Below are 70,646 nucleotides of genomic sequence, written 5' to 3'. Positions count from 1 at the left end.
TGCTGTGGCCAGGGAGTGCAGTGGAGGATGGCCCAAGTCCTTGGGCCCTGCACCCCATGTGAGACCAGGAGAAGCACCTGGCTCCTGCCTTCGGATCAACGCGATGCACCGGCCATGGCGCGCCAGCCACGGCTGCCACTGGAGGGTGAACCAACGGCAAAGGAAGACCTTTCTCTCTGTCTGTCTCTCTCACTGTCCACTCTGCCTGTCGAAAAAAAAAAAAAGGAAAGAAAGAAAGAAATTTTGTTCTTTGACAATACCTTCTAAATAATATTCTCATACTGAAAACATGAACAAAATTGCTAAAAAATATAGCATAAAAAATGGCTAGGGAGCTGGCATTGTGGCTGTGGGTTAAGCCACCTCTTGCAACACTGGCATCCCAAATAGGAATGCTTGTTCAAGACCTGACTGCTCCACTTCCAATCCAGCTCCTTGCTAATTTGCCTGGGAAGGCAGTGCAGGATGGCCCAAAATACCTGCTCCTACCACACATGCGGGAGACCAGGATGGAGTTCCTGGCTTTTGGTTTCAGCTGGCCCAGCCATGGCTGTTGCAGCCATTTGGGAAGTGAAGCAGCAAATGGAAGATCTGTGTGTGTGTATGTGTGTGTGTGTGTGTCGCTCTGCCTTTCAAATAAATAAATCTCTAAAAAAATACTAAAAGAAAATGAGGAGAGGGCATTGTGGTACAGGGTTAAGCCACTGCTTAAGATGCCCACATTCCGTATCAGAGTACCAGTCTGAGTCCTGGATACCCTGTTTCTGATCACACTTCCTGCCAATGCACCTGGGAGGCAACACATGACGGCCCAAGTACTCTGGTTCCTGCCACCCACGTGGGTGACCAGGATGGAGTTCCTGGCTCCGGACTTTGGCCTTGTCCAACCCTGGCTGTTGAAGAGCATTTGGAGAGTAAAGCAGCAGATGGAAAATCTCTGTCTCTCTCTCCAAATAAGAAATGAATAAATCTTCAAAAAATTAAAAGAAAAAATAAATGAGATAGGGTGTATGTTTGGCCTGGCAGTTCAGACACCATTTGGGATGCCTTCCTTCCATCCCTAAGTGCCAACTCTGCTCCCAAGTCCAGGTTCCTGTCCGTGCAGACGCTGAGAGGCAGCACGTGATGGTTCCAGTGTTGGAGCACCTGCCATCCATGGGAGACACCCGGCTTGAGCTCCTGGTCCTTTGCTTTGGCCATTCTCCCTGGCTGTTGCAGAAATCTGAAGAGAAAACCAGTAGATGGGAATTCTGCCTGAGAAATATTTTTATCAACTGGCAAGGAAGGGTTCTAAACTATATGTATATGCTTTAAAAGGCAAGTTTTTGAATAGTGTATGTTACAGTTTAATTGTGGTAAGAAAATATTTGTAGAATTATTCCTGGCTATCCCAATTTATTTCTTTAAAAAATCATTTATGTATATTAGAAGCAGAGAGAAAGAGAGACAAATGGGGCAGGGAGGGACAGAGAGCGCTCCCATCCACTGGTCCCCAAATGCCTGCAGCAGCTCCCAACTGGGACCAAAGCTGAGAGACGGAAATTCAGTCCAGGTCTCCCACATGGGTGGCAGGAACTCAACGACTTGAGCCATCACCACTGACTCCCAGGGCTGCACCGGCAGGAAACCAGGAAACAAACCTTGACACTCCAACGTGGGACACGGACATCTTAACTGCTAGCCTTCACTGCCTGTTCCCCCAAATATATTTCTAAACTGAGACAGCAAGAGTTAAGCTTTAGGTAGGGAATTCAGAGAGTTTCCTTCTAACTTTAGCTTTTTTAAAAAATGCATTTATTTATTTGAGAGGTAGCGTTACAGACCGGAAGAAAGAGAAATTTGCCATCTGCTGGTTCACTCCCTAAATGGCTGCAATGGGCCAATCGGAAAACAAGAACCAGGAGCTTCTTCCAGATCTCCCATGCGTGTATAGGGGGGTCCAAGCACCTGGGCCATCTTCTGTTGCTTTCCCAGGCCATAGCAGAGAGCTGGATCAGAAGAGGAGCAGCTGGGACACAAATCAGCTCCTATATGGGCTGCTGGTGCTGCAGGCGGAGGCTTAGCCGGCTAGGCCACAGTGCCGGCCCCTCCTTCTAACTTTTGAATGCCAAATATGAAGAATTTGGACAAAGAAAAATATTTCTCAAAATATTTATGTGAATCCTTTTGGCTCCTAAATTTGGAAAGTAGATTATCATACAAAAATGGTCTAGAGATGATATACATGTGACTATTAGTAGTAATCACCTTTGGGATAAATTTTTCTTTTTATGTTAACGTAATGATGTTATTTTAATTTCTTACACAATGTGGATGGATATTTCTAATCAAAAAACAGCACATTAAAAATGACATTTTTGGGCCCGGCGCTGTGATATAGCAGGTTAAGCTGCTGCCTGCAGTGCCGGCATCCCATATGGGCACTGGTTCAAGTCCTGGCTGCTCCACTTCCCATCCAGCTCTCTGCCATGGCCTGGAATAGCAGTAGAAGATGGCCCAAGTCCTTGGGCCCCTGCACCCACGCGGGAGACCTGGAAGAAGCTCCTAGCTCCTGGCTTTAGATCGGCACAGCTCCAGCCATTGTAGCCATTTGGGGAATGAACCAGCAGATGGAAGATGTCTCTCTCTCTCTCTCTCTCTCTCTCTCTCTCTCTGTCTCTGCCTCTCCTTCTCTCTCTGTGTAACTCTTTCAAATAAATAAATCTTTAAAAAATGTCATTTTTAAGAAGCAGATTCCAGCCGGCACCGCGGCTCACTAGGCTAATCCTCCGCCTTGCAGCACCGGCACACCGGGTTCTAGTCCCGGTCGGGGCGCTGGATTCTGTCCCGGTTGCCCCTCTTCCAGGCCAGCTCTCTGCTGTGCCCCAGGAGTGCAGTGGAGGATGGCCCAAGTGCTTGGGCCCTGCACCCCATGGGAGACCAGGAGAAGTACCTGGCTCCTGCCATCGGATCAGCGCAGTGCGCCGGCTGCAGCGGCGGCCATTGGAGGGTGAACCAACGGCAAAAGGAAGACCTTTCTCTCTGTCTCTCTCTCTCTCACTGTCCACTCTGCTTGTCAAAAAAAAAAGAAGCAGATTCCAGGATCCTGGAAATCTAAACATAGACAATATTGAAGTGAATATTCTTAGGTCTGTGTCTATTTTTTTGTGCATCTGATAGGATATTTCTGTTAGATAAATTATTAACAATGACATTGTTGGGTTACACTACGTGAGCATTTTTCTTTTTAATATTTCCAGATTACCCTCCAAGGAAACTAAAATAGTTTTCTTTCCCACCAAAATTGCTTTTGAAAGGGCTTCTTTCCATATTTTTCCCATATTAATATCATCAATAATTGAATCTACATGTATCTAAAACCAGAAATATACTTTGCTGTTTTACTTCACATTTCTTTATGAAGTCAAGTATCTTTATAATGTATTTGTTAGTCATTGGGGATTTCTCCTCTGTGAACTTTGTGTTCCTAAGTTATGACTACTTTTCTACTAATTTATTTGGCTTTAACTTACTGCTAAAGCTTTTTATATATCAGAGAAATTAAGGCTTGCCCTAATTTTGTGCTCCAAAATTTTCCCCAGTTCCTCTTTTTATTTTGCTTACTAAGTGTTTTTTCTCTATCTACAGAGATTTAAATATTTTTATCCAGTCCAAGTATCAACCCTTTTGTTAAGGCTTCTGGATTTTATTTATATTATGCTTGGAAAAGACTTGCCTACTTTTGTGTGAGATTAGGAAATTTTTTACTATATTTTTTCTAGTACATTTATGATTTCCTTGCTTTATTTCTCAATTTTGTTCCATCTGGAATTAATTTTTATGTAAGGGATAAGTCCACACCAACTTTCAGATAGATATATTCTCCTAGAATATATTTTTCAAGCATTTTATGTGTATTCTTTAATTTTGACAGTTTCTTTTTTCACAAATGAACAGAATCAACAGGCTTAAGTCTAAATATGAGATTGGTGTTAAAATGCACCCCGGCCAGCAAGTCTAATGATTTCCAGCTTTGTCTCAACTGAACTAAGTTTATAAGATTTACTCTTATCAGTAACACAGCACATTCATTTTTCCATGTATAAATGCCAAGGCCCAAATATTCAAACAGATATACAAACACCAGTGTGCACAGATATTGCTGTTGAAATTAAACAATGCAGTTACTTGAAATGTTTGTCCATGAGCTCATGTACAGATATCCTAACTCTGTGAGTTTCACTCTGTTGCTGTGTAATGTACATTACTCTGGTTACTTGAACATCAAACACACGAGAGGAGGGGCCAGTACCCATTACAAGAATATGTGGTCAGCTACAACAGGGGCCTGAGCTGCGGGGCAGAAATGTCACAGAGGGAAGACCTTTCAGGCTAGTCTCAAACCTGAGGTTGGCTTCCACTTTTGAGGCATTCGTATGAAGATCTGCTCTTCCATCAGAGGAGCCTGGGTGTGGAGGTGACTGGAATGGGCTCCCTAAAGCCCAGACCCCGTCTTTCCCCATCCCCTCTCCTCCTCAGGGCTCTCCTGTCAGCCACAGGACTCTGATGTAGTCCTTTGTTGGTGTGGTGGCCTGGGGTCCCAGGTGGCCAAATGCCCCTGCCCACCTGGGAAACATGGTCCTCTCCACTCTGTGGAGGCCTGGGGCCCGTCTTCCCAGGGGTCACCTTCTTCCACATAGCCCAGTTCTTTCCCTTCTCCTGTCCAAATTCTTTACCCACTCATCCACCTCCTAACACATACAAGTGCATTCTTGGACAAAAAAGTTCAATATGATTTAAAAGCTTAATCCTACTTCCTCTACTGGCTGAGCCGCAAGACTCTGCACATTTGAAACTAATTAAAAGATGTTGTACTGGAATTCCTAACTAGGCAGCCACACATGGATGTCCCTGAACCTCCTGTGTAACTGAGAAGTGGGTTGGGTGCCATGATCCTTAGGCAAGGGCAGGCTGCAGCTATCCAGACCAGCTCCCCAGAGCCAACACACCCGTGTCTTCCCAGCCCATGTTCAGTGATGCCACTCTAGCTTAGGATAAGCAATAGGGGTATCCACATCATGGGATTCAGCAAGTGCTACGAAATCAGAGCCACTTGTTAAACTCGTACCAGTTGTTAAACACCATCGCTGCTGTAAGGATTCTTTGGTTTCCTGGAACACTCATAGATCCCCATTTGAGCTAGCATAGCAAAAGAGGGGATTGATTATAAGAATCTGCTGGTGACACTCAGCGTGCCTAGGAGAAGGTGAGCAGATGGGCCTTAGGAAGGACCTGGGAGCAGGGATTTGAAAACCATCAGGACTTCCCATTTCATGTCTCTCTTCCCCTCTGTTTCATTGTCTCCTTTCAGTTACAGTCTGCCTCCACTCATTTCCAATCTGCAGGGAGGGACATGTGGCCCCTGCTCTAGGTCCACTCACCCAGGGAAAGACTGGGCTTTTTGTTCTGGCTCCAACTCCAAATTCTCAGGAAGGGAGTCAGACTGGAAGAAAATTCTACTGCCATCAGTGTCTGGTCAAGGTGAAGCTGAGTGGGAGTGGGTGGGGTCACCTCGTACCAATATTCACGAGAACTGGAGAAAGAAGAGGCTCGGTGGAAAGAAAAGAGATGGGGCAATCTGTGGGGAGCAACTCGGACTAGACTAAGTTACTGGAATTAAGACTTATTCTATGCATCTGCTCTCCCACAATATGGCGCTGGGAGAGGAGGAAACAGCTTCTACTCAGCTGCCTCCAGTTCAACCAATAAGCAGCAGGACCTGCTCCTGGTTGGAGGAGAGCAGCGTACTCGGCGTGTGGGTAGCAGAGTTGGGATTGGTGGAAGAGGACTATAAAGGAGGAGAGAGACAACATGCACCAGGAACATCTAAGGGGAACATCTGAGGGAACACCTGTGCAGCCCCCGAGAGAGCCGGCCAGCGGTGTGCCGCTCCCCCACGGAAGTGGGGAAAGTGGCAGGGGGAACCGCCCTTCCACAGAGGTGGAAGGGACGGTAGCCAACCCGGGAAGAACCAGCAGCAAACCCGGGGAGGGCCGAGCAGAGGAAAGAACAGTGCAGGGTCCTGTGTCGTTCCTCCACGAAGAGGGGGAGCGACATAATGGTGCCGTGACTCGGATATGAAGCCTAGGCAGGGTTTAGTGTCGTTCCTCCACGAAGACGGGGAGCGACATAATGGTGCCGTGACTCGGATATGAAGCCTAGGCAGGGTTCAGTGTCGTTCCTCCACGAAGAGGGGGAGCGACAGCAATCGACACAAGAGGATCAAGACATCCATAAAAACCTTTCTCAGCTATTGATAGCTCTCCCCATCATTGTCACTACGGCAGGGCTCCAGGCCCCACCTGGAGCGCAGTGGACCCTCTCTATCTGCAAGTTCCACATCCAAGGACCCAACCAGACCAGACAATATTCCTCCCAAAAAACTGTATCTGTACTGCACATGCATAGACTTTTTCATTGTTCCCTAAAAAGGCAGCGTTAACAACTAAGGTATTGTAAGTAATCTAAAGAGGATTTGAAGTGTGTGAGGGAGGAGGCAGATGTGGAGCCTAGCAGCTGGTTTACTCGCATCACATGTTAAAGTGCCAAGGTATGATACTGTCTCTATCTCTCAAATATACATATGTGTATAAATATATATACATCTATATGAACATGTATAGGTTCTGTGCAAATACTCACCATTTAAAATAAAGGACTCAAGTATCCATGGACTTTGGGATCCTTGAGGGTCCTGGAACCTATGTGTTGTGGAGACCAAAGGTAACTGTACATGTGCCTATTTCTCCAGTAACTTGGGCATTATGGGATGCTTTCTAGGTAAAAGGAGCCACTCTGGAATTACAGGGGGTAAGATGATTAAGACCTGTATCAGCTGCAAGTGGCAGGAAAACTAGCTTACAATGCTTGAACAGTCAGGAGAATCATCCTGATGTGGATAAACAGGCAGGAAGCTAGCTAGCTGTGAGGAGCTGGAACGCAATCCCTGCAAAATGATGCTGTCTCTTTAACTGTCAATTTGCTGCACCCACCTTCCCAGGATGCACCTGTCACCTCCAGGACCAAGGCCCATACTAAGATCCCTCTCCACAGGTGAGCACTCGGACATGCCCCTCTCCACCACAGAGCTGGGCCGCACTTTTCCCTCTCCCACACCAATCCATCTCAGAGGGACCTTCCCAGTTATAGGTACCGATTTTGGTTTTCCTTTTCTCTCCAGTTTATGGGCAATTCTTTGACCCACTCACGTTGGGTACTCCTCTGTGCAGGGAGGCCCACGTTCACATGTGAATGTGATGATTCCTCCACTGCCAGATAAACTCTGCTCCTATCTGCACACAACACCAGTCTCCAGTTAGTACCTCCATCTCCATGGGAGACAAGAACCTAGATCAAAAATTAATATATTCACCGCCTGTGGGGAGCAACTCGGACTAGACTAAGTTACTGGAATTAAGACTTATTCTATGCATCTGCTCTCCCACAATATGGTGCTGGGAGAGGAGTAAACAACTTCTACACAGCTGCCTCTCGCCAATTTGACTGATGAGCTGCAGGAGCTGATCTTGCTCCTGATTGGAGGAGAGCAGCGTGCTCGGCGTGTGGGTAGCAGAGTTGGGATTGGTGGAAGAGGACTATAAAGGAGGAGAGAGACAACATCCACCAGGAACATCTAAGGGGAACATCTATCTGAAGGAACACCTGTGCAGCCCCCGAGAGAGCCGGCCAGCGGTGTGCCGCTCCCCTGCGGAAGTGGGGAAAGTGGCAGGGGGAGCCGCCCCTCCACGGAGGTGGAGGGATTGGAAGCCAACCCGGGAAGGACCAGCAGCAAACCCGCGAAGGGCCGAGCAGACAAAAGAACAGTGCAGGGTCCTGTGTCGTTCCTCCGCGAACGGGGGAGCAACAACTGCCCACATCAGTCTTATCCAGCCAGAAGTCCAACAATAGGACATTTCCCAAATTTGTTAATTCAGCAGCTCAGGAACCAGTCTGTCCCATGTTTCTCCTTTATCATATTCAGACTAATGCCTTCATGGAGATGAGCCAGCTATCACAGTTCCAGTCATCACGAACAAGAAAGGGACTGTTTCTCCTCTTTGCTGCTTTTTTGTTTTAAGATTTATTTATTTATTTATTTATTTGAAAGGCAGAGTTAGAGAGTTAGAGATGAGAGAGAGAATCTTCCACCTGCTGGTTCACTCCCCAAATGGCCACAATGACCAGGGCTGGGTCAGGCTGAAGCCAGGAGCCAGAAGCTTCTTCCGGGTCTCCCACATGGGTACAGGGGCTCAAGGACTTGGTTCATCCTCCACTGCTTTCCCAGACACATTAGCAAGGAGCTGGATGGGAAGTGGAGCAGCCATGATTTGAACCAGTGCCCATATGGGATGCTGGTGCTGCAGGCCATGGCTTTAACACACTGTGCCACAGCACTGGCCCCTCTCTGCTGGTTTTTAAGACTGAAGAAACTTTTCTCAGAATGCTAACTTCCTCTGAGACCCAGAATGAGATGCCCACGTTAGAGCTTTCATTGAGCGTGACCAGCTTCGGCCAAAGAAAACTCAACTCTAAGCCATGGAAGAGGGGAACAATGGAACAAAATTGGGAAATACTAGAATGAAAGAAAGGAAACCATTAGTGGAGGCTACTACATACCCTTTCTGAGTGTGAAACAGTGCAATCAGACAAAAGAGACAAAAATACTCTGATTTGGGCCTGGTGCTGTGGTGCAGTGGATTAGACCCCCAGCCTGCACTGCCAGCATCATATATGGACTCTGATTCAAGTCCCAGCTGTTCCTGTTCTGATCCAGCTCTCTGCTATGGCCTGGGACAGCAGTGGAAGATGGCCCAGGTCCTTGGGCCCCTGCACCTGCACGGGAGACCAGGAAGAAGCTCCTGGCTCCTGGCTTCGGATTGGCTCAGCTATGGCCGTTGCTTTTAAAAAAATAAAAATAAAAATAAATGTTCTGGCTTTAAGTGGCATTTCTCCAAGCCCTTCTCTGGCCTGCTGGCCAGTCTTGTGAACCCTAGCTATAGACCTCTCCAGTAGAACCTGGTTTTTATCTGCCCACTTCCCCTTCTTGATTTATACTAATTAGTAACAGAGTCAGCTCCCTGCATGGCCTTCTCGCTGCTAAATCAAGATTTTGAACCCATGAAACTTCATGGCGACAGAGCACCCCAGTAAACAAAGACAATTATAGAGCACAAGGCAGTCTGAGGAACAGCCTCTGAAGGGGGCCAAGCTCAGAAAATACAAGATAAAAATACAAGAAACGCCCTGGCGTGTACAGTGTCTGCTTTTAAAAAAGTATTGCATGCATTTCCTTTTGTGCACTGAGTGGAAGTTTACAGTGAGAAATAAGTTATTCAAAAAAGGACAAGTATAATTCCATTTGTGTCTCTCTGCTGCCAACACCCCCAGGCCTCTCCAAGAACGTTCCAGTCTACATACAGAGAAGCTCAGCTTTCTATTTTCACGTGCAGCTTTATTAAATTTAGACACTCAGCGCAGCTCTTCTTTCTATCAAGTAGTGTATGATTTACTAATCCGTTGGAAAGTAATAGATACTTCAAGCAACAACAAGAGCGCTGTCTCCCTTCTGCCTTCCTTCACCACCCCTGAGGTTGCACCTGATTGGCATCTCCCCCTTTCCCTCCCATCCACCCCTTGAAGCACATGCTCCTGACAGAATGAGAATATCCAGGTGGCCGGGTACTTGGAAACCTGTCAGATGTTATTCAAAGCAATAAAGAACACATCATAGAAGTCTGTGGCATACTGTTAGAGGGAAAACCCTGTTTAGAATTCACTAATTGGGAATTTGTGATAATTTGAGGAAGGGCTGGCTGAAGTTAACCTTTATACTATCTATGAAAAAATAGACTTCACTAAAGTTCTGAGTAGTGTAAACAAGATTGCAAGGGGAATAATTATCTACTTAAAAGAACCAGTTGTTTTGAAATGCTTTAGAAGTATCCTTTTACATACAAACAGGGTAATTATGAATTAAACAAAGGCTGGCCTGTTTCTAAGGCTTCTTTGAAATGTCAATTACAAATGACTTTGGTCTATTCACCAAGGCAAACCCCATCTCCCTGTACCAGGCAACAGTTGGTTTGCTTGCTCCCATGTACTGTATTTGAAAATAATAAACCTGAAGTCCTTTTAAAGTAATATGATTCCATTCAGACTTTTCACCCGTCTGGGCGGTTGTTCCCTCCTGAAGCGTGGGCTGAGGGCTGACGGATTACTAGCATAAAACAACTGGAAATGTGTGCAGCGACTACTGCCTTCACTAAATTGGTGGTTTAGTTGAGTAACGGGGAAAAGCTGCAAAGAGAACTACTCTAGAGCAGTTTATTTTACCATAGTAAGAACCACATTCCGCATTACAACTTGTTAGACACACACTGAAACAAAAACACCACCCACCCTCATGTGTGATGTTCTGGTGGGGTCTATTTTTTAGTATAAAAGTCTTATCTATATTCATGTTATGTGACAGGAAGACAGAGAGACACACAGAGAAACAGAAAGAAGAGGGAGGGAAGGAGGGAGGGAGTCAGAGAGAAATTTTCCGCCCATTCGTTCACTCTCCAAATGCCTGCAGTGATAGCCAGGGCTGAGCCAGCTGGAAGCCAGCAGCCCAGGACTCAATCCTGGTCTCCCACATGGGTGGTAGGGACGCAAACTTGATCCATCATCTGCTGCCTCCCAGGGTGCTCATTAACAGAAGACTGGATGGGAAGCAGCGTAGCCTGACACTTGAGCCAGGCACTACTGTAAGGAACATGGGTGCCTCAAGCAATGCCTTCAGTGGGCACCAAACATCCACCCCTATGTATTTTTAATAAATGCTAGTCACAGTTCAGTGAGTTGATTTCACTATTACGGTAGTCCCATTATCCTTGCTAGATGCCTGACACTGTGGACAGTACAGAATCCTTTACATCCGTTCTTCCCTTATATATACATGCCTGTGATGAAGTTGAATTTATAATACCAGTAAGGTATTAATAAAAGCTCATACTCAAATAGAATAATCATAACAACATAATACAAGTTATGTGACCGTGATCTCTCTCTATTGCAATGTACATATAGGATGTGGTATTTGAGGTTAACCACAGGTAACTGGAAACAATGGAAAGCTACACCACGAACAAGAGGACAATGCTGTACTGGGTCGCCAGCTTGAAACTACGACTCCAGAACATGTCAGCAGCTAGGGCTCTCTCATGAGAGAAAGGGCAGTGGTGGGGAAGAAGTGTACTGCTACCTGGTTTTCTCCCTGGTGTCCAGCTTGGTGCAGTGGATGGAGCAGGGTAACCCACTCTGAAACTGGATCCTCTCCCCATTCTCCTCTCTCAAAGCCTTGACCATCAGTCTCACTGCTCCCGCCCCTACTGTCTCTTATTTCTCCACACTCAAGGCAAAGTTCATTTCCACCAGCTAAGGCTCCATCCTCCTCTTTTTGCTTAGAGGCTGTCCAAGCTGCGGTTGAGGTGAACTTGTAACCCAGTACAAAGTAACACAAGCAGACAATTCTTCACCACTTAAATGTAAAGCCCATAAGCTGAGGCTTCACGCCTGGACTGCTGGCTTCTCACCCGCCGTGTGCTAAGGCACACATTGCCTTATTCCTTACCTCAGCTTCCTCTCCAGAGCTGGGGAACCAGATCAGACCAGATCTAATCTTACCGCCCATGCAACTTACGGACCACCATGATGAAACACAGAAGGAATGCGCTGTCATCCATCTAGTGACAAGTCGCAGCACCTGACACCACAGACCTGCAGCTCTTTGCAATTTCCCCTTAACAGGACTCCTTCCTTGTAACCCCAAAACACTGTTAGGTAGCAGGGCGGTAGACATTAAGACCTGGAAGTCTGCCATCTCTCAACAGATTAAGTGTTCTCCTTCCTTTGCCCCATAACCTTGTCCTCCTTATGTTGATTGGCACCAGGGACAGGGACAGAACTTCCCTACCAAGCTGATGCAGTAAAGCTTCTCCACCAAGCAGGGCCAACCCTCTCCAGCTCACTTGCACTGCTCCCATCTTGGCTGGCGTCTGGCTCTTGGCTCGGTTTTCCATTAATGGTTCTTCTCTGGTCTCTGTGGTCTTGGCTTGCTTTGGTGTCCCAACTTTTTAATTTAATTGCTCTGCATTAACAGTATGGATCATGAGGGGAAAATACATCTTTACGGTCAGAAAAGATTCAAAACCCAGCTCCCCCACGTTTACCAGCCGTGTGACCTTGGGTATTCTATTTCATTTCCCCAGGCCTCAGTGTCATCATCTGTCCAATTGGGATAATACCTTTCTTGCACGCTTATGAAAGATAATGATTTTTTAAAAGGATTTCTTTTTGAAAAGCAGAGATATAGAGAGGAGAGAGAGATCTTCTATCTGTTGGTTCACTCCTCCAAATGACTGCAATGGCCTGGTCTGAGCTAGGCTGAAGCCAGGAACCAGGAGCTTCATCTGGGTCTCCCATATGGGTGGCAGGGGCCCAAGTACTTGGGTCATCTTTTGTTGCTTTCCCAGGTGCATTAGCAGGAGCTGAACAGGAAGCGGAGTAGCCAGGACTCAAAACCACACTCATCTAGGATGCCAGAATTTCAGGTAGTGGCTTAACCCACTATAACACCAGCCCTAGTATAAGTAATCTTTATAAAATGCTTGCCCTCTGCAAGGTATACGATCAACACCCACTAAATGTATCCTATTATCAATGCCATTATCATTGTTGCTGTTATGGGTTTAGATCTAACCTATTGGCTCTTCTCCTCTCCCACCAAAATCCGCACCCTCCTCAGTCATGGAGGGCAAACATTAGTCCAAAGCTTGAGACTGCCCAACCCTGTAGCCCATGGTTACCAGCTCCTCATTCCCCAATTTCTCTCCAAACCCTTCTTACATGTGTATATGTGCAGTCCTCCCTTGGTACCCTGGGGGATTGGTTCCAAGACACCCTCCCACAGATACCAAACCCTGTGGATGCTCAAGTCCCTTACATAAAATGGCTTACTTAGGGTTTGCATATAGCCTACACATATCTTTCCATATACTTTAAATTATCTCTAGAGTACTCGAATTAATATGTGATGTAAAGGCTATTTAAATAGCTGATATGTTGTTTAGGAAGTGACAAGAAAAAAATCACTCTACTTGTTCACAGCAGTGATGCCATCTCTGTGTGCCTAACTCTGACCATGATCAAAAAACACACGGTTGACTGATCCTTGGATGAGGAACCAGTGGAAATGGAAGGTCAACTATATTCTCATTCTTCGCTGCATCAATCTCAGCTGGACTCTTCCCTGCATCCCATAGAGCTGCGTCCCAGTTCTTCATCAGAATTCCGGTACTTGATGTAAGTAGACGTTGCTACAGAGCAAAGTTCTAATGCTCATCTGCGTGGATGGGCCACACCTTTTCTCTGTGAATGCCATGCTTTCCCCCAAGGCAGCCCACCCAGAGAAGCGACAGCTTTTAGACATGGAAACTAAAGAAGGCCCAGACTGCCCCTGCCAGCAGGCAGAGGAGAAAGAGGGACTGCCAAGCAGCCCAGGGCTCTCCCCCTGAGAGCCCAAGCCGCACTCTGCACAAAGGCACCTTCCAGCCACCAGTGTGCCCACAGCCCTGGTTTCAGAAGCCATCTCTGACTTCACCACTTCTGCACCACACTCATCAGTCCACTCCCATGCTTTTGCTTCTCACCGCACCTTGTCCTCACTACCTTATCCCTCTGATTCAGTCCTGTTCGCTCCTTGGCTTTGGATACCCTCCCAGCAATGTTTAGCCTGTTTTGGATTTAATGCTCTTAGAGATTATCCTAGTTAAACCCCACCCCCAATACTCAACCCTGATTCCTACTTATATGAAGCCATCTCCTACACTCTGTGGTCTCTTCCAGCCCCATGGATGAGATCAGCAAGAGTAGCAGTATTTGACACTAACAAGACTCCAGTTAATATGTGATTGGTCTAATATTCTAACTGTGCAAGCAAGAGCCCTCAGTCTTTCATCTGGAAAATAAATACCTATCCACTGCCTTTTTCTAGTAGGCCCTGGTGAGACTGTATCCGTTTGGGCATCATTCATGATTGTGTGGGAAGAGATGGTTAACTTACCTTGAAATCAGGATCTCCCGTCTCTGGAGAATAGCAATTAAGCTCATAGTAATTAAGAGCCCAAATTCCAAAGCCAGATAATAGATCTAAACCCCTCTTCCACACTTACAGCTGGATTTTGAATTTGGTTTTTTGCTGGGGCTACTAATTCGATAAGCAGGATAATTTAGCCTTCTCATTCCTATCAGGCTGGAAATTTCAGAATTAGTCACTAAATTGTGGCTGCAGCCCCTGGATGCCCAGCTACTTCCCTTGCATTCATGAATCCTTTTGTACATGGATTCACACACGTTGCTGGCTCTGTGCCAGGCCACGGAGATACAAAGAAACATGGACTCTATCTTTAAGGGTGGATGAATTTATATAGGGGACAGAGACTTGCACGTAGGAGTACATTCATCAAAACGTTAAAGAAGCTGAGATAGCCTCCCCGGGGGCGGGGGGCACAGCGAGTTCTGCCTGATGCAGCAAGGCAAAGGAGGGTGCCAAGCAGTAAGGAAAGTCTTTGTGGACAAGGTAGGTGCTTGAGCTGAATCTCAAAGTTGTTCTGCTTCTCACCTTTGTCCTCAGGTCTGTTTCAATCCTGAGGTAATCAGAACAAGTCTCCATAAACAGGCTCAGAACTGTCACCCATGTTCTGGATTCTAGTAGCCTAATCCAGGGGTTGGGGATCCCACACTGCCTCCCAAGTATCTGGTACAATCAGTGAAGGAATCTGCTCTCATCAGGGAAAGACTCCCAGTCCTAAAATCTCAGCTTTCTGGTTGCTGCCCCCTCCCTGACCTCCATGAGAAGTCCTCAGCATTAGGCTACATCTTAACCACAGGTAATATTCACATCCTTCCCCAAGACTTAAGCCCTTCTTTGAATTCTGGCCCCGTGGAGTCCCCTGCTGCCTTATCTTGCACTAGCCAGCACTCTCCTCTGGAATGTGGGCCTGGTTGTACCCCAGCTGGGGTTCTGCCATCGACTGAAGATGGCCAGCCATCTGCTAACCCTTGCTTAAGTTCCCCGCAGCCAGGGGCCCCACTTAACTGGAAAACTTAGCTCCAACCATGCCTGGATGGTTTGGCAAAAGAATCTTACTCTTTTTTTTTTTAACAGATGCATTTTTTACCAAGGATTTATTTATTTGAAAGGCAAGGTGACAGAGAGGGGAAGACAGAGAAGAGAGAGATTTTCCACATCAAAAATGCTCACTTAAAACACTTTAGTCAGGCTCCTCTGAGCCCTCTTCTCAACTAATCCTTGACCTTGGCTCCGTCCTGACTTTGGACTGCCCAGACCAGTTTCCTAAAATTTATTTTATTTATTTTAAAGGCAGAGAGAGAGAGAGAGAGAGAGAGAACATGAGAACCCTTCATCTATTGGCTCATTGTCCAAATGCCCAGCGCCAGGTTGAAGCCAGGACTCAGTCTGGGTCTCCCACACAGGTGGCAGAGATCCAAGTATCTGCACATCTCATGCTGCCTCCCCGGGTGTGCATTAGCAGAAAGCTGGAATCAGGAGCAGGGCTGCGACTCTAACCCAGGCAATCCGACATGGGACGTGGGCATCCCAAGTGTCATCTAAACCGCTTCAACAAAAACCCACACGCATACCCCACTTACAACCAGTTTTAGCAAGAATCCTGCTGAGTAAGTTAAGCAAAAGTCCTTCATATATGATCACTCTTAACGTCTGACCAAGTTCCTCATCCTCCACCTTTGATGTTTAAGTCCTTGACTTGCTTTAGAATTGTTTGGCCAGTTCAGCAGGAATCCCCTGTATCCTTGATGTCTCCTTGTAGAAATTTTTTATCCACTGACCCCTGCATTCTTTCTATGTATTTTATGCATTTATCTTATTTATTTGAAAGGAAGAAAGATCTCCCATCTGCTGGTTCACTCCCAAAATGCCCACAATAGCCAAGGCTCAGTCAGGCTGAAGCCAAGGACCTGGAACTCAATCTGGGTCTCCCACATGGGTGGCCAGGACTCAAGGACTTGAGTCATCACCTGCTGCCTCCCAAGGTGCACATTAGCAGGAAACTGGAATAGGGAGTATGTTGGAACTCCAATCAGGCACTCTGATATGGGTTTTAGTGTCCCAAGAGGTACCATAACTGCTATGTAGGCCAAACACTTGTCCCTGTTCTTCCCTGTAGCTGTAAATCCCAAGCTGTCCGTGCTGTTTTTGAAGCCAAGCTCCATTTAGATCCCCTATGCCCTCTATTGCAATAGTCTTAAATAAAGTCTTCTGTGTCATTTTAGCAATTATCAGACTAATTTTTAGCATTTGCTATACCTTTTGGCCAACAACTATGGACAGCCCCCAGCCCAACTGCCCTTCTGGGTCATACTCCCTCACCTCCCTGGACTACTCCAGGAATCAGAGTTTATTCCAGGCTCTTAATCACCTCTTGCCTACTAGCCCCTAGCTGATTTTTGTAGGACATGGTAGAGTCACCCCGGGATATAAACCTAGACAATGGGGCCAATTCTGTTCCAACCAACTTCACCTAATTCATGCACTCAGCCAGATGATCAAACCATGAATAAATGTAAATAGTTTCTCAACATCAATGTATTTTCAAGGAGCTTCCATATTTGTACCATAGACATAAATAAAATACATACAATACTCAAGGCATAAATATCTCTCTTGGGCTCTTTTAAATAAAAATATATCATAGTGGAAGCAGATTTTTGATGTTCCAATGGTGCCATGAACAAATTTGTTGGCCTTTTTTGGAACAAGGAATTGTCTAAGATTTTACCTCTTAGGTTTCAAGTATGCTTTTGTTGTTAGCAGAGAGACTTTATTGCAAGTCTCCCCACCTATGACTGTGGTGATTTTTCATGTTTTATTCATCTCTTTCATTTGGCTTCCAGTAAGATAAGGATCTGATAGAATTCAAAATTTACTGAATTTTGTGTTAATTTCAGGGGTAGACGTATCCTCTTGAGTATCTCCCTTCATGGGGGTTGCTATCGAAGTGTTTTGTAGGAAATGGCGTGTCAGCCATTCATTGGTCCTCATGGCCTTGCAGTGGAGGCAGGGCCTCTCCCGAATTTGGTAACTAACCAGACTCCTTTGCCTCTGTGCTATTTTTCTCCTCATAACACTGACTGGTGATGGCTGGTGTTCACTTTCACTCTCCTTCCATGAGGAGGCTCCCGAGTTAGACTCTTCAGTGTCGCACTCACTGGTGTCGCTATCACGATGGTTCTGATTCACTTGGTTGAACTGAAAATGGAGCTTGGCTCGCTTTTGTTCAAGATAGGCATTGATCAAAGCCACTTCTGAGTCAGTTACAGGGGTGAACTGGCTCTGCTTTGGTTTCTTCATCGTTTCTGAAGAGTCCCAGGGACCATCTTTGTTTTGCCGCTTATAGTAAGGATCTTTGCTTGCTAACAATCAACAGAACAAAGCAACAAGTTAGGCACATCATTGGTTACCATAGCTTCACATCCCCTAAGGCAGGCTATGGTATGTGTGGGCTCACTCTTACTGGCCAGTTGTTAAGCTACCACTTTCCTGTGGTCATTTGCAAGTGTTGGCAGCTGACTGATCTTCCAGTGTGATACATTCTCTCCAACGGACCAGGGGGGTCAGAGAGATGACTACAGTTGTGTGGACCCCAAATCTAAGATGGAGGGAAAAGGTCTCCAGAGTTTTCCGGATTTACCTTGAAGATTTAAAAATTCAAGCGTAAATATGACCGTGATTTGGGTAGCAGGAACTAAGAAGAACTTTTCCTTTGTATGGCAGTGTGCTAGAGTTGATGCACCAGCTCACACGAGGTGATAAACTTTCAGGAATTTTATGAGATTATTAAACACGACCATTACTAAAAATTAAATTATGCAGACTTACAATTAAATCAATTTGCGAAAAAATATTACTGAATATTTGAAATCCATTACTTCCTAATTATCTTACTACATTTTAGTATTCTGTGTGCTCTTGCAGTTATTTATATCTGTTGTATCTGAATGTTAGAAATAATGTGTAAGAGGCTGGCGCCGTGGCTCCCTAGGTTAATCCTCCGCCTGCGGCACCAGCACCCGGGGGTTCTAGTCCCGGTTGGGGTGCCAGTTCTGTCCTGATTGCTCCTCTTCCAGTCCAGCTCTCTGCTGCGGCCCGGGAGTGCAGTGGAGAATGGCCCAAATCCTTGGGCCCTGCACCTGCATGGGAGACTAGGAGGAAGCACCTGGCTCCTGGCTTCGGATCAGTGCAACACGCCGGCCGTAGCAGCCATTTGTGGGGTGAAACAATGGAAGGAAGACCTTTCTCTCTGTCTCTCTCTCACTGTCTAACTCTGCCTGTCGGGAAGGGAAGGGAAGGGAAGGAATAATGTGTAAGAGTGTACTACTGTGCATTTCTTCCCAAGTTAATGTTCAGTGAGATCATGTTGGCAAGCCTGAAATCGCTTTGGGGAGAGGTTTTTTTTGTTTTGTTTTGTTTTTGACAGGCAGAGTGGACAGTGGGAGAGAGAGACAGAGAAAAAGGTCTTCCTTTTGCCGTTGGTTCACCCTCCAATGGCCGCCAGGGCCGGCGCGCTGCGGCCGGCGCACCGCGCTGATCCGATGGCAGGAGCCAGGTGCTTCTCCTGGTCTCCCATGGGGTGCAGGGCCCAAGCACCTGGGCCATCCTCCACTGCACTCCCGGGCCACAGCAGAGAGCTGGCCTGGAAGAGGGGCAACCGGGACAGAATCCGGCGCCCCGACTGGGACTAGAACCCGGTGTGCCTGCGCCGCTAGGCGGAGGATTAGCCTAGTGAGCCGTGGCGCCAGCCATGGGAGAGTTTTTATATCAAGAAAATCAACCAACTTTAAAGATCAGGGCTTGATTATTGGTTTTCTTGATTGTCTACACTTAAGAAAGTGATGGAGAACCTGTTACCAGTATAGATTATATTTCAGTGTCATGACTATTGCCATCCCACTGGGAATAGGACCAAAAATGAAATGTTCTTCTAGTATTCTAAAACTATTATCTGTTTCACCAAAGAAGTCACTTGCATCACTAACAACCAAGTTAAGTTCCAACATACATCTTCTAGTTCACTTTCATTTTACTCCTTAACTTAAAGGGAAAATAACATTCGTACTAGAATTGTACTTGTTCATTAATTATAGGCATGGTTTGGTTAAAGATGCTAGAATCCAGCAAAATCAAAGAGTATTTTGTGTAAATCCATTCTCTGTATGGAATTTAACAGAAAGAGTACCATGTATTTCATCATATGTGAATTGTGTGATATATACCCTTTAAATCAATAAAATTTCTAATAAACATGTATACACACACATTTTTGGAGATTCAGTTGTCAAACATTTACCAGTGAACTACTGCATAGAGGTCACTGAAAAAGATGTCACATCCAGCTTACCGTCCTGTGACAGCACTAACAATGAAAGTATGCAAAGGCCAAGACAAATGAAGGGAGAATGCTGAGGAAAAAGACAGCTTGAGCCCTACGTACCAGTCGTCCATAGCTCTGTGGCTCTGCCAAAGCAGCCAAGCTGTCCTTCTGCACTAGAAAGAAGCCAATGGGCCTCTGCTGGTACAGAGAGGCCTTCTAACACCCTTGGCCACTCCCATCTACTGTTTGCTTTCTACATTCAGCACACAGCTCTCTCGTCAATGCTAACACCAAACACGCACTGGCTCTCACCTTTACTTACTGAAGCACTTGTCCCACTGTCTTCATCCTTTTTATACTCAGACATCTGTTTCAGAAATATAAATTGGTAAGAGTGATCTCAGTTCGTTGTTTTTCACTAATATTTACTTAAGAAATGCTACTGTCCAGTGACTTGACAAAGTCTAAGTTTAAACATCCAATGCAGTTAAACAAGTACTGACTGGGTCCCACTTACAGATTCCACTTCCCCTGCCCATTAAGAAGACCATGCGTTTTGCCCCGTGCCAGCGAAGAGTGCCTCATCGCCCCACGTCAGCAGGAAGTACCTCTAAAGACAGATCATCGTCCCTCTACCCCTCCTGGACTTTTGGGACTAACGTAACCCCATACAACTCCTGCTTTATAAAAAACAAAAGGGGGGAATGTTATTAAAATGGTGCAGTCTTATCTATGGCGCGATCTATACCCTGACACCATCCTAGGTTCTAGCCCCTGCCGTCACTGTTGGAAGCCAGATGGCCACATGGCCCAATCACCGGTGTCAGCCCCACCCCCATCCTAAATGGGATTTGCTGCTCCTACTTCCCTGCCCACCCCCAGCAAAGTTATAAAAAGACCTGTTCCTGAGGCCAGTGCCATGGCTCACTTGGTTAATCCTCCACCTGTGGCGCCAACATCCCCTATGGGCTCTGGGTTCTAGTCCCAGCTGCTCTTCTTCCAGTCCAGCTCTCTGCTGTGGCCTGGGAGGGCAGTGGAGGATGGCCCAGGTGCTTGGGCCCCTGTACCCACATGGGAAACCAGGAAGAAGCACCTGGCTCCTGGCTTCGGATCAGCCAGCGCCAGCCGTAGCGGCCATTTGGGGAGTGAACCAACGGAAGGAAGACCTTTCTCTCTGTCTCTCTCTTTCTCACTGTCTATAACTCTACCTGACAAATAAATTAAAAAAAAAAAAAAAAAAAAAAAAAAAAAAAAAAAACAGACTGACTGTTCCTGAACACGTGGCTCTCTCTCTTCCTCTCTCTCTCTCCCTCTGTCTCGTTCTCTCTTACACTCTCCTCTTCGCCCCTTTCCTCCAGTCTGCCGTGTTTCCCCCAATAAACTCTTTCCTTTACAAAAAACAAAAAAAAAAAAAAAACATGCTTTGATAACAGAATCTGCCAAAATGCTTTGAATCATGCAAAATGGCAGACAGGAGAGACAATAATACTGATATAAAGTTTCCCTGTGCCCATTTACATTGCAGAAAAATATTACTTAAAAACAGATTTGACAGTACTCAGATTAGCTTAAATTAGTTTCTCAAAGGAGACTTGATTTTTACTGATAGTTCTTTAAAAAGATGTCTAGGGCCAGCGCCGCGGCTCACTTGGCTAATCCTCCACCTGCAGCGCTGGCACCCCAGGTTCTAGTCCCGGTTGCTCCTCTTCCAGTCCAGCTCTCTGCTGAGGCCCGGAAAGGCAGTGGAGGATGGCCCACGTCCTTGGGCCCTGCACCCACATGGGAGACCAGGAGGAAGCGCCTGGCTCCTGGTTTTGGATCGGCGCAGCACACCGGCAGTCGTGGCCATTTTGGGGGTGAACCAACAGAAAAGGAAGACCTTTCTCTCTGTCTCTCTCTCTCACTGTCTAATTCTGCCTATCAAAAAAAAAAAAAAAATTCTAGGGACTGGTGTTTGGTGCAGCAGTTAGGATGCTGCTTGGAATTTTCCATATCCTGTATCAGAAGACCTGGTTCAAGTCCCAGTTCCCTGCGTTCCAATCCAGCTTCCAAACAATACATTTCCTTGGAGGCAAGAGATAATGGCTCTGTCACACACACAGGAGCCCTGGATTGAGTTTGAGGCTCCTGGCTTCAACCTGTCCCAGTCCTGGCTGCTTGGGGCACTTGGGGAGTGGACCAGTGGATAGAAATCTCTCTCTCTCTCTCTCTCTCTCTCTCTCTCTCTTTCTACCTTTCAAATAAAGCAAAAATAAATGATTTTTTTTAAATTACAATGTCTGATCAAGACATCTATATTCACAAAGTCCTTTACCTGGATTCAATATCTCTTTAATCCTTCAGAAAGTGTTATCCAAAATGCAACCACAATATACTTATTATCTGTGAATATGGCAACCAGAGAAATGAATTTCATTGAATAGTTCCAAGTGAAACTAGTTCTATCCCTTAGGGCATGGGTTTGACTCCATTTGTATTGCCCACATCCCATACAGAAGTGCCTACACTCAAGTCTCAGCTCTGCCTGACTTTAGCTTCCTGCCAATGCATACCTTAGGAAGCAGCAGGTGATACTCAACAGCTTGGGTCCCTCCCACCCACGTGGGTGACCTACATTGAGTTCCTGGCTCCTGGCTTCAGCCTGGCCAGGCTCAACCGTTGTGGGCATTTTGGGGAGTGACCAGCAGATAAAAGATCTCTGTGTCCCTCTGTCTATCTCTTTTGAAGAAAATAAAATTTAAACTTTTTAAAGTTTAAGTGGTGAAACAGATTTTTTCCTTTGATTTTTAAAAACTGTCTACAGTTAGAAAAAAATGAATTTATGTAGAAAATCAGACATTCTTTGATTTCAACAGTGCCATACTTGGGTATTTATAACTACAATGTAAGATCCTTGTCCTATTCCTTCTGTAATATCTGATCTCTATTAATGGCAGGCAAGTATTTCCAGTGACCTACCTCTTTGCTTTTTGTGTTACACAAACTATTCTCTGGAAACCTTGAGAACAGAGTTCTCTTTTAATGTATCTCTTTTTAAAAAAAATGCTTTGGGGAGAGCCTTAAGCATTTTAAATATACTATATATACAAAAGATAATTAAAAGATTAGAAGTTTATAAGACTAAAAGTTAATAGCAATTGGTTATTTCTATACAATCTGAATAATTTGTATTTTATCTATAACATTTCCACATTTTCTATAATTTATACATTTATAACGAGAGAGGAAGGTGTTTAAAACACTCACTAGATTTATATCACTTCCAAAGAAAGATTCCACATTCGATGTCAAATCAACACATAAGCACAAAATAAAAAGAAAGAATTACATGAAGTTAAGTGGAATCACATGAACTATGCTTAGTGACAGAAAGCACTCTACGAGCTGTCTTCGCATGTGACTGAGCGAGCGAGCGTGGCAGCAGATCCCTGAGGGGCAGGGGAGAAAATCTGGGCTGAGCTGTCTCTCTGCCACTCAACGATTCTGTGAGCTCATCAAGCTGCCTACCAACTCCTTTCAAGCTCAGTCTCTACAGGCAGAATCGGGAGTTTGGCCTAGTACAGTCCAGAGAACACCAGCACTAGCGATTTGAATACACACTAAACAAATACATCAGCGAATTATAGTATTAATGGTCTCTGAAATCAAGAGTTTAACTGCATCGAAAAAAAGTGGCAAATCCAGAGATCGGAGTGCTTCATACTGGAGGTAATCACCACATTTCCATCATGCTTTTCCCATTACCTCGAGGTTTGCAAATAGGCTCATAGTTCAGCAGAGAAAATGAAGAAGTTCAAAGTGAAGGGAAAATCCCAACCTCCTTACTAGCTCTCATATGGTTCTCAGATTTCAAATCTGGGACCCTTCAGAAGAAGCGGTCTAGCCGATTGGAGCTGCCACACGGCTGCAAAGCAAAAGACGAAACCTCGAAGATAATTAAGGTTTTAATCAGTCCTGAAAAGGTTTAATTCGACACTACAAACTATGCTCTGAAGCAAACAAATACCGCAGCAGGAAATCCATGGCTGCTCCCCCTCTGTCACTGACCACTTGTGTGACACTAGACACGGCACTTAATTTCCTTGCGCTTTATCCGTAATAGGAGGAGAGTGGGGAAGGAGGCCCTACTTGACTTGGACCACAGGCCTGCTTGAGGTCCTAGAAGCTCAGGCTTCTGTGACTCCAAAGAGCTGATGCAAGGAAAGGGGCAGAGGAACAGCTCAGACCTCTTCAGCCATCTTAGTGATGAAACTGCCATGATCAATTTCAATTCTTTGTTAATTTTCTAAAGTAGCTTTTCTTGCCAGCCAGACAAATTCAATATACTTAACTAGGGAGTCTAAGACACATCTGAGCGATCATTATTCTAAATCTTCTTTTTGGCAAAGTATTTACTTTAAGAAGCATTTAGACTTTAGATGAAACTTCTTGGCTGGGAGGTGGTGGGAAGAGTCTTTGATTATTATAATGGAATCCAGCTGGCACGCACATAACCAACTTTCTTTTCCCTACACAGAGCTGAGAGAGCACTCAGTCTAGCTGGCTGTTGCCAGTGCAGAGCTCAGGCTGTAATGCTAAATGATGGTGGTTTGATTAACCATCAGCCTGGGAAGGCCAGCAAGGATTCCACATCAGCAGTTCTTAAAAACTTGGTTATTCATAATATGTTGAGGCATCACAGTCCTGTTAAAGTGGGCTGTTTTCCTCCTAAGGGGATGCTTTTTCTTTTGCTATTAGGTAGTAAGAAGAAGTGACTTTAATTCTTCGTCTTACCCTAGGTGAAAAGTACACTGCTTTATTTACACATCTCCTATCAATATAACAACTTTGTATCTTGGGTTAGAATTACACTACTATGTGGGCCAGCATTGTGGCACAGTGGGTTGTGTCACTTGTGACAACAGCATCCCATATTGAAGCACCGGTTTGAGTCCCAGCTGCTCAGCTTCTGATTCAGCTTCCTGCTAATACACCTGGGAAAGCAGTGGAAGATGGTTCCACATAGGAAACCAGGACAGAGTGCCTGGATCCTAGCTTCAGCCTCCCAGAGACCCAGCTATTGCAGCCATTTGGGGATGCAAAATCAATCTCTCTCTCTCTCTCTCCCTCACCCCCACCCCCTGTCACTCTGCCTTTCAAATAAATAAAGAAAGAAATAATTACATGACTACAAAAGGAATTTGGGAGTCATAAACCAGTAGGGAAGTTTACAGTATACAGCTTATGGATATGGACAAACTGCAAACAACCTACTTAACACTGCAGATTTTTATAGCACAACCATAGGCAGAAAATTATGCAATCATTAAAAGTAATGGTGAGTGCAAGTAATTTGGGAAAGTATTTACAATACATTATTAAGTTTTTAAAGAGCTAGATATAGGGTGGGTTTTAGGCTAGTAGCCTGCTGGAGGGGTGGGCAGGTTAAGCCACTGCTTGGGACGCCCACATCCCATATTAGAACACCTGCTACTTTGGGCTTCCAAACCAGCTTCCTGCTTATGAGTCTTCCTGATTTGTGCCTGGTCCAGCCCTGACTGCTGCAGGCATTTTGAAAGTGAACCAGTGGATGGAAGATCCATCTCTTCCCCTCTCTCTCTGTGACTGTGCTTTTCAAATAAATAATATTTTTTTTTAAAAATTTGCTAGTTAAGATACCCACATCCCACCACAACATAGCCTGTTCAATACCCAGCTAGGATTCCAGCCTCCTGCTAATGCAGACCTTGGGAGGGAGCAGTGATGGCCCAAGTCACAGGGCCCCTGACACCATGCCAGGGAGGCCTGGACTGAGATGGCTCCTGGCCATCATGAGCATCTGGGACATGAACAGGTCTCTCTCCATATGTATGTATCTCTACATGACATTCTCTCTATCTGTCTCCGTGATTCTACCTCTCAAATAGAAAAAAAAATCTTTTTAAAGCAGGATATGCAAATATACACAATACAATGCCAACCCTGTAAGAGCAAAGAGAGATGGAGAGATACTGGGATAGAGAAAAAGAACCAATACAACAAAACAAAACAAACAACCCTAAAAATACATACTCCAAAATGGTAACAGCGATTATCTCTGGGAAATAGGATTACAGTAGTTTTAAATTTTCCGCTTCTTCCTTTTCTATATTCTTGGAATCTCTAGAATGAGCCTACATTATTTTTCAAACTAAAAACCACAGATTTTTAAAAAAGTAGTTTCATCAAAGTAAAGTCAATTTATGAAAAATCATCTGGTAAAGATACTATTTAAAAAGAAAAAGGATATCCTACCCAGATAGAAGCCCGAGAGCAGAGCATCAGGACCAAGATAACGACAAAATACCAAAGCAGGAAGCTCCCTATCGTCCCACAAGAGTCATCCTTCCGGCACTCAGCATCCTGGTTTGGAATGGTAAGACTTAAAGGTATGGGGGGAGGATCTACCTCCCAAAATAAGGAAAAGAGGTCTCCCATGATGGCTCCTTGCTTAGCAAATAAAACATGCTCAAGGGGATGAAGATGACTGGGAACTGGCTCATTCCATGCCACACAACTACTTCCTTGGCGACCTATTGTGACATCTACTTAAGCAACCACTACAGGAACTGACAAACACTTCTTGAACTTCTAAGGCTTTGGGAGATTGATCCCAATTACTTCTATGGAGGTTTACGGTGATTTCCTCTGTATCTCAATAGGGTGTGATCTATTATACTCTTTTTTTTTTCCTATAAAAACTATATACATCGTGCCTCGGTGTCTGAGGGGAATGGCTCCAGGATCTCTGCAGACACCAAAATCCACAGATGCTCTGGCGTTGTCAATAAAATGGCAGTTGTACTGGCATACAGCCTATCCACATCCTCCCACATCCGTTAAATCTCTGGATGACTTATGATACCTAAAACAATCTAAGTGCTATGTACATATTTTTATATTGTATTATTTGGAGAATAATGACAAGGAAAAAAGTGCACACGTTCAGTACAGACACAATTTTTTCTAAATGAGTTTTGATCTGTGGTTGGTTGAATCTACAGATACAGAGAGCAGACTGTAGGTGGTGTTTTTTTTTTTTTAATCTTTATCTTAAGTATGTGGTGTAAGGACTTGTATACAGCAGTTAAGAAGCCACTTAAGATGCCCATGACTCATGTCAGAGTGCCTGGCTCCGCTCCCTGATTCCAGCTTCCTACCAATGAGCACCCTGGGTGGCAGCAGGCATGGCTCACATAGTTGGTCCTTGCTACCCAGGTGGAGACCTGGATTGAATTCCTGGCTCCTGTCACAGTCTCAGCTGTAGAAGCCATTTGAGAAGTAAACCAGCTGATCTCTCTACCTTTCAAAACAAATAAATACATTTTCAAAGTCTTTAAGTGCGTTAGTTATCTCTCATTTTTTTCAGTCTTCAATTCTAATGTATTATGGACAGAGCTATAATCCCCAAAATTCGTATGTTGATAACCTCACCCCCAATTTGCTTTTATTTGGAGATAGCATCTTTTAAAAAGATAACTAAAGTTAAATAAAGTTATAAGGGTGGAATTGTGGCGTCCTTTAAAGAAGAAGAGAGGCCAGGGTTGTGGTAGAGTGGATATGCTGTTGCTTGCAACCCTAGCATGCCATACGAGAGCTAGTTTGAGTCCTGACTGCTCTACTTCCAATCCAGCTCCCTGCTAAAGCACCTGGGAATGCAGCAGAAAATGGCCCAAGTACTTGAGCCCCTGCCACCCATGTGGGAGACCAGGATGGAGTTCTTGGCTCCTGGCTTTGGCCTGGCCTATTGCCCTGCCCATTGTAGACATTTGGGGAGTGAACTGGCAGATGGAAGATATCTCTCATTCTCTGTCACTCTGCCTAATAATATTGCATCTTAAAAATATAAAAAGAAGGGGGAGAGACACCAGAGTTTCTGAGCACAGAATGGAAAAGGCCAGGTAAGGACCCAAGAGCAGGAAGCCAGTGCGCGAGGAGACAAGCCTCGAGAGAAACCGGTTCTGCTGACACCTTCATCTTGAATTTCCAACCTCCAAACTTGAAAAAATAAATTTCTGCTGTTTACACCACCCTGTGATAACTTCCTTGCGGCAGCCCTAATATATAATGCCAACTGTCTACCAAATTTGGTCAGTAGTGCTCTTTTTTAAGCCTCAAATAAATGCACAAAAATGTCTTGTTTACAGTACGAGGAGAAAGTACAGATGTACTTGCAAAGGATTATAGTAAATGTATACAATTTCTTTTCAGGGAAGAATCAGCCATGGGAGAGGTGGGCCACTGGTATAATTTTGACTGTACATTGACCTGACCCTTTTACTTTGAGGATTTTTCTTTTTTCCCTTTTTTTTTGTGGGGGGAAGTGGAAGAGGATGTGTGTCCATTTACTGATTGCTGGGAATACACTCTATTGAGAATATATGGCATGCATCCGGAGGAGAAATTCACCAAATCTGAAGCAAAACCCCTCCAGAGCCTGCGGTGAGTTAATAAGGTAGCAGAGAGCACAGCTAAGGGCACGGCAAGCGACTCAGCCAGCCACGCAGAGTTGGTAGCAAGAGCCTGGCTGCAGATTCCTTTGGAACTTATTTATTCTTAACTACTTGGGAAGTACCAGGAAGGAGAGATCAGTCCGCCTCTTCAGCTTAAATAGATGATAAGAGGGAGGCTGTGAATCACTTAAATGCCCCTCAATTATGCTCTTATTTCACATTCTTTCAGCAGTCTCATTTTTACAATTTCTCCATGTCAGTTCACAGGTCTCAGAATTGTGATAAGCAGCTATACGGATTTAGAAAAGAGTACTAACTGCTGGAAAAGACTATATCCATTGGAATCCAACTTCTAGCGCTCAGTTACACCCTGTTCTAATACTCTCCTTTGATGTCACACTGCCAAATTTCTCCCAAGATGTCTGTTTTAACTCGCTGATACCATAAAATGATACAAACTCCAGTTACCCTCAACAGGACAGAAAGATTAAGTTACTAGAATGTCTTAAAGAATTATTAAAAACTGTTCAATTATATATCCAGTACATATAACACAATGGTTATAACCTGTAATTGGATAAAATGCTAAAATGTACCCATAACTGCAGTTATATGCCAATATCTCTCCCAAATGTTGCAATGAATACTTTTCTTAAAATGACATCAATGTTAAACATTTTTCAAGTTAGTACAATTCTAATCAAAAACTAGAGCAAAACAACATTGCTGCTAAGGCAATCTAAAAATGATAAAATCTTTGGGCTGGTGCTATGGTGCAGCAGGTAAAGCCACCACCTGCAGTGCCCGCATCCCCTGTGGGCACCAGTTCAAGTCCTGGCTGCTCCACTTCCAATCCAGCTCTCTGCTATGGCCTGGGAAAACAGTGGAAAATGCCCCAAGCACTTGGGCCCCTGCACCCACGTGAGAGACCAAGAAGAACCTCCTGGCTCCTGGCTCCTGGCTTCAGACTAGCTCAGACTCAGCCGTTGCAGCCATTTGGGGAGTGAAGCAGCGGATGGAAGACCTCTCTCTCTCTCTCTGCCTCTCTCTAACTCTGCCTTTCAAATAAATAAATCTTTTAAAAAAATAATAAAAAAATAAAATATTTTAAAAGTGAGATAAAGAGGCTAGCATATCTTTAGATTTTCATTAATCTGTGAGCAACGCCATAAGGAAAGTTCATTTGCTTCTAATAGGATTATTTCGGGAATTTTTTGGTCATTGGGCATACATGACGTAATTATTCATTAGCTTATTCTGAGACAGCTTGATTTTTTATTACGGGGCCCATTTTTCCACACACAGAGTCCCCAGAGGCCGTGAGTGTCCAGCTGTGGCATCAGCCTCAGCCCATGTCACCACCTCCAAGAAGCCCCCCAGAGCTGGGGCTGGGCTGGACCTGCCTCCTCGGGTGCACTCTGGGCGCCTCACACGCCCTGCTCTTGCACCTGCACCTGCTGGCCTGACACGGCCCCGTCCCCGGGGCCGGAACCAGGATCTCTTCCTTCCCACATCCGCACCCGGCTCCGGGGCTCACAGTAGGCATCTTGTTTCTTAAAGAAAACCCAACTCCAGTCTCCGATGAACCCCAACCTTCTCCTCAGGACTCAAAGTTCTTCCAAACAATATGCGGAGAAATTAAAGTGTCTTAACCCGAAATGCACTAGCCACTTCGATGAAACGAATTTTTCCTGTGAATGCTACAGCCCTTCCACACGGATATGTAGGGTGTACACCCGGTCAGAATACCTGAAATAGACCTATTTTAATGCAGGGAAAAGAATGCTTTGTCACCGCTGACTGCGTACGTACACAATAGCACGCCCTCCGTATCCTACAATTACAAAAGTCTGCTTAAAAATGTGGGTCGCTAAAGGCCCTAAGGAAAGGAAAATTATATTAATATGTACAAAATCCGTCTTGTTAGAGTCATTACTATTCGCGCGCGTTCAGAATCTGGTCTCGGTTTTACTCCTCACATCCGTCCCGGCAGCAGAGCAGAGCCCCAAACCGGAGCGCTGTTTCCCTGGTAACGCAGCTAGGGCGCCTCGCGCGCGCTCCGCCTCCCTTCGTTCTCGCGAGAAGAGACGGCCCCGTGTTTCCGGTAACTGTAGTTCCGCCAACCGGCCTCCTCCGCCTTCGAGCCGGGTTTCGCGCATGTGCAATAGAGAGAGGCGCGAGCCAGCGGCTTCCGGCCGAAGAGCATGGTGCGTTTTTGGGGTGGTTTTCGTGCTTCCTGGATGTAGCATCCGCGCGGGCTGTGGGAGTCCCACGCCAGCTAAACTACTCGGGGTTCAGCCGTGGGAGGAGGTGGCCAGGCCTTCTGTCACTCAGAGTGGAGAGGAAGAAAGAAGCAATAGAAGCTGCTAAACTTGGTGCCGAGGGAGCCAAGGCGGGAAGCTCTCCGGCTTGGGGAGAAATGGTGGCGGGAAGGGTACAGCTCTCCCGTCCGGGCCACGATCCCTGTTAGGAGTGCCCCGCGTGTCTGCGAGGGATGAGTCTAACAAAGCAAAAGACACACACAGGTCCCAGCGTGGGCCCGAGCGGAAGACGCGCGTTCCCCGCCGGCCCCCGTGCTCCCTTCCCACCCGGGTATCCGGCGACCCCACGCGGGGCTGCCCCGCGTGCCACGGAGTGCAGAGTGCTAGCACACGCAATCACCAGCCCTTCGATTAGGAACTGGGACACGGTACTCACGGGCGGCCCTAAATTGACCTCTGCAATCAGTAGCCAGCTCCCTGTACCGCGGTACAGGGAAGGCTTGGAGTTCGCTTTTCCTATGAAAAGTTCCCTTTTCCTGTGCTTAAGATTTTAAAGATGAAACGAGCGAGCGTGCCGCTTTAGGAAGGACACAGCAGGGTGGCTTCTTAGTGCTTCTGGTTCATGTCCTCTGTCTTTTGTTTCTGAGTAGATGCAGGGGGATCCGAACCCCAGCGCTTCTCTCATTGACAGAACCATCAAGATGAGGAAAGAAGCGGAAGCTAGGAAGGTGGTTTTAGCCTGGGGACTGCTGAATGTGTCTGTGGCCGGGATGATATATACTGAAATGTAAGTTAATCGGCCCCACCAGGTGGAAACTGAGGAGCCGGTGGCTCATTGTTTTGATTTTTAGTCTCCCCCACCCTTTTTTTTTTAAGTTATTGAAAATTCTTCCTAATTTTTTCAGGACTGGAAAATTGATTAGTTCATATTATAATGTGACATACTGGCCCCTTTGGTATATTGGTAAGTGATTTTTCGCTGTAATTTAGATTTACTTCCAGTGAAAAGCAACAGGGTAAAACCCCTTTGGAAGGAAGCTTCTGGTGGAGGAAACCTCCAAATTAATAAACAGTGCAAATCGGGGTAAATGAGTGCCATAAAGAAAAGCAGTGAGATTTGTCAGAGGTGAGATTTGTATGTTTTCAGTCACCTGAAATTTCAGCTCTCGACATCTCTGTTTTCACCCTCAAGCCAGCCAGCGTGTCTACTCCACTGATGCCTTCCTCATTCTCTCCATTCTTTGCTCTTCTCTGCCTACTCTTTCGTAGTCCTTGTGTGTGAAGTCCTGCATGTAATAGACATTCATGAGTGGCAGCCATCATGAGGAGTCAGAGAATAGTTTTCAATTTTGTTGTGAATTTCCTAACGTATGGGAGGCTTTTTTCCCCCCAATAAGTGTCCCCCTCTTTAAAAAATTAATTGTCATTCTCTTCCAGAACTTGCCCTCGCATCTCTCTTCAGCCTTAATGCCTTATTTGATTTTTGGAGATATTTCAAATATACTGTGGCACCAACAAGTCTGGTTGTTAGTCCTGGACAGCAAACACTTTTAGGGCTGAAAACAGCTGGTAAGTATTTCATATCCCTTGCCAAGGTGAGGGCAAAGGTTGGCAGTAAATCTTTCTCAATTTAATTTTCCCTTTTCATAGACTCAGAGCTAGAAGGGACTTCTAAGGCCATCTGGTTCGACTGCATTAAGCAGGTCTATAATAAATTATCATTTCTATTTGTGCAAATTGAATGGACCCAGCATTCAGCAACCTCACTGAAGTTTGTTCCTTTGTTAATTAAAATTAAATGACTAACTTGGTGCACTAAATCAGTTTCTTATTTTGAACTCAATGGAAATGGCAAACAACTAATGTGTGTCCTTTGGAAATAGTATTTTATGTTACTTTCTGTTTTACTGAAGCGTTAGTTTCTTTAACCTGATTTCATGCTTACACACACATATGTATGTTTTTTTCCCCCCTTCTAGTTGTACAGACTACTCCTCCACATGATCTGACAGCAACACCAATCCCTCCTTCTCCGTCTTCTCCTTCAATTCAGGGTCAGAGTGTATTGAGTTATAGCCCATCTCGGTCACCCAGCACGAGCCCCAAGTTCACCAGCTGTATGACCGGATACAGCCCTCAACTGCAAGGTCTGTCCTCTGGTGGCAGTGGCTCTTACAGCCCCGGAGTGACCTACTCGCCTGTCAGCGGTTACAGCAAGGTAATGACTCTTTTCTCTTGGCCACGCACATTAGTTTAAAATTGGGGGGTACATTGAAAATCATCTTTAAAAAGTCAGGAAAGTGAAGACCAGTGGGTAATTGACTTGCCCAAATCACTCATTTAAGAGCCAAGAATAGAACCCAGGTTTCTTGACACCTAGTTAGAATTTTTTACACATCATCTTAAAGAGAAAAGGCATTTGCAAAGGTGAGGAGGTATGAGGTTCACCATCTAGGATTTTTCATAGTCTTTACAAAACAAGTTGAAACTAGGATAATTTTTTAGGTCGGTTTCCTCCCTTTTGTTTTCCCTTTCTCTACTTCTCTGTGTAAAGCCTCCATATGTCCTTCTAAATGTTACGCTCTTTATCATGCTGGAGAATCCTAGCTGAAGACTGAGACTGTGTGTGGTGTGACTGAGTGTGCAGCATCTCCATTTCCGTGTGATGAACAGAACCCGCATTCCCGCTCCCACACTAATGTGGGCTTTTGCCCTGAGGTTTAGGCTTATCAGGAACAAAGTTGTCAGACTGAGATTGTGACTCTTCCCTGAATCCTAAGTGTGAAGGCGGGGTGTTTCAGACGCCCTCACTGTTGTGTTGGCCAAAGTTTTACAGCTGCTGGTTGCAAGAGGAACATCTGGAGAAACCAATGCACTGCCCTTAGCCTTTTGTGTAGTATTTCTGGGTAATAAAACTCCATACTGTTGATAACCCAGTATTAGTGTGGGCAGGTAATAGAATTTAGAAAATTGTTTGCAAACTAGGTATCATCAAAAAGTGGGTATATGATGATAATTCATGACCTATACATAAATATGACTTTAAAAAACCATTTTGGGGGTAGACATTTGGCTTAGCAGTTACAATGCCGCTTGTGACACCTGCATTCCCTATTGGAGCACCTGGTTTTGAGTCCTGGTTCTGCTCCCGATTCTAGCTTCCTGCTCATTGTAGTCATGGGAGGCAGCAGGTGCTAACAAAATGACATGGGTCCCTGCTGCCCACATGGAACCTTGGAATGAGTTCGCAGCTCTAGGCTTTGGCCTGGCCCCATCCCAGCTGTTGTGGACATTTGGGGAGTGAGCCAGTGAAGGGGAGACCTCTCTGTCTCTCTTTCAAATAAATAAAATAAAATGTAAAATAAGTTGTTCCTACAAGAACTATGATCATTACAGAAAATCAGACAAATAAAATAGAAGGAAAATTTCTCATAGTCCTATTGCTAGCAAATAATCTGTTTAATGGTTATTTAACACTCCTCTAGTGGGCACACCATAGTTTATTGATAAATATTCAAATTGTTTTCATTTTACAAAAACTATTCTTAATTGCACTGAATAGCTCTGTTTGCAAAAGCTCTTGGAAAGTTTGGGGTGGCTATCCAAAAGAATTGTACCAATCTACATTGTCACAGAGATAAGAGTGCTCATTTCATCACACGATTATTTAAAAAAAAAGATTTTTATTTTCTCAGGCTATCAGCCATGTTTTTTTGTTTTTGTTTTTGTTTTTGTTTTTTGTTTTTTGTTTGCATTTTTTTTTTTGACAGAGTTACAGACAGAGAGGGAGAGAGAGACAGAGAGAAAGGTCTTCCTTCCGTTGGTTCACTCCCCAGATGGCTACCACGGATGGCGCTAGCCGATCTGAAGCCAGGAGCTTCTTCCTGGTCTCCCATGTGGGTCAGGGCCCAAGCACCTGGGCCATCCTCCACTGCCCTCCTGGGCCACAGCAGAGAGCTGGCCTGGAAGAGGACCAACCGGGACTAGAACCCGGCGCCCATATGGGATGCCAGTGTCTCAGGTGGAGGATTAACCAAGTGAGCCACGGTGCCGGCCCCAATCAGCCATGTTTGATCAATCCCTAGCATAGGGGAAATCTCGGTAGGACAGTGGATATTGGGAAGCCACACAGGAAGTGAGAGGCATCTATGGGAAACACTCATGCCAGACGGTAGAGTCCTTTTCAGCCGCTGTCTGTGCTGAAAGACCAAATCCCAGGGTGCCAGCAGAGGCATCTAGAAAATATGCAGATGTGTTTTTCCCCCTTGGCTGAATAGACGTCATCACTGAAAAACCCAGAGAAAGGCTGGGGACGAAGCCTGAAAATGTTTCTTAAAACAGGAATGCAATTAAAAGATTTTGAACTTAGCTGGAAATAATTATTGAATTGGCCTACCTTTTGTCCTGCTGAGCAGGACTAGGGTTCCAAGTAAGATAAAATTAGTTATAGTGAAAGAATTTAAAAAAAAAATTTTTTTTCCATATGTTTTTCTCCAATCTGACTTTAAAATCTATACCTGGTTTACAAAGATGTTTGAACAATCACCAGTGAATATTAGAGGCAAGAAAAGTACATCTTTCTACTGTTATTGTTCCACATTCCTCTTTCAATTTTTTCTTTTTAGTTTATGGATACAGCTTTTGTATTTCTTTCTCCTTATATATATTGAAATCTCTGATAAGAGGTAAAGTTATCTCAGAATCCCCAATTATTTTTAGCTACTTTGTACATGAGAATTAAGATATATTTGCTTGTTGGTTTCTGAGAGTAATTTTTCTAGACATTGAAAATTCAATACTTTTCAAGCCTATTAGGGCAGCATCCTAACCTGTAGAAATATCCAATAAAAGTTTACTGGATTAGAAAATAAGTGAACACTGTCTAGGCTACAAGAAAAAAAATCTGGAAAACTCATTATTGGAAATATTTGTATTTTTTTAAACATATCATAAGATCAATTATAAAATAAAATTTCAAAATAATCTACAAGGAAAATGTTCATTTTCATCTACCTGAAAGAGGGACAGAGAGTTCTTCCACACTGTCCGCTTCCAAAATGCCGACAATAGCCAGAGCTGGGCCAGGCTGAAGCCAGGAGTCCAGAAATCCATCTGGATCGTCCACAAGAGCGCTGAGACCCCAGGCATTTGAGGCATCAACTGCTGCCTCCCGGGATGCATTAGAGGAAGCCGGATTGGAAGCAGAGGAGTGGGGACTCAGACTGGCACTCCGATACAGGATGCAGGCGTGGCAAGTGGTAGCACAACCTGCTGGGCCTCAGTGCCAGCCTCTGTTTAACTTTGTAGGGAAACACCATATTGTGTTGTGTAGGCAGTGTGCCATTTTGTCCTCCCATTTTAGCATGATCTTTTAAAATAATTATATTAATCTGCTTGTACTCGCATAACAGAATACCACAGGCTGGATGACTGAAACAACTGAAATTTTATTTTCTCTCTCAAGTTCTGAAGGTTAGGGAAATCTAAGATCAAAGCCTGTTTATTTTGTGGTGAGGGCTCTCTTGGCTTACAGCCAGCCACTGTGTCCACACGTGACCTTTGTGTGGGGTATCTTAGAACTACACTAATCCTCTGGACCGAGGCTTCACTTAACTTCATTACTTGGTTATGTCAAATACAGCCACACTGGGAGTTAAGGCTTCAGCAAGTCCAGTTTTAGGGGGACACAAGCCTCCAGTTCATTACATGGCTTAGATGTCTTTTCCTACTAGACTGTAACCCCCTTCAGCACAGAATTACGATGTTTATTTCCTTACCACTCTGTATGGAATGCAGTGCTGCATACATGTTTATTGAGCCAAAGTAATGAAATGAATATTTTTTTCTGGAAAAAATTCCAAAATTAAGAGCTATGAAGTCTAAGTAAATCAAGAAAGAAAATTTAAGGATTATTTATCAAATACCATCAAATAATCTACAGAAGACCTTTAGGGCCCTGAGGTTTTGCCATTGAGTTCTCTGAAATTTTCAAGGAAGTTACTTTATAAACTTTATTTTGGAAATTTTTTTTACCCACAGAAGTGAAGAGACTAGCATAACGAACTCCAGCATATCTGTTACATATCTATTACATATCATAGCTAGCAATTTGCTAATGCATGAACAGCTAATTATGATCTAATAAACAACATGCTAATTAAATAAATTCTAGAGTTAAAAAATTGGGTGGAAATCTTGTTTCTGCCAGTTGCCTAAACTCAGAAAATAAATACAATAGTATTTATCTGTTATGAGAGGATAAACTAGCACGATTAGCATAGTGTTGGTAGATAAATCCATAGTAATGTTATAAATTATGACCAAAAATGGTAAAGATGGTTCTACCACTTCTCAGTTCACTTTTTGGAGTAATAAAAGCTCAAGAGGGGCCAGCACTATGGCGTAGCAAGTGAAGCCACTGCCTGCAGTGCCCGCATCTCATATCAGCGCCGGTTCAAGCCCTAGCTGCTCCACTTCTGATCCAGCTCCCTGCTTATGTGCCTGGGAAAACAATGGAAGATGCCCCAAGTCCTTGGGCTCATGCACCCACGTGAGACTCGGGAGAAGCTCCTTGGTCCTGGCTTTAGATTGGCCCACCTTCAGCCATTGCAGCCATTTGGGGAGTGGACCAGCAGATGAAAGACCTCTCTGCCTCTGCCTCTCTGTTACTCTGACTTCCAGATAAATAAATAAATCTTTTTTTAAAAAAGGGGGGCCAGTGATGTGATGCAGCAGGTTAAAGCCCCAGCCTGCAGTGCTGGCATCCCATATGAGCACCGGTTCAAATCCCGGTTGCTCCTTTTCCATTCCAACTCTCTGCTATGGCCTGGGAAAGCAGTAGAAGATGGGCCAAGTGCTTTGGCCCCTGCACCCATGTGGGAGACACGGAGGAAGCTCCTGGCTCCTGGTTCTGGATCAGCTCAGCTCGGGCTGTTGCATTCATTTGGGGAGTGAACAGCAAAATGGAAGACCTCTCTCTGGGTCTACCTCTCTCTCTCTAACTCTGTCTTTCAAATAAATAAAATAAATCTTAATAAAAAAAAGCTGGGGCTGGCACCATGGCTCACTTGGTTAATCCTCCACCTGCAGCACCGGCATCCCATATGGGCGCTGAGTTCTAGTCTCGGTTACTCCTCTTCCAGTCCAGCTCTCTGCTGTGGCCCAGGAAGGCAGTGGAGGATGGCCCAAGTGTTTGGGTCCCTGCACCTGCATAGGAGACCAGGAGGAAGCACCTGGCTCCTGGCTTCAGATCAGCCAGCGCCAGCCGTAGCAGCCATTTGGGGAGTGAACCAACGGAAGGAAGACCTTCCTCTCTGTCTCTCTCTCTCACTGTCTATAACTACCTGTCAAAAAATTAAAAAAAAAAAAAAAAAAAAAAAAAACTTAAGAAAACACAAAAGGGACAGATAATGGACCTCGTGATTAAGATGCCCACATCTGCCTGGATTCAATACCCCTCTCCATGTACACTCCAGCTTCATGCTAATGCAGACCTTGGACACAAAGTGATGTCTCAGAAACTTGAGTTCTTGGCACTCATCCATGGGGGGGACCTGCATTGAGTTCCTGGCTCCTGGCTTTGGCCTAGGACAGTGCCAGCCTTTACGAGCTTCTGGGGAGCAGGCTAGTAGATAGGATGTTGGTCATTTTGCTCTGTGTGTGTGTGTGTCTGCATTTCAAATGAGTAAACATTCTTTAAAGACAGTCTTAGGAAAGTTGTAAGTTAAATAATCGTTTGAATTCACAGAAATTTTTATCACTAATTTTTTCCAATATGACATTTACTTACTTCATAAGTAAATCTTACTGCCTTTTTTTTTCTGGAAGTGCAGAGAACTAGGGAGAAATACTGTCCGTCCACTGATTCACTCAGATACCCACAACAGTCAGGGCAGGACTAGGCCGAAGCCAGAGCCTGGATCTCAAGATCTCCCAAGTGCCGGAAACACAACTACATGACCCATTGCATGCTGCCTCACATTGTGCACGTTAGCAAGGAGCTTGAATTGGAACGAGTACTCAGACTCGGGCACCCTGATAACGAATGCAGGCATCCCGAGTAGTATGAGTAGTATCTTAACTGCTTCACCGAATGTCTGCCACCCCCCAGATAACTTTTATTTTTCGTTAAATATCCATTTGAAAGGCAGAGTTTACTCTCCAAATGGCTGCAGCAACTGGGACTAGACCACACCGAAGCCAGCAGCCAGGAGCCTCTTCTAGGTCTCCCGCTTGGGTAAAGGGGAACAAGCACTTGGCCATCTTCCGCTTCTCTCCCAGGAGCATTAGCAAGGAGCTGGATCGGAAGTGGAGCAGCCGGACTCTCAACCAGCGCCCTTATGGGATACCAGCACTGCAAGCACAGGCTTAACCTATGCCACAGTGCTGGCACCAGATGTAGGGGTTTTAGTGGTCAGTTTATCCCACTGTGCTGTAACAGCCACCCCCAAAGTAACTTTAAAAAAAAAGATTTATTTCTTTTTTATTTGAGAGGCGGAGAGAGAGGTCTTCCATCCACTGGTTCACTCTCCAAATGGCCGCAACAACTGGAGCTGAGCCAGTCCGAAGCCAGGAGCCAGGAGCCTCTTCCAGGCCTCGCACGCGGGTACAGGAGCTCAAGGACTTGAGCCATCATCTTCTGCTTTCCCAGGCCATAGCAGAGAGCTGGATTGGAAGTAGAGCAGCCTGGTCTCGAACCGGCATCCATATGGGATGCTGGCACTTCAGGCAGTGGGCTAATCCACTACACCATAGCGCTGGCCCCCAAAGTTACTTTTAAATGTTAATTGATGACCAAGTAATGTTTATCCCAGTGCTACAATAATATATTTATTCAAAAGTTCATTAAAAGCTAAATTTATAAAATGCTATTTCTTTAACCCATTTTAATAGTAAAAGCTTTGCTTATGTGACTCATACAAGAGAGACACTCTGAATCAATAGCTTATAGTCATATATTAGTAGTATTCATTTAGATCTAATGAGGATTTCAAAAGTCCTTTCATAATTGATTAAAAAACACAAGGCTCCAAAATTAAGCTTTAGAAATAGGTAGTATATGAAAAAAATATATAAATATTAGCAAGAAATTTCTACGAAGAAAAAACATTTACTTGGATAAAGATACTGTTACAGAGATTTTCTTCCTGAGGTCCATGTTGTGACACAAATGCTGGCATCCCATATTTGTACCAGTTCAAGTCCTGGCTGCTCCACTTCTGATCCAGCTCCCTGCCTAATGCACCTGGGAAAGCAGCAGAAGATGGCCCAAGTGCTTGGGCCCCTGCACCCACGTGGAGACCTGGATGGAGTTCCAGGCTCCTAGTTTTGTCCTGGCCCAGCCCTGGCTATTGAGGCCATTTGGGAGTGAACCCGCAGATGGAAATTCTCTTTCTGTCTCTCTTTTTTTCCTCGCACTCTGACTCTGCCTTTCAAACGAATAAATATTTTTTTAAAAAAAGCTAAGCTTTTCTTCCCACATTAATGTCTAAGGCTCACACAATTTCTTCAATCCTAACCAGCCAGGTTTTTGGTAGGTTTATAAAGTATTACTCATTGATTTCTTTAAAGTTAATGCTGATGAAGGCCGGCGCTGCGGCTCACTAGGCTAATCCTCCGCCTAGCGGTGCCAGCACACTGGGTTCTAGTCCCGGTCGGGGCGCCGGATTCTGTCCCGGTTGCCCCTCTTCCAGGCCAGCCCTCTGCTGTGGCCAGGGAGTGCAGTGGAGGATGGCCCAAGTTTGGGCGCTGCACCCCGTGGGAGACCAGGAAAAGCACCTGGCTCCTGGCTCCTGCCATCGGATCAGCGCAGTGCGCCGGCCACAGCGCGCCGGCCGCGGCGGCCATTGAAGGGTGAACCAACGGCAAAGGAAGACCTTTCTCTCTGTCTCTCTCTCTCACTGTCCACTCTGCCTGTCCAAAAAAAAAAAAAAAAAAAGTTAATACTGATGAAAAGAGCCAAGAAAATCTTGAGTAAAACTTAGATGTTAATAATTAAAATATTAAATAAAATAAATAATTAAAATAATAATAATATTAAAATATTAAATAATAAAAAAAAATAGTTAAGCCAGTGCTGTGGTGCAGTGGGTTAATCATCTGCCTGCAGCGCCAGCATCCCATACGGGATCCCCTGCACACACGTAGGAGACTGGAAGAAGATACTGCATCCTGGCTTCAGGTTGGTGCAGCTCCAGCCGTTGCAGCCAACCTGGGGGAGTAAACCAGTGGGTGGAAGACCTTTCTGTCTCTCCCTCTCATTGTCTGTAACTCTACCTCTCAAGTAAATAAATAAAATCTTTTAAAAAATTAAAAGATTAAGGGTTGGCATTGAGATGCAGTGGGTTAAACTGCCACATGAGAAGCTGGGGTTCCATATTGGACACTGGTTTGAGTCCCAGCGTTCCTTTTCAGATCCAGCTCCCTGCTAATGTACCTGGGAAGGCAGCAGAAGATGGCCCAGGTGGGGACCATGAGGGAGTTCCTGGCTCCTGCCTTTGGCCTGGCCCTTATGGCCATTAGAGGAATGAACCAGTGAATGAAAGGTCTTTCTGGTCTTTCCCTCCCTCTCCCTCACTCTGCCTTTCAAATAAATAAATCCTTTTTTAAAAATCAGCAGTTGTTTTTTTTTTAAATACTTCATAAATTAAAGGAAATGCAAATTAAATGTGCTTTCAAAAATTCTTGTATAACACATAAATATTTTAAAGTTGTAATGTTGGTGAATGTATACCAAATTAAGTGCTCCTATCCGCGTTTTCTAGGAGTATAACTTCATGTAACATTTCATTTAAGGGATAGGAATAGGTATTTAAAAATATTTATATGGTTTGACCACATAATTTCAGTTTTAGGAATCTATCATCAGAAATTCAAGCAAAGATTTAAGTGCAGCTGTGTTTATCATGACATTATTTACAATAGCCAAAAATTACAATCAGAATGTCCAGAAGAAGAAAATGTAAAAATAAATTATGATATGTTTGCATTTTTGAAACATACAGCCAGTATGAAAATATTTATAAAGGATTTTAGTAGAAAAAGCTTAGTTAACTTAAAAAAGAAAGAAGATATAAAGTCAACCAGTATTGTTTCAGTTTTATAAAAACAAAAATATAGTGGCATAGCTATGTATATTTTAAAGATTTAAAAATAAATAAAATGTTAACAACAAAATAAAACGTAGCATTTATTTACCCATTCACCTACTGAAGGACATCTTGGTTGCTCTCGACTTCCGGCAGCTATGAATGAAGCTGTTATAAGCATGCACTTGTGGGTTTTTGTGCAGACCTCAGCTTCCAGCTCCGTTGACTGCTAAGTCCTTATGGTAAGAGCATGTCTCGCTGTGGGAGAGGCTGCCCGACTGGCTTCTGAAGTGGCTGTCCCATTTTGCATCCCACCAGCAATGACAGAGATTCTGTACCACAACCTCTCCAGCATTTATTATCGTCAATTAAAAATAAAGCAAGGGTTTTTTTATTTTGTACAGTTGGCGAGTTTCAGCCCCTCTCCTTCTTCCCCGTACCCTACCACTGTTGGGCCAGTGGAGAGCAGCGGGCTGAGGTCTCGCTACCGTTCTTCACCCACCGTCTATAACTCGCCCGCTGACAAGGAGGACTACATGACAGACCTGCGGACTTTGGACACTTTCCTTAGAAGCGAAGAAGAGAAACAGCATAGAGTTAAGCTGGGTACACGTATTTTTGTTTATATTTAATATACTCATTCTCTGTCACATTACATAGTCCTCAGTGTACTATTGCTTTGATACCTGAATGTAAGTTTTTATGTCTCCTTTACTAATACATCTGTGTAGCTTAGAAGAGAAACACATTCTGTTCCTCTTTATCTGTAATACAATTTTACGCAGTTAGAATTCACCCAATTTAAGAAGTAAAATGTAGCTGAACTGAGAAATCGTGAACCGTTCATCTACAATAAGATTGAAAGCCTTTACATATAATGTAAGTTACAGTTTCTGTTTGAAGTTGAATCTATAAAATAATGTTTGGGAAGCAGTACCTTGCGAAGTGTATTCCGATGGTAATTGCCTCTTTTCAGGTTGTCCTTGGGAAGGCAGTGTAGAGAGGCGGGATGAGAAAGCATGTCTGCTCTAGAGGTGCCGCTGTCTTCAGAGCACTTTCGTTTGCCCTTTAGCATTTACTTAAAACCTGTAGTTTACCTTCAGGAAAAATGTTAACAAATCGTAATCTGTTTGGGGTGAATTTGGTTGTTACCAAGTCAGTTATTTGAAACCAAGTTAGGTTATTGAGCTGAATAATGATTTTCGCCCTCAGGAGCTTTGACGGGAAGCACAGTAGGTGCTAAAGCGTGGCCGGAGGGAGGAAGCCACTAGCTGGACCACGGCTCTGTGTCCTTGAAACCTCCCCAGGGATGCAGTGCCCCACAAATGTCAGAGACAGATCAGTGTTCTCTTGTTGGTTTTCAAACATGTATTTCTTTTTTGAAATATTTTAAGTGTGCTGAAAATTATTTAGAGCATAATACGAAGAGCAGTGTGTATACTCTCTACACATCTTTGTGATTTCCAGATATTTTCTGACTTCATTTTTTATTGCTTTGACCTGTAAGAGTTACTTGAAAGTATTGTTGTTTGGAAGTGTTAATTGGTGTTGGTTTTAATTTCCAAGCCTGAAGAGGCTAGATAGCTTTTTTTCTCCCCAAATTACACTGATTAGAGATTCTGATCTGTACTTGGAAATTTGGAGGGTTTTTTGTTTTGTTTTGCTTTGCTTTTTAAATATTTATGTATCTGAGAGGCAGAGTCACAGAGAAAGGGAGAGACAGAAGGTCCTCGATCCGCTGGTTCACTCCCCAGGTGGTTGAATGGCCAGAGCTAAGCCAGTCCGGAGCCAGGAGCCAGGAGCCTTCCCAGGGTCTCCCACTCGGGTGCGGGGGCCCAAGGACTCAGGCCATCTTCCGCTGCCTTCCCAGGCCGCAGCAGAGAGCTGGGTCGGAAGAGGAGCAGCTGGAACTCGGGCACCACAGCGTCAGCCCTCTTTTGTTTTTTTGACACTTGCTTTCAGGCTGTGTATATGTTCAGGTTTTTTTTTTTTTTTTTAACAGTTTTTACCCAAAATGTATTGGCAAGAATGTGTACCCCTAAATTGGGGACTGCATGTTTATTGAGCAGGATTCTTGAGGGTGCTCCTCAGTCGTTCTCTGTATCTGTTTGACCTACCAGTTATTAAGACAGTGCATCTGGAGCTCCCATGACTGTCTCCCATTCCGTGTTATTCATGATTCTCTCACATTTGCTACACATATATGAGATTATAATCAATGTATGTAAGCTCAGAATTGTTTACTTCATTCTGGTAAATCATGCCCTTTATCTCTTGCATTTTCCTTATTTCGTCTGACATTTTCACAGCTATGCTAATTTCCTTTTGGTTAGGATGGCCTGGTACATCTATGTCTAGTGCTATACTTTGAACTTGTCAATGCCCTTAGGTTTTATTAAGTGATTAGGCCGGCGCCACGGCTCACTAGGCTAATCCTCCACCTTGCGGCGCCGGCACACCGGGTTCTAGTCCCGGACGGGGCTCCAGATTCTGTCCCGGTTGCCCCTCTTCCAGGCCAGCTCTCTGCTGTGGCCAGGGAGTGCAGTGGAGGATGGCCCAAGTCCTTGGGCCCTGCACCCCTTGGGAGACCAGGAGAAGCACCTGGTTCCTGGCTTCGGATCAGCGTGGTGCGCAGGCCACAGGGCGCCGGCCGCGGTGGCCATTGGAGGGTGAACCAACGACAAATGGAAGACCTTTCTCTCTCTCTCTCTCTCACTGTCCACTCTGCCTGTCAAAAAAAAAAAAAGTGATTAAGTATCTAATTCATAAGTAGTAAGTATTTTGTAGGGAGCTATCTCAGACAATATAAATATCCTATTGCTTATAAAATATTGCCTTGGGGCTGGCACTGTGGCGTAGTGGGTAAAGCTGCTGCCTGCAGTGCCGACATCCCATATGGGTGCCCATTCGAATTCTGGCTGCTCCACTTCCAATCCAGCTCTTTACTATGGCCTGGGAAAGCAGTGGAAGATGGCCCAAGTCCTTGGGCCCCTGCACCCATGTGGGAGACCTGGAAGAAGCTCCTGGCTCCTGGCTTCAGATAGGCACAGCTCCAGCAGTTGCAGCCATTTGGGGAGTGCACCAGCAGATGGAAGACCTCTCTTTCTCTGTCTCTCCTTCTCTCTCTGTGTAACTCTGACTTTCAAATAAATAAATTAATTTTTTAAAATTGCCTTACTAGTTTTAACATCCTTTTAAGATTCTTTTCAGAGCTGGTGCTCTGACGCAATGGGTTAAGCCTCTGCAGTGTTGGCATCCCATATGGGCACTTGTTCAAGTCCCGGCTGCTCCACTTCCAATCCAGCTCCCTGCTAATGTGCCTGGGAAAGCAGCAGCAGAAAGCCCAAGTGCTTGGGCCCCTGCACTCAGGTGGGAGACCCAGATGAAGCTCCTGGCGCTTAGTTTCAGATCCGCCCAGCTCCAGCTGTTAGGGCCATTTGGGGAGTGAACCAGCAAATGGAAGATCTCACTTTCTCTGTCTTTCCCTCTCTCTTTATCCCTCTGCCTTTCAAATAAAAATATATCTTTGCTTTATTTTTTTAAGGCAGAGGGACAGAGAGAGAGATGGCACGCAACAACCAGGGCTGGGCTAGGCCGAAGCCAGGAACAAGGATCTCCATCCGTGTCTCCCACATGGGTGGCAGGGACCCAAGTCCTTAGCCGTCATCTGCTGCCTCCCAGGGTGCATATTAACAGAAAGCTGGATTGGGAGCAGAGTTGGGAATTGATCCCAGGAAATGTCAAATGGGATGTGGGTATTCCAAGTGGCAGTTTAACCTATTTTGTCACAGCCTCCCCCAGCTAAGATTCTCAGAACATTATTGCAATGTTTGCTGTTAGGGGGATTTTATTTTATTATTCCTTCGATATTTACCCCCCCCCCTTTTTTTACTGTAGTAAAATTTACCATTTTCATGGTTTTTAGGTCTATAATTCAGTGATAATACATTCAGTGAGTGCAGCAACATTTCACATTGATTTGTTGGTATACGATTTTAAGATAAAGCTTTCTCTTCTCCCCAGTCTGTCATTTACTTTGATGCTTAAATTATCCCAGATTTGGCTACTGGGACCTCTTTCAGCCCGCTTCTGTGCTCTTTTCACATGACATCATCACTCTCTGAGCGGTTTTTTTTCCCCCCTACCCTAATATCACAAAATATCCCAGGCTTGGGGCCAGCACTGTGGCATGGCGGGTGAAGCCGCGGCCTGCAGTGCTGGCATCCCATATGGGCGCTGGTTCAAGTCCCGGCTGCTCTGCTTCCAATCCAGCTCCCTGCTGTGACTTGAGAAGGCAGTGGAGGATGGCCAAGTCGTTGGGCTCCTGCACCTGCACGGGAGACCAGGAGGAAGCTCCTGGCTCCTGGCTTTGGATTGGTGCAGCTCCAGCTCTTGCAGCCATTTGGGGAGTGAACCAGTGGATGGAAGACCTCTCTTCTCTCTCTCTGCCTTTCCTCTCTCTCTGTAACTCTCTGTCAAAAATAAATACATAGATCTTGAAAAAAAACCAATCGCAGTCTCACTTGCACTTCCCTGGCTGGTTCTGGAGTCACTCTGTAAGCTCTGATTCCTTTTAGTGGAGAAGGATACTTAGAAATTCACATCTGGGTACTGGCTGTGCCATTTTACTGAGGCATCGTCGCTGTAGAGCCTCTGAACGCACACAGGGAATCGTTCATGTTCACACCTCCAGTTGCAATCCGGCTGCCTGGTGTTTATGCTAGCCTTCCCCTTTCCGTAACTTAACTCCTTTCTCCGTGCTGAGAAGCCAGGCGTTCATACTCCCTTTCTCTCTGGCTTTGTCTCTCACGCATGCATGCACACACATACACGTGCTTTTTTTTGCTGAACCCTTTAAAGGTGGGTTGTAGACATAAAGCCATTTCATCCCTGGCCATTTCATATGCATCTCCCAAGACCAAGAGCGCTTCCTTTATAATTGTGTCATACTTGAGGTACTGCTGTTCATATTCTCATTCCCCCAGTTAACCTAACAATGACCTTTGTAGCTCTGCTTATCTTATGCTGCAGGATCCGGATGTATTGCATTTAGTGGTCATGCTGCTTTTATCTTTAAAATGTTGGTGTTTTTGTCTTTTGGGCCTTTATGACATTTATATTTCAAAGAGGTCAGGCTGCTACTTTGCAAATTCAGATTTGTCTGATCGTTTTCTCATTATTAGGTTCAGATTAAATGTTTTTTCCTGCCAAGAATAGAAGTTAGGTGCCGGGTGTTCCTTTCAGTGTGACATCAGGAGCTACATGATACTTACTGTTTTGTCCTGTTCTTGGTAATGCAACATTATCTTTTTCCCCTCCTCCCACTTTTTTGCTTTAGTCACTTTGGACTCGTGGGCAGCCCTTTCTTTAGCATTATTTATAAACTGTTGTTTAGCTAACTAATCAAGTTTTCATATTTCGGTCATTATTTCTTTTTCTTTTTTTTTTTATTTATTTGACAGGTAGAGTTATAAACAGTGAGAGAGAGAGAGAGACAGAGAGAAAGGTCTTCCTTCTGTTGGTTCACTCCCCAAATGGCCGCTATGGCTGGCGCTGGCTGATCCAAAGCCAGGAGCCAGGTGCCTCTTCCTGGTCTCCCACGTGGGTGCAGGGACCCAAGCACTTGTGCCATCCTCCACTGCCTTCCTCCGCCTGCGGAGCTGGCATCCCATATGGGCGCTGGGTTCTAGTCCTGGCTGCTCCCCTTCCAGTCCAGCTCTCTGCTGTGGCCTGGAAGGGCAGGGGAGCATGGCCCAAGTGCTTGGGTCCCTGCACCCGCATGGGAGACCAGGAGGAAGCACCTGGCTCCTGGCCTCAGATCAGCGTAGCTCCTGCCATAGCAGCCATTTGGGGAGTGAACCAATGGAAGGAAGACCTTTCTCTGTCTCTCTCACTGTAACTCTACCTGTCAAATAAATAAATAAACATTTAAAAAAAGTCTTCATCCAGAAGTTCAATAATCTAAAATTCTTGGGAATTAAATAACTGACATTTTTGTCACATTGGCTTTTATGCTTTGGAGACTTGTTTCTAATTTGTGTCATTTTTGGTTTTGGTAAGCTGAGCTATAGAAGTGCTTTGTCCATCTGGGAACAGGCTGGAAAAGACAACTTTTCTCTTTACAGTTGTTTTGTGTTTGCCTCTGTGAGGTACCCACAAAATATAATTGACTTTAAGCTGATGTAACTAATTTCTAGACTTGCAGATTCCTGGACCTTACAGGTGCTATAAATGAGTACGATACCCCATGTGAGAGTGAGTCTGTAATTTTAAAATCTTAAAGACATTTCATTCAGTCTCCCTACAAGCTAGTACGGACAAGCTACCTTTACCTCCTGGTGCCCTTGTCCATTTTTCTTTTTTCTTACCCACTGAGAGAATGTCCTTTGAAATTCCCGGCCCTAGGCTGGGCGCCAGGAATCGGGATAGAAGAAAGGTCTCAATCCAAATTTCTGCCTTCCCTGCGTCCAAATCCCTATCTCCAGTTCTCACTCCAGCACTGAAATCTAAGCTGCTGGTGTCTCAGAACCTTCCAAATTCTCTCCCAGCAGCTGAGGCATCGCCTCACAGACTCCCTAGATTTGACTTCCCTCTTCATTTTTAGCCACTGACTGTTCATACCCTTTTTTGAAAGCTCTATTCATTTAAATGATGTTTTACTTAGTAAGTTTATTTATTTTTGTTCATTTATTTGAAAGGCAGAACTTCAGAGGCAGTGAGAATTAGAGAGACAGAGAGATTCCATCTTCCATCCCCAAATACCCACAATGGCCAGGCAGAAGCCACGAGTGAGGAACTTCGTCCAGGTCTCCCATGTGGGTAGCAGGGAGCTGCATCAGAAGCCGAGAAGTAGGGACCATGGCACCTAGATATGGGATGCTTCTGTCATAAGCAGCAGCTTAAGCCACTGTGCCACAACTCCGTCCCCAGTAAATGCTTTTTGATAATTGTAGTGGGAGATATTTTAGGTTATGTAGTTTGCTCTGTGGCTAGATTTCTAAATTTCTGAGGTCTTTGAGGTTGTCCAGCTATAGGTCTTGCAGTGTATTATTGTCAGTAGTAGTAGTGCCTGTTATGGAGAATTTCTATTTTATTACTGCTTGCTATACATATATTTTTACTTATTAGAGACAGAGAGAAACAGAGGTCCTATACTCTCCCAAATGCCCACAGCAAAGCTGGGAGCCAAAAACTCAATCCAGGTCTTCTGCTTGAGTGGCAGGAACCCAGCTGGTTGAGCCATCACCTGCTGCCTTCTGGGGTGCACCTTAGCAGGAAGCTGGAATTGGGAACAGAACTTTGACTTGAGGCCAGGCGCTCTGATATGGAATCTTAATCTGGCGTCTTCACCAGCAGGTCAAATGCCTGCCCGCCTGTCTGTCTGTCTGTCCGTCTATCTAGTTCTTTACTTATTTTGGCTAATGTAGCACAGGTGTTAAAACATCCCGTTTCTATTCATTTATCTAAAACCAATCTGCATTGGAATGTTTCTCAAGTTCAAATTTTTCATAGAAAGCTTGATGATCTTTCTTCAAGCTAGTAACCAAAATGATTAATCAAAATAGGCTAATTTTTTGCTCTACCGTGAGCATGTTTCACATATTCCTGTTCTGGTCCCTATTTATTAAATCATTTGTGTTGGCTTATAAGTTTTTTCTTGATATTAATTCATTCTTAGAACTCAATTTTGTCAGAAGTGCTGCTTGGAAATTTAACTTCACACTTAAGCCTGGTATTTCTTTACTGCATGTAACAATTTGTTTTTGTGCCAACGTGAAAAACATACTGCATTCACCAGAACAACTAGCACAGACTTTAAAGATTTTGGTGAACGGAGATGTTGCCACATACCCATTTTATGGTTTTTCATCCTTTGTGCCTGTGAACATCAAAAGAGAGCAAATTTTAGTATTTGATAGTCACTCCTTTTAGAAATTCTGCTACGATTTAAAAAAAAAAGAAAATAACTGATTTCTATTAGTGATTTTTGCGTGTGAGCATAAAAGACCAATTATTTATTTTATTTAAGTTATACAGGTTTCATGTATTTCATATTTACAGATTTAGGAACATAGTGATACTTCCCACCCACGCTCCAACCCTTCTTCCTCCTTTTCCCATTCCTACTGTTAATTTTTACAGAGTTTTACTTTCGGTTTACTTAATGATCGTAAGGTTAACCTTACACTAAGTGAAAAGGTTCAACAAATAGTATGAACTAAAAAACAAAACAAAAAATAACACTGTTCCTTAACGAAAGAGACAGGAGCTGTAAATAGTCAACGAATCTCAAAATGTCTGTTTCACTCCAGTACATTCAGTACATTACATTTTAGGTACTCTATAGTTACCCTGATCAGGGAAAACACACGATATCTGTCTTTTGGGGTCTGGCTTATTTCACTGAGTGTAGTAGTTTCAAGTTGCATCCATTTTGTTGCAAAAGACAGGATTTCATTTCTTTTTTATAGATGAGTAGTACTCCATAGTGTGTATATACCATAATTTCTTTATCCACTCTTCAGTTGATGGACATCTGGGTTGATTCCATGTCTCAGCTATTGTGAATTGTGCTGCAATAAACATGGGGATACAGATAACTCTTTCATTTGCTGATTTCTTTTGGTTTGGATAAATTCCCAGGAGTGGGATGGCTGGATTATATGATAGGTCCAATTTTTATTTTTTAAATTGCTTAAGCCTGAAAAAAAAGTCCTTCATAAACATCTTATAATTGTCATTGAACATTTGCTTATTAATTAAAATACTAGGGGAAAAAATACTCTATGCCCCCAAGGAGTGCAAATTCTATGTAAGAAAGCAAACTGTAATCCTGAAGTGTGGTTAGTTCTCTGTAGAGGCCTCTGTGGGAATAGATTTCTAAATGTAACTTTTAGACGTTTCCTAACTGTGAATTTATAGATTTAGTAATATAATCAGAAGATAGTCTTCATGTAACACGAGGATTACTATAAACTGAAACAAAGCACAGTGTGGTGAGAGGATAGGTAAATTTACCTGTCGCCCAGAGGTGGTCTGTTAGTAGGGGACTGTGGTTATCCCTCTCAGGATGAGTTTCTGAAAACTCAAGCAAGGAACTTGCTCCACCCATTTATTTCCTGAGGAAATTTGTGTTTTGTTTGTTTCTAACTAAATCATTTTAACAAGCTTAATTTTACTACAAAAATACATTTTTACCTTTTAGAGTCCTATGGCTCTGAAGTTTAAAATACTCAGAAAATGTTTTAAAACATTTATTTATATATTTGTTGGTTTGAAAGGCAGAGTTGCAGAGAGATCTTCCATCCACTGGTTCATTCCCCAAATGGCTGCAACAGCTGGAGCTGGTCCAGTCTGAAGCCAAGAACTTCTTCTGGGTCTCCCACATGGGTGCAGGGGCCCAAGGACTTGGGCCACCTTCTACAGCTCTCCCAGGCCATAGCAGAGAGCTGGACTGGAAGTGGAGCAGCCAGGACTCAAACCAGCGCCCATATGGGATTCTGGAACTGTAGGTGGTGGTTTTGCCTGCTATGCCACAGTGCCGGCCCAGAAAATGTTCTTTTTTATTTTTTTTAAGATTTATTTTATTTATTTGAAAGAGTTACAGAGAAAGAGGTCTTCCATCTGCTGGTTCACTCCCCAAAATGGTCTCAATGGCCAGAGCTGAGCCAATCTGAAGCCAGGGGCCCAAGGACTTGGGCCATCCTCCACTACTTTTCCAGTGCATTAGCAGGGAGCTAGATCAGAAGTGGAGCAGCTGGGACTCTAACCGGCGCCCATATGGGATGCCAGCATTGCAGGCCAGGGCTTTAACCCACTTGCCACAGCACCGGCCCATTTTTTAAATTTTTAGCACAAGTAGTCCAAGTTCCCTAAAGCGAGGAAAATGTTGAGGAGGTAGATGAAGAAAAGCTCTTTGAAGGTTGTCTTCCGATTTCTGGACTTCTGTTGCCTGTGTATGTAGATGCCCAGTATTCCTGTGTGAACTCTAGATGTAAAGTTACTACCACAAACTGAAACTGTTTAATGATTGTAGGGAGCCCAGATTCCACCTCTCCTTCCTCCAGTCCTACGTTCTGGAACTACAGTCGTTCTGTGGGGGATTATGCACAGACTTTAAAGAAGTTTCAGTACCAGCTTGCCTGTAGGTCTCAGGCCCCTAGTGCTAACAAAGATGAAGCTGATCTCAGTTCTAAACAAGCTGCAGAAGAGGTAAGTGGAAAATAAAAACTGCTTAATATCTATGACTTACAGATTTCAAAAAAGAATTCCCTTCTCCTTCTGGAGCTTTTTTCTTCCTTTCTTTCTCTTCTTTCTGTAATCTCCAGTTTCAGTGGATACTAATACAAATCTGGCATGCATTAAACAGTGGAAATTCTCTTGTCTTCTCTGTGTACCTAAAACTGAATTATATTATACATTTTACTCTTTATGACATATAGTTGAAATTAGTGCTCTGCCTAAAACATTTTTCTGCATTCATTATAAAAATGTTTTCAATATACAGAACTCTTGCTTTTAAAATACAAATGTCAGGCTGTAGTTTGATCAGTGTAATGCCAAATATGGGATTTTGATTTTATTTTAAAAACAAGAAATTCTTCAAGCATACCAGTGTAAGAACTTTAAAGATATATCTCTGCTTGAACAGCAACCATAAATGGGTAATAACAAAATGAGATGAATATTAATGTTTGAATTTTTTTCATATATTTTATGGGTGGGAAAAATGATCTCTGATGAAATTTTTTCTTTCTGACTTCATTTTAAACATATTTTTAATAGGTTTGGGCAAGAGTGACAATGAATAGACAACTTCTTGATCATATGGATTCTTGGACAGCCAAGTTTAGAAATGTAAGTTCTAATATCATTCAGTGGACAATGTTAGTTCCTGTTAATATGCAGAGTATGTTATTAGAGTATCAGAGTTGTTATTAATGAGAATATTAGAATTAGCTGTTATTAAAAGTATAATGTGAATGGTACATATCTAATGATAAATGTGACATTTACCTTGAGATTTTTGTTTCCATTGGATTTTGTTCCCCCTCATTTTGTAAACCAATGTATTTTGAAGATAGGAACTTCTCTATCAGAGTCTAGAATTGTGAGGGAAACAACAATGGAGTTCTTGCACTCTAAAAAGAGAGAGAAGGTAGACTATGCTTGATGCTACTTAAGAGGAAATACAGTTTCTTCAGCTTTGCTAGGGGAGAACCCTCTAGTCTTTGACCTGGAGGTCAGTTCCTCCAGACTCAGATTCAGATCCCTTGTGTTCAACCCCCTTCTTCTCCCACTCCCTGTGCACCTGTGTCGCGGCTTCTGTCGGGCAGGTTGGGTCCCTCTTCCCTACAGGTGGCTCCACGTTGGTGCTGTAGAAGCTACTCTTGCTGTTTCATCCTTCAACACTCCTCCTTCACTGTGCACCTTCTAGAACCATATTGAAATCACTTGGACTCATTTTTTATCCTTTCACTATAATTTAAATAGAGTATCAAGAGGAAGGGATAGAAAATGGTAGCCTACTTACTTGAACCAGAAACTTGGACAGCATTCTAAAAATAAAATTCCCGAACTGCTGGATTTACAATTTCTGGGGGTGAGGCCTAGATCTCTTTTCTGAACACTTAGATAATTTTGTTGCAGCCAGAGACTGGCAAGTAGGTTGCATATAATACATGGTGGAAGAATGAGTGAGTGAAATGATGTCCTGGAATTTGACTCTGTTATATTTCCTGTTACAAGCTAGACAAAAATGTGAAATACTACAGTTCCTCATTTGAACTCCTTAGGCCACAGTGTCCTGAAGCTAAGAGTCTCATAGACTGTTTTAGAAGCAATATGTGTGTACTGTGTGTTTGGTAAAACCACTGGCAGTCTGGCCAGCATCCAGTAATGAGCCACATGAATATTTCTGCAGCAAAGCGTGTGAATAGCCAACCTGGGTGAGAAAGGCTGTGTCAGTAGTGTCATGTGAATTCATTTCAGCTCTTGCAAATCTATCAAATTTTTGCTTGCAGCATGGATTATAAAAACACTTTTCGGTTTTCAGAGGCTTTTGAGTTCAAATTATTTATAAGGAATTGTGGACTTACTTCATTTGAAACAGTTTTTAATCTTTTATTTTATGGTAAAATAAACGCATGGAAACAAGTGATGGTTGAGGTTGCTCATAAAACAACACACAGACAGATGGGGAGCTTCTTGGATGGTTTTTTCCCATGGTTTTTAACCATGAAAAATGGTGCTTGAGAGCAGGCATTTGACCTAGTGGTTAAGCCACCCATCGGGACGCCCACAGCCCACACTGAAGGATCTGGGCTTGAGCCCCAGCTCTGTTCCCATTTCTGAGTCTGGCTGGTGTGCACAGTGGTGGGCAGCAGTGAGAGCTCGAGTAGTTGTGTCCCTGGCCTGGGTCAGATTCTCAGCTCCCTTACTCTGACCCAGCCCTGACCGTTATGGGCTTTTGGGTGGGTAGACCGGTGGTTTTTTCTGTCTCAAATAAATAAATAAGTTTTAAGAAAAAAGAATATAATTTAATTATACTCAAGCATATTTACTTAGCTCTTTCTAGACTTCAGATAGGTGTGACTTCTGTTCTTTCACTATACTGTATGATTCTGCTAATATTCAAGAATAAGACCATAAAAAAGCTCTTAGAGTTGCTTGTAAAAAAATGAAAATAGTGATTTGATCAGTATTTTGGAATTATGTGTGCAAAATCTATACCTCGTTTCTTTCTAGTGGATCAATGAAACCATATTAGTGCCACTTGTACAAGAGATTGAGTCTGTCAGCACTCAGATGAGAAGAATGGGTTGTCCAGAGCTACAAATAGGAGGTATGTGAAAATAGAGTCCAGTGTTTTTGATTTACTATCATTTACTATCCATAATAAATCTACCACAGAGAAACTGAGCTCTCGTTGTCTTGAGGTGAAGGGAAAACCTAAATGCTTACAATCTTTTTTTACCGTAACATCTGTATTGAGATAGAATTCATGTACCGAACAGTCCTCCCATTCTAAGTGTTCAGTCCAATGGTTGGGTTGTACAGATGTCACCACAATCGATTTTAAAACAATCTGTCACCCAAAAAAAGAAACCCCAGACCCTTAACAGTCACTTCCATCCAACGCCCACGGCAGCCCTGTACAAACACCAGTCTATTTTCTGCCTCTTTAGATGGGCCTATTCTAAATATTTCTTATAAATAGAATAATCTGATATGTGTTCCTTTGTGACTGACTTCTTTTACTTAACATAATGTTTTCAAATTCCATCCATGTTGTAGCGTTTATCAGTGCTTCATTTATTGTTATTGCTGAATAATATTCAAAATTAATCTGCCATATGTTGTTTATCCGGTTCATCAGTTGATTCGCATTTGGTCCCTACTGTCTGTGATGCTGCCGTGAACAGTCATGAACAAGTGTTTGTGGACATTTGCTTTAATTTCTCCAGGGGAGGGCAGAATTGCTACATGACACGGTAACCCTGTGTTTAGCCTTTTGAGGAGCTGCCAGATGGTTTCCTAAGGCAGTCGTGCCATTTTACATTCTAGTAAACAAAGGTTCTAGCTTCTGCACATCCTCACCAACACCCGTTACCGCGCGCCTTCGAGTATTCCTAGTAGTGGGTATGAAATGGCGGCTCACTGGTGTTGTTTAAACTTACGTTTTCTTGATGGTGAACATCTTTTCATATGTTTATTGGCCACTTGTATATCTTAGGATAAATGTTTTCAGATCCTTTATGATTTCTAAATTGGATTGTCTTTATTGTTGAGTTGTAGGTGTTTTTTATATATTCTATAAACAAGACTCTTATCAGATATTAATTACAAGCTTGTATGAAGCATAAAGATTTTGTAACAATAGTGAATTTAATTCACCTATTTTTTAAAAAACTTATTTATTTGAAAGGCAGAGTTACAGAGAGAAAGGGAGAGGCAGAGAAAGATCTTCCATCTGCTGGTTCACTCCCCCCAGTGGCCGCAACGGCCAGGGCTGGGCCAGGTCAAAACCATCATCCAGGTCTCCCATGTGGGTAAGGGGCCCAAATGTTTGGCCATCTTCTGCTACTTTCCCAGGCACATTAACAGGGAGCTGGATCGGAAGTGGAGCAGCCAGGAATCAAACTGGTGCCCATATGGGATGCCAGCATTGCAGTTGGCAGCTTAACCCATTGTACCGCAACGCTGGCCCCAAATTGACCTATTTTCAGCTCTCTTATCTGCTAAAAATTAAAACTCCTGAGGGACCCTATAAACTGCCTAAAATAGATATGCCAGAACTTATTTAGTGTCAAGTAATTAGATTTCAAAATAAAAAAGGAATATTTTAGTCAACTGGCTCCTCCTAGATGGTAAGTCTCTCCTTCAGATACATTAAGTGCTTTAGATTGCACATCAGCACTTTACATTTATCTTGGGTATATTTTTTCCTGTTCCTTTAAGTTTTGTTTGTTTATTTGAAAGAGTTGCAGAGAGCAGGAGACAGATTCTCCATCTGCTGGTTCACTCCCCAAATGGCTACAACAGACGAGGCTCTGCCAGGCCAAAGCCAGGAGCCGGGAACTCCATCTGGATATCCCCTGGGGATGGTGGGGACCCAAGCACTTGGGTCATATTCCACTGCTTTCCCAAGTGCATTAGCAAGGAACAGGATGAGAAGTGGAACAGCCAGGATTCAAACTGGCACTCGTATGGAATGCTGGCATTGCAGGCAGTGGCTGAACCTGCTGTGCCACAACGCCAGCCTCTACCTTGGGTATCTTTTAATTAACCTTTATTCTATGGATGAAGAATAGAATGTGGGGATGGATGTTTGATGTAGAGGTTAAGTCACTGGGTAAGATGTCCATGTCTCACATTGGAGTGCCTGGGTTCAATTCCCAGCTCTGGCTCCTGACTCCCAACCTCCTGCTAACGTGAACCCTGGGAAGCAGTGATGATAGCCCTGGTGGTTGGGTTTTTGCCACCCACATGGGAGACCTACGTTGAGTTCCCAGCTTCCGTCTTCAGCCTGGCCTGTCTCAGCCATCATGGAAATTTAGGGAGTGAGCCAGTGGATGGAAGCTCATGCATGATTGCATCTCTCTCTCTCTCTCTCCTGGATGGATGGGTGGGTGGGTGGGTGGATGGGCAGCAGACAGAATAAATACGTGCATCCCTAGAGTACCTATTTATTGAGTATTCAGATGTCTCATATGTAATTAGGGTAAACACATTAACTTTGGAAGCTAGCTGTTAAAGCCCCATTTTATGGATAAAGGTACTGAGACTTAGCGAGGTTAAGTAGTCTGCCCAGTGCAGTGAGTTGATGGCAGAGCTGTGGCTCCGAGGCCACATTGGGCACTTTCTAAGTCTTTGTGATGTTACTTGAACCTGGGCTTAACTTTTTTTTTTCCAGTTCATTTTTCTGGTTCTTTAGATGTGAATATATGCAAGTGTAAATCTAGTCACTCTGTGGTACTGGCGTTGTGCCACGGTGCAGGCCGGCCCAAGTCCCGGCTGCTCTCCTTCCAGCCCATCTCCCTGCTGATGTGCCTATGAAGGCATCAGAAGATGGCCCAACTGCTTGGGCCTCGCCACCCACGTGGATAACCCGGATGGAGTTCCTGGTTCCTGGCTTTGACCCGGCAGAGCCCTGTCCATTGTGGCCATTTGGAGAGTGAGCCAGCGGATGGAAGACCTCTCTGTGTCCCTCCCTTGCTGTCACTTTGCCTTTCAAATAAATCTTAAAAAAAAAATCTGGCTACTGTACCTGAAATGATAAATTGTAGGTAAAACAGATAATGTAAATTAACATAAATTATTATTGTTTTCATTTATTCCTTTAATATCTAGTGAGTACTCTGTGCCAAGTAATGTTCTAGGTATTTTGAAAACAGCAGTGAACAAAACGACCGAAGTGCCTGCCCTGGTTTTTTTCCTAGTAGATGAGACAGTCAAGAAACAAGACAAAGTACCTTGAGAGGGTTAGTGCTAAGGAGAGAGGAAGCCGCGGGAGGGTGGTGTTTTCAGTGTTCGGGGAGCAGGGTTGACATTTGCGGTAGAGTGGCCAGGGAAGGCCGCCTTGACCTGTGAGAAGACCGAAGGCCCAAGAGAACAGCTGTTGGACCAGTGAGGAAGAGCATTGCATGATTTCTTAGAAACCCTCCCGAGGACTGACACGTGTTCTCTGTGTGTCTGTTTTTAACAGAGGCTAGTATTACCAGCTTGAAGCAAGCTGCCCTGGTCAAAGCCCCTCTCATGCCTACTTTGAACACGATTGTGCAGTATCTAGACCTTACACCAAACCAGGAGTACTTATTTGAAAGGATCAAAGGTAACTATTGATTTGAAGAGGAAAATCTGGGAGCCTTTTCATTGTACTGGGATTTATAAATACAGGACAACAAAGAACAAACCTTGTTTTAAAATTAAACTGTGATCTTATATTTTATAAATACATATTTAATTATGGCTTCACTAAAGCTTATACTTGAACAACTTTTAGATTTTACGTGCTAAGAAATGTTAAGATAACAGTTATCCTTGAATAGGTTAATAATAATATTCTGTATAGGAATCCTAAATTTGAGCTAAACAGGCTCGTGTGAGTACTTCACTCTTTTTCTCCTCTTAGAACACCAAAGATGGTACCGCTTTGACATTCTTTATAATTCAGCATGCTTTCATAATCCTTATTCCTTCTAACTTTTAAAATTCTTGTTGCGTATGTGCCTTCCTTCTGCTTGTTGGGTTCTTAATATTCGGGAGGAAATGTGATCTTCATTTGCAAGTGCTATGGTGCTGCCTCCTCCTGACCCTAGGCTTGGATTGGGGTTCAGGAATAAGCATTTTTCATGACTTTGTAAAACCTTTCAAACACACATAACCAGGCAAGATACTGCACGTCACCCAGCCCTGACGTCCCTCACTCCCTGGGCAGCGCCTGCCCTGTCTGTACCCCCACCTGCTTAATCCCTTCTGATTTATTTAAAGCATATCCTGTATACGGATCAGTATCAGTTCATCCATAAATATTTCCCTGTGTATCTCTAAGACATAAGGCATTTCATGAAACTGATAGAACTGTATCTAGTCATATCTAGTAATTTTAGCATTTTCTTTATATTGTGAAAATTCCCAGTGTTCAAATGTCAACTTGTCTCATAAAATTTATAAATATTTTTGTTTGTTTGAATTAGGATTCAAATATCATTTGTTGTGATTGCTTGCAATATTTAAGTTTCTTTTAAACTACAGATTTCCTCACATCATTTTTTTCTTTGCGGTTTATTTGTTGAACAACTTGTTTGTCCTGTAGAGTCCCCAGAGTCTGGATTTCACTCTGCACTTCCCCATGGTGTCGTTTCACTCAACTTGGTATTTTCTCTAAAGTCAAGTTCAGTTTTTTTGGCAAGATTTCCTCGTAGATAGCAGGATATTTGTACAACCAGAAAAAGTATGTATGTCAGATGTATAGACTATGTATCAAATATTCCAAAATGTGTAAAAGAATACAGTGAACACTATACTATTAAAGATTGAAGAATTAGCATTATGTTGCCAAATTTGAGTTTCTCGCTACCTGTATTCACAAACACACATTTTGGTTTTGCTGGACCGTTTGAAGGTTCTGCCACATGGCAGGCACATGCTTCTCACATGCATTTGCAGAAAATGAGCGCATTCTCCCGCAGAAGCACTAGCAGACTGTCCGCACCTTAAACCCTGACGGCAGGTCGGTGATGCCATCCAGTATACGGTCCATATTCAAGTTTTCCTCTTGTCTGATCACTCTGAAGAATCCGTAGTTGTGGTCTTGTCCCACGTTTTGGATTTGTCTGGTTCTTCATTGTGATGTCTAACGTGCGCTTCGGCATCACACGGTTCTTTGTGTTGGGTGCTTGGGTCTGGTGTTGCGATGACGTGCTGCCCCTGCTCTCCCTGCCCCTGGCGTAATCGCAGCTGTTTCTGTTCCACCTTTGCTGTCAAGAACTTTCTCAGGGAGGCTGTATGAGCTCGTTTCGATGGAACAGAGGTGGAGACTTCAAAGGACGCAAGTGGGACACAGACCTGCCCACTGACTCTGCTGTGAGTCTGTGTTCGGTTTTTTTCAAGCTTTGTTACTGATTTATATTTTCTTATTTTTCTGTTATAAAAATAACTACCAAAAGAATTTAGAAATTAAGACAGATAGTTTATAATACCAGCACTTAACCCAAACACTGTTAATATTTTTGTGTACTTTCTTTTGTCTCCTTTATTTAGGTGGTGTCATTTTCAGTGTTTTTTTTTTTAATCATAGTTGTAATTATCTTCCATGTAAAATTATGTATCCAACTTTTTCTTCAACTTTTCAATATTTAAGTGGTTTTTTATTGTTATCATACACTGTCATTTAACCATTTTCCTATATTGGGCCTAAAAAGTTTATTTATAAAATCATACTCTTTATTTTTTGTAGTAACTATTGTGTGAAAATAAAGTTTTAAATATTGATATTCAAATTGAGAATTAAATGCTTATGTATTCTTGGTTTTGCTGTTAATTCTATGAGTATGAATGACCCACTTAACAGATGAACAGTTTTTCTAGGGTTGCTATGAGAAACAAAAAATGAAGGATAAATATTTATAGAATAGAAGCCTGGCATTTAAACTAACCTGCCACACACGCACACACACACACACACACAGGTAGTGGCAACTCTGTAAGCTGGAATATTTAAACTTTTTCAATTTGAAAAGAAAACCTCATCAAAATACAGACTGATTTGATAGTGAATGTATTCTATTATACTTTTCAGTGGATTCTCTGAATTAAGCCTGGCTTCACCTCTTAAACATACTGAATTCCTTTATGATAAAAGAGATTCTACTATTGAATTCCATTTGTTAATATAACATTTTTGATTAAAATCGGTATGTTGTCTGAATTATGTTTTATCTTTTTTATTTTGTAGATTTTTTTTTTTTTTTTTTTTTTTTTTTTTTTTTTTTTTTTTTAACAGGCAGAGTGGACAGTGAGAGAGAGAGACAGAGAGAAAGGTCTTCCTTTTGCCGTTGGTTCACCCTCCAATGGCCGCCGCAGCCAGCACGCTGCGGCCGGCGCACCGCGCTGATCCAAAGCCAGGAGCCAGGTGCTTCTCCTGGTCTCCCAGGGGTGCAGGGCCCAAGGACTTGGGCCATCCTCCACTGCACTCCCTGGCCACAGCAGAGAGCTGGCCTGGAAGAGGGGCAACCGGGACAGACTCCGGCGCCCCAACCGGGACTAGAACCCGGTGTGCCGGCGCCGCTAGGCGGAGGATTAGCCTAGTGAGCCGCGGCGCCGGCCTGTAGATTTCATTTTATAAATAGACCACTTGAAAGCATATTTGCTAATTCTCTTTTTTAGGGAAAGTTTTTTCATTAGAATAATTTCAGTACAGACTTCTGTGAAAAGACTGAGCTGGGTTTTCGTGCTGACTGTGAGCGGCTGTTTCTTGTCTTCAGATCATCATGCATGTCTTCTGCACCTACCTCGACTCCAGGTTGCCTCCGCATCCTAAGTACCCTGACGGGAAAACGTTCACCTCTCAGCACTTGGTTCAGACCCCAAACAAGCCAGGTATGAGGGCTCTCCTACAGGAATGGGGTGAGGTTTTCACATGAAACAGCTCTAGTGGCCCAGTTTTTAATGTGACATGTTTCCTTTACAGATGTTACAAATGAGAATGTCTTTTGCATTTATCAGAGTACTATCAACCCTCCCCATTACGAGCTCATCTACCAGCGCCATGTCTACAATCTTCCAAAGGTATTTCTGTGTATACAGGTTGCTCTTGGGGAACGTCACAGATGTCTTTCCTTCGTAAAGATTTTAGAGCCTGCATTTAGCCGAGACGCCCGCATCTCACATCAGAATGCCTGGGTTTGATGTCCAGCCGCAGCTCCTGGCTCCAGTTCCCTGCCAGAGCAGACCATGGAGGCAGTGGGGATGGCTCAGATAATGGTTCCTGGCAGCCTTGTGGGGGGCCTGGATTGTGTTTCTGACTCCCAGCTCCAACGCAAGGCCAGCCCCAACCCTGACTCTTACAGGAATTTAGGTAGTAAACCAGAGGATGGGCGCTCGCTTGCTCTCTTTCAGCTCTCTTTGTATGTCTCTCTGCTTCACAGGTTAGAAGAAAAAAAAATCAGAATCTCTCTTGTGTGTAGAGTAGGTAGTAAACTTTTTTTAAAGTTAGGGGAAATTAGGACGAGTGTTGATACGGCAGGTAAAGCCACCACTTTGTACACCTGCATCCCGTACTGGAGTGCCAGGGATTGAGTCCCACATCTGCTTCCAATCCAGCTTCCTGCTTCTGTCCCTGGGAGGCAGCAGTATCCACATATCTGCTGTTCTGCCACACATGGGAGACCCTGGCTCCTGTCTTTGGTCTGGCCCAGCCCTGGCTATTGTAGGCATTTGGGGAGTGAACAGATGGAAGCTATCTTTCTAACTCCCTCTCTCATTCTGTTAGATCTGCCTTTCAAATAAATGAATCATTTTTAAGAGTGGGGGGGAGGGGGTGGTGGCGTGTTGACACAGTGGATAAATCCACTGCCTGCAGCCCTGGCATCCCAAAAGGGCTCCGGTTCAAGTCCTGACTGCTGCAGCTTCTTGCTAATGTGCCTGGAAAAGCAGCAGAGGATGGCCCACGTGTTGGGGACCCAGGGGATGCTCCTGGCTTTAACCTGCTCCAGCCCTGGCTGTTGTGGCCATTTAGGGAGTCAGCCAGCAAAGCTTGCTCTCTCTCAATCCCTCTGTAATTCTGCCTATCGAATAAAAAAAATCTTTTTTTTAAAGTTGGGAGAAATGTTTCCTATATTTTTTTTATTATTTTATTTATTTATTTGAAAGGTAGAGTTACAGACAAAGAAAGGGAGAGACAGAAAGGTCTTCCATCCACTGGTTGATTCCCTAAATGGCCACAACGGCCAGAGCCCAGCCTATCCAAAGCCAGGATCTGGGAGCTTCTTCCAGGTGTCCCATGTAGTTGCAGGGGCCCAAGCACTTGGGCCATCTTCCATTGTCTTCCCAGGCCATACACAGAGAGATGGATGGGAAGAGGAGCAGCTGGGACACGAACCAGCTGCCCATATGGGAAGCGGCACCATAAGCAGAGGCATAGCCCCCTATATATTATTTTTACTGTGGAGCCAGTGCTGTGGCACAGCAGGTTAAGCCACAGCCTGCAGTGCTGGCTTCCTATATGTGTGCTCATTCGACTCAACAACTGTTCCACTTCCAATCCAGCTCCCTGCTGATGCACCTAGGAAAGCCAGTCCCTGGGCCCCTGCACTAACATGGGAGACCTGGAAGAAGCTCCCACGTGGGAGAAACAAAGACAGAGACAGATTTCGTTGGTTGGTTCACTGCCCCCAATGGCCCAGCCCAGGCTAAAGCCTGGAGCCAGGAACTCCCATCTGGGTCTCCCACATGGATGGCAGAGACTCAGGTACTTGAGCTATCATCCACTGCTCCTCGGGTACTTTAGCAGGGATCTAGATCCAAAATGGAGTAGCTGGGACTTGAACTGGGACTCTGATGTGGTGGCACCATAATGCCCACCCCCTTGTACTTTGTTTAAAGATTTATTTATTTGAAAGGCAGAGTTACAGAGAGGCAGAAGCAAAGAGAGAAGTCTTCCATCCACTGGTTCAATCCCCAAATGGCCACAGTGGCTGGAGCTGGGCCAATTCGAAGCTAAGAGCCAGGAGCTTCTTCTGGGTCTATCAAGAAGATGCAGGGACCCAAGGACCACAGCTGGATCAGAAGTGGACCAGCTGGGACTCTTCCTTTTTTCTTTTTTTTAAAGTAACACTATCAGGGCCGGCGCTATGGTGCAATAGGTTAAAGCCCTGGCCAGTAGTGCTGGCATCCAATATGGGCGCCAGTTCAAGTCCTGGCTACTCCACTTCCAATTCAGCTTCCTAGCAATGCGCCTGGGAAAGCAGTGGACGATGGCCCAAGTCCTTGGGCCTCTGCACCCACATGGGAGACCTGGAAGAGGCTCCTGGCTTCCGATGGGCTTAGCTTTACCCTTTGTGGCCATTTGGGGAGTAAACCAGTGGACGGAAGCCCTCACTCTGTCTGTCTCTACCTTTCTCTGTAACTCTGTCTTCCAAATAAATAAAATAAATAATAATACTATCTTGTAAAAATCACACGAACCCTTAGACTCTTGAGTAAAAACACCATAAATCAAGGGGCAGACATTTGGCCTAGAGGTTAGGATGCCTATGTCCCATATCAAAGTGCCTGGGTTTTGAGTCCTGCCTCCACTCTTATTCTTGATCTTAGCTGAAAGGCCGAGAAGTGATCCACTCCTGATTCTATCATCCTGCTGATGTGTACCCTGGGGGGCAGCAGGTGATAATGGTTTGTGTAATTTTGTCCCTGCCACCCACTTAGAGACCTGGGTTGAGTTCCCAACTGCTACTTTGTCCTGATCCAGCCCTGGCTGTTGGGGGCATATAGGAAGTGAACCAGTGAATCGCAGCTCTCTTTCTTTGCTTCTGGAATAAAGGAAATAGCATTATTCAGAGTAAGCAAGTAGACGTTCATCAGCAAATTGAAAATATGAATTAGCTGCTTTGGCAGAACAACAATTAGTTGGCTTTAAGGATCATGGCAGAGCGAGCTAAAATACCCTGTGTGACAACAGCATCCCAGCTGGAGTGCCATTCAGGTCCCTGCTGCTGCGTGTCTGATCAGGCTCCTTGACAGTGAGCCTGGGAAAGCAGTGGAAGATGGCCCAAGTACCTGGGTCCCTGCCGCCCTATGGGAGACCCAGAGGCTCCTGGTTTAGGACAGGCCCAGCCCCCACTATTACGGTCATTTGGGGAGTGAACCAGCAGATGGAAGATCTCAATCTCAGACTCTCTCTCCCTCTCTCTCTCTCTCAAATAAATATTTTTTTAAAAACCAGATGGCTTTATGTGTTCCCGTGGCGTCCTACACCTCGCAGAAGGTTCGTCACAGGCTATTGCAATCCCTGGTGTACTGCCTGCCTTTCCTACCAGCTCTGAGCTCGCTTATTACGTGGATCCTTTGTCATTCACCAGTGTTCCCACTTCTACACAGGGTTGAGGCCCTTTGGTTAATGAAATTCTGAATTAGGAGGAATTCTGAGTTAGTAGGATGTGATTTGGTAAGATCTGTAATTACCTACTAGACTGAAGCTTTCTGGTCTGGTTAAGTATTGTGTTCTTTCTTGTCTTTGTTCCAGGGCAGAAATAATATGTTCCACACGTTGTTAATGTTCCTCTACATCATAAAGACCAGAGAGTCAGGAATGCTTGGGTAGGTGTTTGTGCTGTGTAACAACGGAAGTTCTCGGTTTGTTAACTCTTTCTCTTCCAGTGTTAAGATTCTGCAGAAGGCAGCATCCTATAACTGAAAACACTCATGGAATGATCAGGAGTAAGTACAGAAGAAATAGAGTGTCTCCTTAATAATTTTATACATTTGACTGAGTGGTTACCGTGGGTTAAATATATTGTTAAAATTAGTTTTACCCATTTATTTTTACTTTTTAAGGAATCTACAAGGAGTTTTCCCCTTTTTTTTCTTTCTTCTTTCTTTTTTTTTTTTTTTTTTTTTTTTTTTTTTTTTTTGAGATGCAAACAGAGTGCTCCCATCTGGCAACTCCCCAGATGCCCCAACTTCCAGGGTTGGGCCAGACCAGGGAGCCCAGGACTCAATCGGGGTTTCCCGTACAGGGGTCAGGAATGCAGTGACTTAGGCCACCATTGCTGCTTCCTTGCGTCTGCATTAGAAGGAAGCCAGAGTTGGTCTGGAGGTGGGCATCAAACCCAGGCACTCCAATATGGGTAACCAGTGTATTAACATCCTACCTGCTAGGCCAGTACCCACCCCAGGAAATTGGAAATGATTTATGTGGCTCACATCGGCAGCTCATATGATCTTCTGTCTAGCACTGCTCTGGAGAAAGCAAAGCTCCTGTCCTTTATTGGATGTAAAGGTTAAAAGAGACATGAACAGAAGTGTATAAACAATCACAAGCATTTATCAGCGTCTTTAATTGCATATTTTTTGATGTAAAGAAATTTTAAATAGGAAACTCAGTTTTGTAAGCCATTTAAACTAATATAGCTCTTTTATTTTTTAATTACAAAAGTAAGGCATGCTTAGTAGAAAAATGTTTGAATAGTACAGCAGTGTATCAGCTGTACAATGGAAACTGTTTTCATCGGCCTAAGTCCCAGTCCCCCCATAGCACCTGATGTCAGCAGTTTCAGGCTCGTGTCTCCAGGATGCTTTCTTCTTATTTTTGATTTTCACTTTGCTTTACTGATTACTTCTGACCTCTTATTTTTTATTTTTTTATTTTTTGACAGGCAGAATGGATAGTGAGAGAGAGAGACAGAGAGAAAGGTCTTCCTTTACCGTTGGTTCACCCTCCAATGGCCGCGGCCGGCGCACCGCGCTGATCTGATGGCAGGTACTTCTCCTGGTCTCCCATGGGGTGCAGGGCCCAAGCACTTGGGCCATCCTCCACTGCACTCCCTGGCCACAGCAGAGAGCTGGCCTGGAAGAGGGGCAACCGGGACAGAATCCGGCGCCCCGACCGGGACTAGAACCCAGTGTGCCGGCGCCGCAAGGTGGAGGATTAGCCTAGTGAGCCGCGGCACCGGCCCATGACCTCTTATTTTTTTTAAAGATTCATTTATTTGAAAGAGTGAAAGAGAGAGAGGTCTTCCATCAATTGGTTCACTTTCCAAATAGCTACAACAGCCAGGGCTGGGCCAGGCCAAAGCCAGGAACCAGAACTGCCTGTGGGTATTCCATGTGGATGGCAGGAACCTAAGTACTTGGGCCAGCATCTCTTCTTTCCCATAGCATTAGCAGGAAACGATTGGAAGCAGAGGCAGGACTTAATCCCAAGTGCTCTGATATGGGTGTGGGCATTTCAAGTGGTGGCTTAACCCGACGCACCACAGTGTCCACCCCTGTGACCCGATTTTTAATCTTTTTTCTTTTCTTTTCTTTTCTTTTTTTTTTTTTTTTAAGATAATTTGGGGATGGCAATATGGTATAGCAGGTTAAGCCATTGCCTGCAGCACTGGCATCCTATTTGGGCACCAGTTCAAATCCTGGCTGCTCCACTTCCAATCCAGCTCCCTAGTAATGTGCCTGGGAAAGCAGCAGAAATGACGCAAGTGCTTGGGCCCCTGAACCCAAGTGAGAGACTTGGAAACGGCTCCTGGCTTCGGCCTGGCCCAGCCCTGGTTGTTGTGACCATTTGGGGAGGGAACCAATAGATGGAAGACCCCTCCCTCCCTCCCTCCCTCCCTCTCTCCCCCCCCCTCTTTACCCCCTCCCCCCCCCCGTCACTCTGCCTTTCAAATAAATATTTTTAAAAAGATTTTATTTACATGAACGGCAGAGTGACAGGGAGAGAAAGTGATCTTCCATCTACTAGTACTAGTTCACTTGTCAAACAGCCATACTGCTGGGGCTGGGCCAGGCCAAAGCCAGGAGCCCTGAACTCTATCCACATCTACCACATGTGAGGCCGGGGCCCAAGCTTGGGTTCTCTTCACTACTTTCCCAGGTGCATTAGCAGAGAGCTGGATCGGAAGTGGAACCGCTGGAACTTGAACCAGCACTAATATTGGATGCCAGCATTGCAGGCAGTGGGTTAACCTGCTATGCCAAATGTTTCATATGTTGGACATTTTCCTATGTCAAAAAGAAATTCTTTTTCTAAAACTTTTGAGGATTATGAATATGTGTATATATATTTATTAGGTAGAATATGTTGGAATTATGTTTGTAATTATTGTTTATAGTGTTCAGCTATTTTGAAGTGAAGTATTAACTTAGAAACATTTTAAATAAATAACTTATAGTTTTATTTGAAAATTTATATTTTATTTATAGGTCCAAATTGATGTTTTGGTGCAGAAATGATTGGTCATGATAGAAGTTGGTGTTGAGTGCCATATATAATTTGTAATTTACATTGAAATGAAAACTTGGAAAGTGGTTAGTGGGGCGGTAATTTACTCAGAGGCCAAAAGGAATTTATAAATTTTGGAATTCTCTCTCTCTCCCTCTCTCTCTCTCACTTAATTTAATTTTTATTTATTTGAGACAGAGACAGACCAAACAGGAGCTTAGTCTAGATCTTCCCCTTGGGTGGCAGAGGCCCAGCCACTTGAGCCATCATCATCTGCTGTCTCCCTGAGCGCGTGTTAGCAGGAAACTGGAACCAGAAGCAGAGCCGGGACTGGAACCCGGGCACTCCAGTGTCCTCTGTGGGCATGTTAACGAGCAGGCCAAAAGGCCTGCCCCTCCTCCTCTCTTAATGAGTGACTAGCTTGGAAAATGAAACATTTTAGACTGAAATTAATGTTTTACTTATTTGTGTTTTTTTAACCAGGGGAAAAACTTAGAAAATATTAACCTCTTAATATGACTGATTAACATATTCTAAAACAAATGTTTTGTTAAAAACCCCTGTCCTGTAACAAAAGCATTGAGTGGCTCAGATATAGTCCATTGGGAATCGTAACCATAAAGCTGTAGATTATTATCAGTTTAGTGCCAGATGTTTGTAGTCACTGAGTTTAGATGAATGTCTTACTTCCAAAAGAAAAAAAAATCTAGACTCCACAGTAATTCAAATGTTTTATTCAGCAAAAGGCATCAAATAAACTTTACTGCCGACTGATAGACTGAGCCCAAACATACTATAATACATACAGCAAACCCAGGTTAGTATTTGTCATCTATGAAGAACACATAATGGCATCAACTAGAAAAGAAAATACAGACAAATGAGAAAGACACGAAGACCTTTTCACGGAAAAGCGTCCTGCAGGTCTAGTAAAACACTGGCTGTGGGCGAGCCAAAGCTCAGACACAGCGTCTCCATCGGGAATAATCCTTCCCGGTGTTGAGGCGAGTGTTGGACAAAATGAGAAAACATTGTTAGCAGAAGTTTCCAGTTTTGAAAGGACTTTTTGGCAGCATTGCCATGTTTTAAATTTTTATCAGAATTACTGTGTTCTCATAGTGTAAGAAGTGACAGGGCTAAGGCAGTCCCTTAAACGTGAGCTTTTTCTCCTGGGATCACTCTCATGGTTCCAGCAATACAGGTGTGCAGCTCTGTCGTCTGGTTTGGATATTGTCTGTTAACTTCTTGTTTCTCTAGATGAGAATTTATCCCTCTTCTCCCTTCGTACTCCCTTCGTACTTTGAATGGTTATACCACCCTCTGGAGTGGTTTGTCTTTTTATTATATGCAGTATGGTTTAGTTAAGATACGTTAATAAAATACAGATACAGACTCACTCTAGCAACCCTGATTAGTGAATTCATCATTCAGGTCAAATAGGTAATCATGAGGCCCGTGTGCTCCATTTTCTAAAGTTGACACTTTACTTTCACCTCACTTCTGAAATCATTCTGTTAGCACTTTCTATTATCTGGGGTAATAGTTCTTGAAGTCCACTGAAAAATTAATTTCCAACACTCCATAAATCTATTCTAAAGTTGGGTTTTAAGCACAGTTCAGAACACAATTACTGTTACTAGAATTCACCTGATAAACCATATGTAACATAATTCATTGCAGAATCACATTAAATGTCATCAATTAAACATGTTCTCCTTATAAACACTTGTTTTCATTATTAGAAAAAGGCCTTAAGTGCTTGGCAAGCAATTCTGCTAAAACTTTTTCTTTCTCTTTATAGGAGAGTTAATCTCGGCCTATCCGGTGTGAATATTTTGTGGATCTTTGGAGAGTAGCGAGTCGTTTAATTCCAAACATTTGGACTTTCATTTCACTGAAGCAGAATAAGCCTGTATGTGTTGTGTCCTGAAATAAGATACCACGCACACGTCGCGGACTTGCCGCCACTGTGCAGCTCCCATGTGTCGTCCAGCCCGTAGCCGGACACCCTGCCTTTGCCTTTCTGTTACATTGCAGAAGTTTAGTCGACTATAAAACTACAACCCTTTGGATTTTTGTTGATGCTAAATATATAATACAGTTCCCCTTTAACTAAATAGAGCCCTTTTTCATTATCACCCACACATGAAATCATCCACTTGACTCTTCAGGACACCGCAAAAAGTTTGTTAGGGTAAGTGTTCGAAAGAAAAGTATGAATTCAGCTTTTTGAATCTCTGTGTCTCTCATTTTTTGTAAGTCAGCCCCCAAGTCCCGTCTTCAAAGAAAGGAGATTGACTTAGAAGTAATGTATTAGCCCATGGATATTTTTTAAATGCGGGTAAAAGAGGTTTGACGTACTGTGTTTTTAAAAATCACCTCTTGGATAAAATGTCACTGGTAGAATTAAACTACTTGGGTTTTAGTGAAAAGTTTGAGACGTCAGGAAAACCCCCCATTTGGTTTTAGAAGCCCAGTTCTGTTGTTCTGTAACGTTGCGTTATTCTAGAACGGCCTTCTGTGAGACGTTATTCTAGAACGGCCTTCTGTGAGATCACACTGAGGCCCCTGCTGTGTAACTTTACTAGGGAGAGTGCTCAGACTGGAGAGGAGAGGTTACCAGGCCTGTCAGGTTGCCTCTGTCTGGGTTTTCTGTAAATACTTGCATAGGCAGAAGTTGCGTGTTCTTGATCGACATTGACGGCTTCCGCTGTTTCATAGAAACTTGAAAGCAGCTAACACCAGGCCTTTGTGAATGACCATGCGTCAGGATTGCTACGCATACCGTTTTGTGTAATTTGTCAAGTCTTTTTCATAAGTTACTCCCATATTTTGAAAGAGGATCTCCAAATAAAAGTAACTTCCCGTATTTTAACTGCTTTTGATATTTGTTTAAAAACATTTAATTAAACATGTTATGTGTGAGAACATGTTAAAATCGCAGTCTGTAATTTCAGGAGTTAAGGAAGATGGCATGCAGTACAGCTGCGACGCTGTTAAGCTGTATGCTGTGTGTACTTTATTAAGCATTAAGAAGAAAATACACAAGTGAAAAAGGTCTTTTTTTCTTTAAGGGACTGAAGGTAGCTTTTAGCTCAAAAATGCAAAGCTGTAATGTTTTAGCTGACTATCTGAAAGTACGAAAGGACTTGGGATACACACTAAAAAGGAAAAGTTTTCGTTTACATACGAAGTGAAGTGTGGGTTCCTGCACCCGGGGTAGCTTTTTTGCTTGTTAACTTTTCTTTACAGATGTTTGAGCCAGTCTGTACTTAAATAATCATTTTCTTAATAGAAGAAAACCTTTTGGGTTTTTCTTTGTAAAGATTTATTTGAAAGGCAGAGTTAGAGAAAGACAGAGATCTTCCATCTGCTGGTTCACTCCCCAAATG

General features: G+C 43.8%; 2 protein-coding genes and 1 long non-coding RNA gene across 14 annotated transcripts; 1 reads left to right on the top strand and 2 right to left on the bottom strand.

The window, feature by feature from the left end:
- Positions 1 to 16,690: 16,690 nt before the first annotated feature.
- Positions 16,691 to 30,041, bottom strand: SSMEM1 (serine rich single-pass membrane protein 1). 3 transcript variants are annotated; one of them, XM_089328586.1, is made up of 3 exons: positions 29,901 to 30,041; positions 19,806 to 19,860; positions 16,691 to 17,535 (listed from the first exon to the last, which is right to left on the bottom strand). In XM_089328586.1, the coding sequence occupies exons 2-3, from the start codon at positions 19,858 to 19,860 to the stop codon at positions 17,039 to 17,041; spliced, it is 552 nt and encodes a 183-aa protein (XP_089184712.1). In that variant the 5' UTR covers positions 29,901 to 30,041; the 3' UTR covers positions 16,691 to 17,038. The 3 variants fall into 3 exon arrangements, with proteins under 3 accessions (XP_089184712.1, XP_089184713.1, XP_002712137.3); XM_089328587.1 differs by having other exon boundaries at positions 16,914 to 17,535; positions 29,875 to 30,014; XM_002712091.6 differs by lacking the exon at positions 29,901 to 30,041 and adding an exon at positions 25,767 to 25,949 and having other exon boundaries at positions 16,914 to 17,535.
- TMEM209 (transmembrane protein 209) lies at positions 30,031 to 70,129 on the top strand. 9 transcript variants are annotated; one of them, XR_011387449.2, is made up of 16 exons: positions 30,031 to 30,171; positions 30,876 to 31,012; positions 31,131 to 31,189; positions 31,663 to 31,794; positions 32,205 to 32,443; positions 41,717 to 41,918; positions 51,349 to 51,524; positions 52,098 to 52,169; positions 54,060 to 54,156; positions 57,520 to 57,645; positions 59,302 to 59,399; positions 60,800 to 60,914; positions 61,006 to 61,103; positions 64,558 to 64,631; positions 65,690 to 65,793; positions 69,056 to 70,129. XR_011387449.2 is itself a non-coding variant. In XM_051848953.3 (16 exons), exons 1-15 carry the CDS (start codon positions 30,169 to 30,171, stop codon positions 65,785 to 65,787), a joined length of 1,722 nt encoding a protein of 573 aa, XP_051704913.1. In that variant the 5' UTR covers positions 30,031 to 30,168; the 3' UTR covers positions 65,788 to 65,793; positions 69,056 to 70,129. The 9 variants fall into 9 exon arrangements, 6 of the variants coding, with proteins under 6 accessions (XP_051704913.1, XP_008256418.1, XP_008256419.1 ...); XR_016231036.1 differs by having other exon boundaries at positions 64,558 to 64,751; positions 69,056 to 69,186; XM_051848953.3 differs by having other exon boundaries at positions 65,694 to 65,793.
- LOC127491665 (uncharacterized) lies at positions 49,294 to 59,333 on the bottom strand. 2 transcript variants are annotated; one of them, XR_007920522.3, is made up of 5 exons: positions 59,029 to 59,333; positions 57,287 to 57,398; positions 52,329 to 52,453; positions 51,565 to 51,715; positions 49,294 to 49,885 (listed from the first exon to the last, which is right to left on the bottom strand). It is a non-coding gene; the product is annotated as an uncharacterized LOC127491665 (long non-coding RNA). The 2 variants fall into 2 exon arrangements; XR_016231040.1 differs by lacking the exons at positions 52,329 to 52,453; positions 57,287 to 57,398 and having other exon boundaries at positions 59,029 to 59,171.
- Positions 70,130 to 70,646: the final 517 nt, after the last annotated feature.

The sequence above is a fragment of the Oryctolagus cuniculus genome, chromosome 3, assembly GCF_051225735.1.
Source record: "Oryctolagus cuniculus isolate XC-2025 breed Fujian yellow rabbit chromosome 3, ASM5122573v1, whole genome shotgun sequence".
NCBI lineage: Eukaryota > Metazoa > Chordata > Mammalia > Lagomorpha > Leporidae > Oryctolagus > Oryctolagus cuniculus.
The sequence above is the reverse complement of the archived record's forward strand: the minus strand, read 5'-3'. Positions and strand labels throughout refer to the sequence as shown.

Coding starts and splice junctions, on each gene's coding strand:
- SSMEM1 (XM_002712091.6), bottom strand. CDS start 25,949: ATGGGAGACCTCTTTTCCTTATTTTGGGAGGTAGATCCTCCCCCCATA. Junction 19,861..25,766: donor GCTCTCGGGCTTCTATCTGG/GTAGGATATCCT, acceptor TTTCTGAAACAG/ATGTCTGAGTATAAAAAGGA. Junction 17,536..19,805: donor AAGTGCTTCAGTAAGTAAAG/GTGAGAGCCAGT, acceptor GTTGATTGTTAG/CAAGCAAAGATCCTTACTAT.
- TMEM209 (XM_051848953.3), top strand. Junction 31,013..31,130: donor GGGATGATATATACTGAAAT/GTAAGTTAATCG, acceptor TAATTTTTTCAG/GACTGGAAAATTGATTAGTT. Junction 54,157..57,519: donor TCCAGAGCTACAAATAGGAG/GTATGTGAAAAT, acceptor TGTTTTTAACAG/AGGCTAGTATTACCAGCTTG.